Consider the following 67,955-nt stretch of genomic DNA (forward strand, 5'->3'; position numbering starts at 1 on the left):
CCAGTCCCCAGCACTGGTACCTGTGGGCCCCAGCGCCGGCTCCTGCCTGTAAGAATCCTCAAAGCCCACGGGCCCTGGAGAGCTCACAAGGTTCCGGGGCCCAGCAGCAGTGCCGTGGGCAGCAGAGGACCGTCGCTGTCCTGGGAGGGGGGAGTAGCAGCATCTAGCCTCGTCTCCAGCCCCTGGTTGTCCAGAAGGCGGGAACGGGCCTGCAGACAGAAGAATGAAGGCCAGCCCCCCCACGGCCCCCTCCAGGTGTCCTAGCCCAGACTCACTCAAGGGCCCAGAGCTGCACATAGTGGGGCACGTCTCCAGCCCCACAGGGGAGCAGGCAGAGGCGCTGCAGAAGAAGTAAACCTGCGGGGGAAGAGAGAAGGTCAGGGCACGGGGCTGGCTCGGACCCTCAGTAGGAAGCACCAGACCAGGGACCCAGGGTCCAGGACCCAGGCCAAGTCACACCACTGCCAGCCAGCCAGCCAGATGCAGGTCTGGCCACGTGGACCAAGACCATGACTGCAGCCCCTCCTGTGGAGGGTCAGAGCCACAGGGGTGCCTTCCTCCATCCCCAGGGCCCAAGTCTGCAGGGGAGTTCCTTGCCAGCAGGCAACCCTGCCCATGACCGAGCCCCTGCCCTTGCCTGCTCCACCAATGCTCGCCCGACTGCAGGGACCCCCGGGGGTGCTGGCCTCCAAGAAGGGGGCCCTTCACAAGACAACAGGGGCAGAGGTCCCAGTGACTGGGCGCAAAGCAGGGGACAGGGTACCCCTGCTTCTGGAAACAAGACCAGAGACAGCTCCCAGAAGGAGTAGAAGCAGGAGGAGTGGGTGGAGCTTAACCAGCTGAACCAAACCAACCTTCGTCCAGCAGGGGAGGGTCTTGGCTCCTGGAGAGGTGCGTGGAAGGGCAGAATTAAGCCACAATGAACAGGGCTAACCGGTGAAGTCTGCCCACATCCGTGTAATGACAAGCAGCTATTACACGGATTTCTGTGCGTAGCAACGTGAGGAACAAGAATTGTTCCGTAGAACAAGTTACAGGGTAGCCCATGGCCTGGAGGGACCATTTGTGTATTCTGTAGAAAACCTAAATATAGGAGCGCTAGGGTGGCTCAGTCAGTTAAGCTGCTGCCTTCGGCTCAGGTCATGATCCCGGAGTCCCAGGATCGAGCCCAAATCAGGCTCCCTGCTCAGCGGGGAGCCTGCTTCTCCTGCTGACCCTCTCCCCTCTCCTGCTCTTTCACAAATAAAATCTTAAAAAAAAATTAAGCATGTACCCAAAGTTTATCCATTTACCTACCAGAGAAGCTGGTTGGTCATAAACATTCAAAGCAGATCTATGTTGAACAGTTTCCGGAGTCAGAAGCAAAGCCCTTCTAGAACATGGTGACCAGGTTCAGATGTAGGGGTGGTCGCATCTACTTTCCTTCCTCCCTCCTGAACACTTTGTGGGTTGCCTCTGGGCTGACTACCCTCCAGGAAGCCCCGTCTGGGACCTCTGTCTGCTCTAGCTTGCAGGGCGCTGGAGGGCATAGGGGACCAGCTTCGACTGAAGAGATGGGGAGCAGGCATGAAGAGGCTTGTGGTGCTTCTTACCCATCCCCTGAGGGCCCTCTGCGAGCCAGGGTGCAGGAGGGCGAAGGTGGCAACGGTGAAGCGCCGGTAGTGGGATGGGAAGGACAGCTCTGCCCCGTCCAAGGCTACCAGTTGGGTCCTGTAGCTGTCACCATCAAAAGGACACCTGGGAAGGAAAGAAGTTGAGGAGGCGGCAGAGGGATGGGGCGGCAGGTGCAGGGAGCCCCTGGGGCAGCCGGAGCCCTACTGCTACTCACCCGTCGGACAGGATGGGCCACTGAGGCTGCTGGAAGGGGCTGGCCCCGGGAGTGGCCCAGCACTGGTGCAGCAGCAGGACCAGACCGGGGTCTGTCCTGTGCAGGAGCCGGACCTCCACCGGTAGAGGCTCACGCAGCAGCCTCACGAGGGGGTAGTCCCCTTCCTCATAGAAGGAGCGGAAAGTCTCATCTGTGGGGTGAGGGGCTCATGAGCCTCAGTGGGCTGGTTGGGCGGGGGGAAGCGGGGCAGCGAGAGAAGGCCCAGGGATCCCATACCCTTGGCGATCCGAAGCTGGAGATGCAGGGGCCCGGACTGGGTCACAGGGGCTGGAGAGGGTGGCGGGAAGACGGATGCCTGGAGTGGCAGGAAATCACTGGCGTTGAAGATGCAGCGCATGTGAAGCCTGAGGTCAGGTGCGAGAGCACGTGGGGGAGAGGACCCAGTGTTGTGGAGGCCAGCTCGCTGGGCAAACCAGACGTCAGCTCGGAGGATGCAACAGGGCGCAGTCCAGCAACGCAGCTGGATGCCACTGAGCACGTGCTAGGGGGACCAGAGCCCTGCCGGCCTCATCTGCCCAGGACCGCTCAAGCTGGTCCCAGACAGCCCCCCCAGGGTTGTCATGGTCCACTGGGACTGGGGTCTAGCCTAAGAGACAGCACACACTCTTAGTGGGGGCCCATGTCTTGCACCCCGTGTTCTGCAAGGGAAACTGACCCCATCCTACCCCATCCACTTTTACCTCCAGCTCCTAAGGGCTCTCCTTTTAGCTGGGAGAGGGAGCATTCCAGCCTGGGTAGAGTGCTCCCAGGGAAAACATGCTGCAGCTGGAGACCGGGCCTGGCATAAACCGGTGCTAACAGGCATCGGGATCCCGGCCTGAGCTGGAGGCCTTGTCTGAGGAGCCGCCCGCTGACTTCTACAGGCTCCAGCTGTTTCCCTCACGGCTCCCTTCCTCTGGGAATCCCTGGCGCCCTGCTGAATTCTGGCTAGCGCCCCCAGCTCCTAAATCCCAGGGTCGAAAGCACAGTGGACCTATCCCTCCAAAACTGGGCCTGTAGGTCCTTAGAATTTTAAAGCAAAAGACATTGGGACCCGCACACGAGCAGCCCACCCCAGCCCTCCTGGCAGGGGAGCTGGGGAGAAAGACTCTGGGCCACCGCTCGGGGCCAAGCAGAGTTTTGTTTACAGATGCATTAGCTCTGTCTGACAGGGTGACCAGGTGGAGGTCCTGGCCGGAGGTCCTGGCCGGGGCCCCTGGACTTCCAAAGTGGGTGCGACAAGCACGGTTTCCTTTGGGGCACCCCCACTGGCATCCTGGGCACCGAGGGTGGTTCTGCCACCAGAGTCCACAGGTCCTAGTGGCCCCTGTCAGCCCAAGGTCCTCCCTCGGCTCCTGCCCCATCATACCCTCAGACAGCTTCTGCTCCCCGGTATCTTCTGCCCCAATTGTGGCTCAGTTACCTGAGGAAGAGGCTGCCACACCCACACACACACGGACCCCACTGTTTCTAGGAACCTCGATGGGGGTGCTTGCTGCTGAGTTTCCAAATTCAGCTCTTGGTGGGATAAAGTCCAGTGCTCCTGGGGACCCCTGCCAGCTCATGCACTGTCTGGTGTGGGCAGACCCCACTTCGTGCTCTTATCAGCCCCGATGGAGGGCCATCCCCTCAACCTGGTAGGGGAGGCCAAGAAGAGCCCAGAGGCTCTCCTGACATCACACAGCAGGGAACAGTTTGGGCGTGAACCCAGATGGCTCCAAAGCCTGTTCGAAGCTCCCTTGTGCTCCCTTCACACCCAAGCCCACAACCCAGCCTGTTCCCGAAAGGCTCCCCCTCACCGGAAGGTGCTGTCCCGAGTGATGGAGCCCTGTGGCCCTGTCCAAGCCTCGATGTCAGACACCAGCTGATTCTCATAGACGAGCTGGTTGCCAGCCACCTGTGGGGGCGACAACTGGGTGAGCCCTCGCAGGGGCGGTCCTGGGCGCCCACCTATGACCCCGCTCCTACCTGGACTGTGGTCCCACAGTGGGAGAGGGGGAAGCGGAAGACCACGAAGGACCCGGTCTCCTGGGTGGGGGAGCAGCCTGTGGGGGCATAGGCCATGTGGATGTTGGCCAGCGTGATCCCATGCGCCAAGGCGGTTTCTTGGGACACCACCAGGACAAAATGGCCATTTCTGAAGCACTGGACAGTTGCTGGGACAAAGGTGGATCAGAGAGGCCAGTCAGGTCTCACAGGTTAGTGCCCATGCAGCGTGGACATGGGAAATGGGCTGGGGGACAGTATTTAAGTGTTGCCCTGGGACTCGGGAGACCTGGGTGCTCATACTCTTTGCGCCAGTGTTGGCTCAAGTCACCCCTGGACGGACCCAGACCTTCTCCCACATGACAACAAAAGAAACTACAGAAGTAGGAGCGCCACTGAATTTCTCTCTAAATTGGGCTGTTCCAGAGACACTGGGCTGGCTCAGTTGGAAGAACATGGGACTCTTGTTCTTGGGGTTGTGATTTCGAATCCCACAGTGGGTGTAGAGAGGACCATTAAAAAAAAAAAAACTTCAGAAAATAAACTGGGATGTTCTAGATAGAAAGGTAGGGGTGCATGTAAAGAGAGCTACAACAGGACGCCTGGGGGCTCAGTCACTTAAACGCCTTTGACTCAGGTCATGATCTCAGGGACCTAGGATCCAGCCTGGACTCAGGCTCCCTGCTCAGCGGGGAGTCTACTTCTCCCTCTCCCGCCCTCTCCCCATACTCACTCTCAAATAAAAATCTTAACAAAAACATAAAAACCCAAACTATTGCTAGTTCCCTGGGATGATGGTTATCAGCAAGCTGGGATGTATGGGCACCCCACCTAAAGGTCCCTTCTGCAGCCACTCTGGGGCTCAGGCTGTCCTAGGAACAGGGTAGGGCAAGGCTGCAGTGCTGGAGGGGGGAGGGGGAAGAGGAAGGCCTCTGAGGCTTCAGGGTTCAGGTGTGAGAGCTATACCTGTGTTGCCATAGTAACAGGGAATCTCTCTGCTATTGTCATAGCAGCAGCCAGCCTGCTGGCAGGCTTCCTTCGAACTTCTTCCCACTCCACAGGGGATGGCCCCTGAGGGCACCTGGCATAGCTCTGGAGTCAGAGGTGCACCTGGGGGTGTGACAGAGCCGTGAGGACAGGAGAAAAGGCCACACTGGGCAGCTGACTTCCAGGGCAATGGAGGGACTTGGCTTCCTGTGCCCAGTCAAGGGTGAGCAGGCTGCCCAGATACAGAAGTCCTACATACCTGAGTATGGTGGCTCGTCAACCCCCCAGGGTCCCAGGGTGCCCTCCTGGGGTGGAGCCTCGGTGGCATGGGAGGTGGGTCCAGTTCCGAAGGACGGCAAGGCAGGGGTCGCATGGACAAAGCTGTGCTCTGGGATGGGGCGGAGGGACCAGGCCTGGGGGGTGGGGCGGGAGAAGCCTGTGCGTGGTGCCAGGTGTGGGTCCGGAGTCCAGGTGTGGCCAGGTTTAGGACAAATCAGAGTGACATCTCCTGTTGCCTCAACTCGACCACTGGGCAGCATGGCTTCGATGATCACCCTCAGGTGGGAGCGCCCATCCTGCAGGTGAGATGGAGATAGGGGAGCAGCGAGGGGAGGCCTCCCAGCATCCCAGGCAGGGGCGGGGTGGGGGTGTCAGGCAAAGTGGGGATTTGTGGGCTGGTCCCGGGACTTAGTGCCCCTCCTTACCCCCCACCAACCCAAAGGCAGGATGGATCCTGAGCTCCCTCTCCAGCCTGAGGCTGTGCGAGGCTCCCCTGGGCAGTCCCTACCTTCTCCAGCACATGGCAGCCTTTGTAACCAGCAGAGAAGACCGCGTGTCCCAGGGGCTTGGTGGTGACCCAGTGGTAGCAGGCAGAGCAGTTGTTTACCTCAAATTGGTTCCCAAATTCGTCTGGGGCATAGGGGAGAAAGATGGAAGGAAGCATCGGAAATGTTTAAGGGTGCAGGGTGCCTGGTGGCTCAGTCGGTTCAGCGGCTGCCTTTGGCTCAGGTCCTGATCCCAGGGTCCTGCGTTGGAGCCCCTCATCGGGCTCTCAGCTAGGAGCCTGCGCCTCCCTCTCCCTCGGCCGCTCCCCCTGCTTGTACGTACTCTCTCTAGGTCAGATAAATAAAATCTTAACGTGTTTAAGGGTGAAGCCAGAGGCTGTTAGCATCTGCTGAGAAAATCACACTTGGGCGCAGGAGACCCCGGCTTCAGGCTAAGCTTTGCTACCAGCTGACTGACTGTAAGGGAACAGCTTTAGCGGGTCCGATCTTTCTAGCCACGCTTGCTGCTTGGCAGCACCCAACAGCAAGCAGGAAGGAAGACACTGGTGAGGACAGGTTAGCAGCAGGGTCTCAGGCCCCGAGGTTTCTTGTAAACTCGGCTCTCCACATTCAGTGCAAGAGGCTGCTCAGACGCCAAGCGGAGCTTTCCCAGGTGCACACGAGGAGGGTCCGAATCATGGGAACCTGGGCTGTTGTAGCCGGGCTGGGGCAGTCATCGGGGAACACATGCTAGGTACGCAGGCCCCCATGTCAGCCCAGAGCACCAGGGTGCTCTCTGGGTGCCAGCATGCTCCTGAACTCCTGTTTAGTTCATACCTTGCCCAGGGCAAGGTTGGGGTCACCTTCCCCATCTTACGGTTAAGGAAACAGGGGTTAAGAGAGGTCAGGTGAGTTGCTGAAGAACACAGAGCTTAGAAGATGCAGATTCAAGTCCTTTGAAACTCCCTTTTCTCCACACCAGGTCAGGCCCTCAAGGGCCCTGCCCCTCAGAACAGCCTGGGGGTCAGCAGCCTGGGCGTCAGCTGGGATCCCAGATGCAGAGCCTGGGCTGAAGCAAAACCCGCATCTCAGCAAGAAAGCTAGCGCACACGTACCTGGGAGACCGGGGAAACTGAGGCTGGCAGCTCCCCTTCGTGGTGAGGGAGTGGGGGCCCAGAGGCCTCGCCTCGTCCTGTTCCTGGTGCAGGGGAAAGGTCCTAGCCCCCCCATCCCCCCACCCCCATGCAGTCTGGGAAAGTGCGGACCCCAGCTTAGCCACACTCACCTACCACCTTGAAGCGGATTGTCTGGCCTGGCCCCGGGAAGGCCCATAGCTGCATGCCCTTGACCCCACAGTCATAGCCGTGCCACAGGCCAGAGGGACCAGGTTCGGTGTGTGGCCGCTGCCTCAGCCCCAGAGCAGCCACCAGCAGCAGCGCCACGCAACCATCCCAGAGCCTGGCTGAGATCCCTGCCATGGGACACACCAGGGCAATGACCCACCCCACCCTCAGCCCCAGGTGAGACCCAGGTGAGGCCCAGGACTTATATGGGGGGAGGAAGGCAAGTGGGAACTTCCAGTGGCAAAGGGCGCCCACCTGGAGAAGCTCTGCCAGGCCACCAGGGGCTCTGGTGAAATTCCCACCCTGAAGGCCAGGGAAGCCACCTCCCAGTCAGGAAGATGCCACTCGCCCCCACGTCCTGCCTTACAGCTGGGGCTTGAGGCCGCCTCAGTAAGGGCGTAGGGTGGCAAACAGTGGATTTCAGGCTGACTGGGGTCCCTGGAGGGGGGAGGGCTGGCGAGGTGGGTTTTTCCTAAAGGACAATGGAAAAGCCTTTAAACTTTTTCTTTTGACATAGTTTCAGATTTACTGAAAAAATTTCCATATACCCTTCAGCCAGATCCCTCAGATACTCACGGCTGTTAAAAACAAGACAGCAGGCTCCCAGCTAGAGTCACTTAGGCTAAGCCTCACGTCAACAAGCTAAGACTTAATTACCGTTTTGGCTCTCCCAGAAATGGAATCTTAAACCAGCCAAAAAAAGGAACGGCCTGACAAGCCCTAGCTAGTACTCTGACCCACATACCCCTGCAGTGAACCAACCCCCATTTTTGCCAGTTTAAGTTCCTTGTTCCCGCTCCCTTCTGCCTATAAAGGTCTTTCTGGAGAGTTCCTCCGAATACCTTCCTATCTGGTAGCCTGGAGGCTAGATAGCGTTCCTATCTGCTAGACTGCCTATAAAGGTCTTTCTGGAGAGTTCCTATCTGCTAGACTGGAGGCTGCCTGATGGACGGTTGCACAAAGCCAGGAGACTGTATAAAATTCACTCAGTCGAATTTTGTTTCTTAACAGTGTCTTTTTACATATATTTTCGCTTTTTCACTCCCGGTCTGTACACAGACACCCACCTCCACACTTTCTTCCATAACATTTGAGAGCTGTTTGCAGATGGTTCTCCTTTTACCCCTGAATACTGCAGTGTGTTCTTTCTAAAATACGAGTCAGTTGCTCAAAACCAAGAAGTCAACGCTGGTGTCACACAAATGCCCAATTTACAAACCTTGTTCAATTTACCAACGGTCCTAATCAAGACTTTTAGAGCAAAGGAGGAAAGTGTTTTTTCCCTAGACCAGGATCCAGAGTGAGACCCGGATCAGGCTTCTTAAGCTCCTCCAGCCTGGGACCGTCTGTCCGGCTTTGTCCCTCGTACCCTTGATGTCTGGAGGAGTAGAGGCCGGTTACTTGACAGAATGGCCCTCATGTGGGTTCATCTGGCGCTTCTTCCCGATTTTTTTTTTTTTAAAGATTTTATTTATTTATTTCACAGACAGAGACAGGCAGAAAGGCAGGCAGAGAGAGAGGGAAGCAGGCTTCCTGCTGAGCAGACAGCCCGATGCGGGGCTCGATCCTAGGACCCTGGGATCATGACCTGAGCCGAAGGCAGAGGCTTTAACCCACTGAGCCACCCAGGCGCCCAGCTTCTTCCTGATTTGATTCAGGTGATGCCCTAGGGGCAGGTGTATTAATTTTCGAGGGCTAAATAGCAGAGCTGCACAGGTGCCTTCACCAACAGACATTCTCACACAGCTCTGGAGGCTGGAAGTCCAAGGTCAAGGTGTCAGCGGGCCTCGTCTCTTCTGCCGCTGCTCTCCTTGGCTTGAGATGGCCACCTTCTCCCTGTGTCCTCACGCGGTCTTTCCTCTGTGCGTACACATTCTTCATGGCTCTGTGGGTCCACGTTTTCTCTCCTCATAAGGACACCTGTCAGCTTGGATTAGAGCCCGTCATCACACGCCCGCCCGTGTAACCTTATCACCCCTGAAAGCCCCGCCTCCAGATACGACCACATTCTGAGGCTCCGGGGGATCAGGCTTCCACATACAAGTGGAGGACACAGTTCAGCCCATCCCAGGCCTGAAGAGCCCAGAAGTGACGCCGTAACCTTCTCAGGACATTCTAGCTGGAGGCTCCTCTCACTGGTGGGTCCCATGACTGCGGATATAAATTTGAAAACCTCGGTGAGGTGTGCTCTGCTGTCTGTCTTTCGACACAGGAAGTCCTTGATGGGGAGACCCTTGGAGACTCCTGCAGGCGACCGTCCTGGTCCTCACCCTGGGGGTGGCCATTCCCTTCCCCTGTCATTCCCTCCACACTGCTTGCTTCCTGCTGTAGCAGAGAGATCGTCCTGAGGGGAAGGGGGGATGGCTCAGGTGGCGGAGAGAGCCCCAACCAGAGGAGCCGAGAGCCTGGGTTCTATCCTCCCTTCTTGCTCGAGAGCCCAGGGACCACCCCCCGCCCCCCCCGCGCCCCCCCGGCTCTATAAAGCAGGTGGGGACTGAAGATGGTGGGGGAGGGGATTAGATAGAGGGCGGGGTGTCTCCCAAAGCCCTGGAAAGACGAAAAGAGCAAGGGAAACTCCTTGTGGTTAAGGGCAGAAGGATGCCTTTGAGAAAAGTTGTGCTATACTGTCCTGGGGAGGGGGAACCCTGAACCCTGGGTTATGAGTTCAATTCTTGCAAAAGCCCACAGGTGCCAGAGCTCACCAGCCTGGAAAGGGCGCCAGCTCCCTCCGCTCCACCACCAGAGACCTTAGAAAACTCACTTACCTGCTCGCTGACTCCATTTTCTCATTTGTGTAATGGGGCCAGTAACAGCACCTAATCTGTAGGCTTGCTGTGAAGAGCAAATACGAGGACCCACAGACAGCAGGGAGAGCAGAGCCTGCCTGGCATGGACACAAGAGCAAAAGAATCCACGGTGTTTCCATGGCTGAGGAAAGAGGGTCAGATCAGGGCGACCTGACTTGCAGGTCTTGGTTTCCCACGTGGCCTCTTTCTAAACCTGTTTGGTCTCTTCCCTTTTCGATTTCATTTTTATCTTGTTAAAATGGGGCTTCAATTCTGTAATCTATAGAATGGAATTAAGAGCAAGAGCAACCTAGCTGGGGTGCCGTGAGCCTGAGGGCCTCACTACGTGAGCTTTCCACCCTGTCTCACCTGCTCTGGAGAGCCAGGGACAGAAGGAGGGTGCCACAGCAGCACGGGGCCTCTCCGGGCCAGAAAGACGAGGTCCTGTCCTGTTGCCGCTCTGCTGCTTGGGGGCTTTGCCGGGGCCTCCCAACTCGGGGAGCTTGTGGACTACAGGGCAGGTCCTCCCCGTTTCCTGCCATGCGTCTCACTTCCTCTTTGATTAACTTCTGTAAAAATGTCAGAAAGGAAAATGGAAACCTACTTCCTAAAGCAAGAGCAGAGGGAGAAAGCTGGGGAGAAGCTGGGGGATACATTCCCTTGGGGCCCATTCCCTGGACCGTTGGTTAAACACAGCTGATGTCCTAGGCATCCTCTTGGGAGCCCGAGACACTCAGGTCCGGGAAAGAGGACCTGCAGGTTAGGCAGGTGATGGGAAAAGGGCCTTCCAGGCAGCAGCCATGCAAAGGCACTGGGGTAGGTGGAGAGGATGGGGAAGCTGGGGATGAGGGGCAAGGTGCAGGCACTTGTGGGCCATGTGTTGGATCCGAGTATGGCTCCCAAGGGCCTCGGAGACCCAGCGGCGGTCTGCTAGGCTCTAATTTGTCTCCCTGCCCGGGATAGCTGAGGTTGACACCGAGTACCACCCTGTGATGAAGCCTCGCCCTTCCCTCGGCTCCCGTTCTGTCTGGCAAGGCACTGCCCCACGGAGGTCCGCATCAGCATCACTGTGGACAGCGACAAGGGATAAGCCTACTTAGACTCTGGAGCTGGGGGTTGACTTTTCTTTCCCGGGGATTCTGGGCTTCACCTCTCTCAGTAGGGCCTTCACTTGCTTCCAGAATAAGGATTTTGGCAGATACTTGTGTGGCAAAGGCAAATGTAGGGTCTGGAGTCAGGAATAGGTTGACATGGAAATGCAGCACACTAAAAATAACTAAATAGATGCAGCTGGTTTTTGCCTTGTCACTCGGTGGCCTGTGGCCGGCTCTGAGCAGAGTGCTGGGCTTACCATCTCCTTGGACTTCCACAGCGAGGAGGGGAGGCATTCGGGGAAGCCCTGCAGCTAAGTGCGCTCTCCCAGGGAGAGCTCTGTTCCCTGCTCCGAGCACCCCAGGCCCAAGCACCCCAACTCTCCTTTCCAGCAGGTCAGCGTTCTCTGTGCGCCCAGAACCAGCAACAGGGGGATCTGCCAGGGAACCTGATGCAAATGCAGATGCCCAGGCTGCACCCTTGACCGGCTGGGGGAGAGGCCCAGCAGCCTGGGTTCGGCCAGCCCCACTGTGAGGTCCCGATGTGCACTTGGTGGAGAATCACTGGTCTGTATGCATTTAGGCCCTTCCCAAAGGCCCTGGTCCCCTTCCCCCCCGACTCTCCCCTCTGTGAAGGCCCATCGGCAGTCTTGGTGTCCTCCTGGCGACACCAGCCTGACACCATGGAGGGCTCCCCTAAGGGTTCTCTGATTTCTAAATTTGGCCTGAGCTCTTGACCCCTGGCCACTCGAAACTCCTGTCCTCTGTTTCCAGCCAGCGAGCCCCCACCTAAGCCTCACTCTGCTCCCGTGTACCCCCAAGGCTCTCTCTGATGGGCAGACGCAGGCTCCTTTTTCCTGACACTCTTGTCTCCCTGCCTCAGCATCCTACACCTGCGGGCCTAGGGACTGTGGCACTGGCGAATATGTGCAGAGAGGTTCGCCTCCATTGTGGGAGTACAGTTGGGGGGCCCCCTCAAGAACAGACATCACTGCCTTCTTCTTTAGAAAATGTCTCAGGGCCCTGCCCATTGGGACTACATTTTTGTTTTAGCAACTTTTCATAAATTGTCCTCAGGAAGGGTTGGGGGGGCATCTACAGTGATTACAGGATGGGAAACAGGGGTTGGGGGAAAGGTCTGAGGAATGAGGGTTTCAGGGAAGAAGCCCCTTAGCAGGGCCACCATGAGAATTGGGCAGGATGTTCACTGCACAAGGGTACCAGCTGGAGGAGGCAAGGGAGGGCTGAGGTCCCGAGGGCTGGAGGGTTCAAGCCTGATACTCCCCTGCCAAGATGTGTCTACAGGAGGGAAGGGGGGATTCCTTCTTCGCCCCAAGAGCAGTCTATGCACCAAAACTTGCACTTTGAGGCAGGGGTTTGTGCAGAAGGAGTCCCTATTAAAAAAACCCTCTTTTCCTGCTGTGAAGTTACTTGCCCAAGGTCACAAAGCTTGGGAATGGCAGTGCCTGATCCAAATGCAGTCCAGCTGCAGAGTCCCTGAGCTCCCCACTCCCACAACCGGGCCTGCATGTCCTTGGAGGATGTCCATGGGCCATCAGGTTGGGGCTGGGGGTGGGTAGGGATGTGAGGACTTCCCCCAAAGCAGAATGGCAACACCTGCCTGTTTTCTAGGGAGGGCTGCAGGCACTTGTCTTTGGAAGACCAGGCGCTCCGTGACCGCCAGGAAAGAAGACTTCCCAGCACTAACATTTGGATAATCAAGCTGCTTACTGATCTGCCATCTTGGGCTGCAGTGAAAAATATCATCTCCATCCCAAGGTCGCAGTATTTTAGGCATTCTTCACTTGGGATCGCAGACTTCTTGCAAGTTTATTACGTGCCAGGCCCTGTGATGGAGCCTGTGTCCAAATAGAAGATTCCTGTAGAGTCAATCCCATGGGAGCGGGGGCACTTGCCTTGATATGGGAGTTTGTTAACATGTTCTACTGAGCCCTTCCTAGGTGCTGTGACGCTGAGTGTGAAGGAATGCTTCCTGACCCGGGGAGGCTTGGTCAGCAAAGACTTGGGGAGCCATTAAATGCAAATTCATATAGTTTCATCCGCTCACCATAAGGCTCTGTGCCCATTTTATTTTTATTTTTTTAAAGATTTTATTTATTTATTTAATTGACAGACACAGATCACAAGTAGGCAGAGAGGCAGGCAGAGAGAGAGGAAGGGAAGCAGGCTTCCTGCTGAGCAGAGAGCCCAATGCGATGCGGGGGCTCGATCCCAGCACCCTGGGATCACAACCTGAGCCGAAGACAGAGGCTTAACCCACTGAGTCAGCCAGGCGCCCCTCTGCACCTATTTTAAATAAAAGCTGTATTGCCCTTGCCCTGTGGTCTCCCCCCTTGTCCCCTGCCCTGGAGGAGAAAAGGACTAATTTCTGTGAGCACCTACTGTGTACCTGGCACTCTGTGAAGGCACGGTGCTGCCAAGCCTTTGGGACGGACACAGTGGCTGCGTTAGCAGATGGTCAAACCCCAGGGGAGGGGCTGCGCAGGCAGCCTGGGCTCTGCTCTTCCAGTTGTGGCTGGCGCCCTGCCTGCCTCAGGATTATGGGGTCAGGAGAGGGCAGCCCAGGGCTGTGGACCCATGCACGAGATGACCTCCCCTTCATGGACTTCTCCTACACAGTGGTCACCATCTAACAGAGCCCCCGAGGCATGCTCCCATTCCCCACGCCCTCGCAGGGACCCGTGGCTCTTGCAAAATCTCCGGGGCTTACAGGAAGGGGGCGGGTAGGGGCTGCCAGCAGTTTTGTCCCTTTCTCCTTAATGGAGACCAATGTTACTGGAATCCCAGTGTGACAACTCACCCTCTGCTGTCTGTCCCCGCCTCCCCCAACCCCACCCCCAAACATGCATGCACACACACACACACACACACTGGGGCAGAGGATAGCCATTTCCTCCCTCAGCCTCACTCCCCTTCCTCTGTCTACCCTGTGCGGTGCTTCATTGCCTCCTGGGCAGGCTGCCACCGGGAGCTGACTGTCTCCAGGGCCGGAATCCCGTGCTCCTCCTGTGCCCAGGTAAGGGGGAAGTAGCCCAGGGGCTGGGCAGCATCAGTGCCCTCTCTGCACCCACAAAGGAAGGTGCAGATTTGCCGGGGGAGATGCCCCTAACAACTAGGCAGAGAGATGGGTTTACCGAAGACTGGAGGGGAAGAGCTGCTGGCAGATGGGAAGGTGCTAGAAGTCAGGCGCAGTGGTAAACCACAGAAGCTTCTCTCCATACTCACAAGCAGTCTGGGGCGGGGTGTCAGGGGTAGGACTACAGGCACAATCTTAGGACAACTGACCCCAAAAGCTTGCATTCTCTGCCCCGGACCCCCACCAGAGCAGGACCCTAGCTGCTGGGCTCCCAGAGAATCCCAGGAGGCTGGGCGCTGGCTCCCTGCAGCCAGAAAGCCCAAATTGGATGGATCCGCGGGGTGTAGCAGGACTGTGCTCTGCGAGCAACCCCAAGGGACCTGGCTAAGAGGCTGCTGGACTGAAGGGAATGTCCCTGCAGAGAGGGGACGGCACTCATCTGTCTGTTGGGTAGAGTCTCAGACGTTGCTAGGCTTCTCTGAGCCTCGGTATCCTCTTCTTGAAAAATGGGGTCTCACTGGGTCACTGTGGGTGCGACTGCTCAGCAAGGTCTAAAGCTTAGGAAGCATGAGCCTGCTTGGGGAGCACAGGCCCAACTGTTCCCCACTCGCCTAACTGTGATCCCTAGCTCCAAGGGCTCGGCTGCCTGGAAAAGTCTAGTTTGGATGTCCCGGGGCCTCACCTCACAAAGAACTGTGGTACCCGGAGAAGAGTCTGGGTTTTCTCGTTCTGGCCAACAGTGTTTCCCCTGGAAATGTGAGCGCTGAAGACCACCTCTCCACCCCCCACCCCTGGGCTTCTTCCTCCATCCTCCATCGGCGCTTGCTTATAGCCGCCTGGTGTGGGAAACTGAACAGGCTGAGCACCACACTGCTGCCGCTCCATTCGTCCATGTTGCGTGGGTGGCCCGGGCCTCAGTTTCCTCCCTCGTAAAAATAGGACGAAGTGAAGTTCCAGCACCTTTCTTCTCGAGTCCTGAGCAAGAGAGCACCTATGCAAAGGGCCTATCACGGTCTTGGGCACGTTGTGGGGCCCCAGGACAATCTGAGTCTCTAACTTCTGCTCCCCGTCCCCTACCTCCTGCCGGTAGCCTCCCACCCCTCCACCTCTGCCCTCACCCATCTCAACCAGCTTCATATCAGGTGGACTCGGGTTTTTTTATGAGGCTGGGGGGGTGTGCACATCTGCCAGAGGCTGGCTTCCCCAGCCCTTACCTGAGAAGTTCCTGAGTAACCATCTGCCCAATGAGTGCATCACTGAGCAAACAAACGAGCCGGCTGGATTTCCCCCGGGGCGGGGAGATGGGCTCGGCTGCCCCCCAGGCAAGGGAACAGTCCTCCAGCCCCACTGGGCCCCAGTCTGGTAGTTCCTCATGCCCAGCTCTCTCCTTGCTCTTATCTTATTTCCTCTCCAACTACCAGAGGAGGGGCTGGCTTCATGGTCGAAGGTCAACACACCCAACCTGCCACTGCTGTGGGAGCAGAGGGCCACCCAGACAGGCTGCAGAGGCAAGATGGGAGGGTGCACCCGTGGGTGCGGAGGGTGCATCCCTTAAAGGCAGAGACTTCTCCCACTCCCATTCCCCAGGCCGGCTGACCCCTGGTGCCCTTCAAGTGGGACCTCGTTTGTGCCCTAGTGCTCTGGGAATGGGGAAAAGGAGTCCTGCTGGGCCTGGCCTCGTTTCCGTTTCTCCATGTGACTCCAGGGGACACCTGATTATTATTAACAAGACGTATGTAGTGTTTCCTGCACACCCCGGGACTCTGCTCTAAATGCTTATGTATGTAAACTCACTGAACACTCCCAACAGCCCTAAGAGTCCTGTTAGGGCAGACATCCGCATCACAGAGGAGAAAATAGGCTCAGGAAGGTTCAATGGCTCAAGCAAGGTTGCAGTGAGCGGGCGTGCAGCTGGGATGCTATTCCCCCACCTTGCTGTCTCTGCTCAAGTTCACTGATCCCTGGGCGGGGGGCAGGGGCGCTCCTCTATCCCACTCACCGGTAGGGTTCAGATTTCCTGTGGAGGGTCCCCTGCTGCCCCTGCCCAGCCGACCTCAGCGCCTCCTTCTCTCCACCGCAGAGCTCACCATGTCAGCCAACGTCACCCTGAAGCCGCTCTGCCCGCTCCTGGAGCAGATGAGCCGCATCCAAAGCCACAGCAACTCGAGCATCCGCTACATGGACCACGCGTCCGTGCTGCTGCACGGGCTGGCCTCGCTGCTTGGCCTGGTGGAGAACGGACTCATCCTCTTCGTGGTGGGCTGCTGCATGCGCCAGACCGTCGTCACCACATGGGTGCTGCACCTGGCGCTGTCGGACCTGCTGGCCACCGCCACCCTGCCCTTCTTCACTTACTTCCTGGCCGTGGGCCACTCGTGGGAGCTGGGCACCCCCTTCTGCAAGCTGCACTCCTCCATCTTCTTCCTCAACATGTTCGCCAGCGGCTTCCTGCTCAGCGCCATCAGCCTGGACCGCTGCTTGCAGGTGGTGCGGCCGGTGTGGGCGCAGAACCACCGCACGGTGGCCGCGGCCCACCGGGTTTGCCTGGTGCTCTGGGCCCTGGCAGTGCTCAACACGGTGCCCTACTTCGTGTTCCGGGACACCATCCAGCGGCTGGACGGCCGCATCATGTGCTACTACAACGTGCTGCTCCTGAACCCCGGGCCCGATCGCGATGCCACGTGCAACTCGCGCCAGGCGGCCCTGGCCGTCAGCAAGTTCCTGCTGGCCTTCGTCGTGCCACTGGCCATCATAGCCTCGAGCCACGCGGTCGTGAGCGTGCAGCTGCGCCACCGAGGCCGCCGGCGGCCCAGCCGCTTCGTGCGCCTGGTGGCGGCGGTGGTGGCGGCCTTTGCGCTCTGCTGGGGGCCCTACCACGTGTTCAGCCTGCTGGAGGCGCGCGCTCACGGCGACCCCACGCTGCGGCCGCTTGTGTGGCGCGGCCTGCCCTTCGTCACCAGCCTGGCCTTCGTCAACAGCGTGGTCAACCCGCTGCTCTACGTGCTCACCTGCCCCGACGTGCTGCACAAGCTGCGGCGCTCGCTGCGGAGCGTGCTGGAGAGCGTGCTGCTGGACGACAGCGAGCTGGGCGGCCCGGGCAGCAGCCGCCGCCGCCGCTCCTCCGGCCCCCGCGCACCCCGCGCCGCCCGCGCCGCCCGCGCGCCCCCCCGTGTCCTGGCCCGCGCGCCTGCTCGCCTGGGTGCGGGGCGGCGGCGCAGAGTCCACACGGAGGGCCAGCTCCCGCTCCCTGGACAGGGCGCTGAGCACCACATCTGGGTAGAGGATGGCGAGGGGGTGGGGGGGCCGGGGGGCCGGCGATTCAGCGCGAGCCCATCCCGCAGGCGGGGGCAGGCCGGACAGGGAGCTGCCTGTAAAACACCTCCGGTGACTCGGTTCCCCTCACGACCATCAGCGGGAGGGAGCCGGCCGAGCTCCCAGGAAGCAGGGCAGCGCTGCTGGTCAGCGGACCCCATGAGGACCAAGGCAGGATTAAATCCACAAGATTTCTCAAACTAGGGTGCAGGGAATGCCCTTCCAGGAGCGCAACTTTACCAGACGGCGGGAGGGGAAAGGGAGGGAAGGAAGTATTTTTCCATGAAACCAGGGATGCGTTTTGGAGTAGATAATGGAGAACAAAAGTTTGGGAAGTACCGGTCGGGTCTAACTCTCCATGTAGTCACCAGCCAGCGCTCACTGAGCTGGCTGCCTAATCCCGCAGTCTACCCACCATACAGCCCCAATACATGGGATTTATCCGCTTGACCCAAGTATAGCGTCTGCATACTCACGAGTAAGCATCATGCGGTTCGATTACTGTCTAGTAAGTGAAACAACACTCCCTCCGCCCCCAACATACCCGCGGTACTGAAGGTCTTGGCTGTGAGAGGCCTGGTCTCTACCCCACCCATCCAGCACCAGCAGAGGGGTTTCTAAGGTAGAAAGAACTAGGGCTACAGCGGTTGGTCTGGGCTAATCCAAGTGCAGTGGGCATCTCTGCTGAAGGTCTTATCTGCGCACAGCAGCCTCTGAGACCACAGCGTATGACATTTCCTCAAGAATCTGACATCTGTACAGCCCTGGTATTTCATGGGGTGCCCTCTGGGCAATGCTGATAATCCCCAAATCTTTCCAATGCCCACCTCCCAACCACACAGAAGCTGGGCGACTGTCCCAATCTGTAGCAGCGAGGGCTCAGTCGGACCTCCGTACAGCACATCCAACTCTCCTCTGCCCACCACACACTAGAGGACAAAGACCACTGCACTTGGGTCTGTCCCTGGGCCCAGGGGCAGAACTGTGGCTGGTAACTGGTTAGTGGAATGCCGGTCCACTGTGGGAGCACGTCTGGGGTCCTGAAGGCTGGGCTGGCCGGCTTACTGTTCATCACCGCACCGGGCCTTGCTCAGCAGGAGCTCAGCAGTTGGACGGATCGGCCGCTGGCCGAACCAACATCCATCCTCACACCTCCCCATGTTCCCTGCTACCTCCCCCCTTGCTTCACTCTTGGCACTTCCCACTGTTTAACTCAATACTGTTTCCCTGTTTATTATGTTCTTTCCATCAGAATGAAAGCTCCTTGGGGGCTGGGGCCTCTGTCTGTATTCCCCGGTACCTACATTTGTGCCCGTACAAAGCGGGCGTCCAATAAATGTTTGTTACAGACAGGATGGCGTGAGTGAATCAGATCTGTGGGTCTCCTGCAGAGTCCGGCACAGGTGAGAGGGAGCTGGGGGGCGGGGGCGGGAGGTGCAGACCTCACTTCCTGAAACCTCCTTAACCTTTCAGTGTTGAAAAGTCGGGGAAGCCGGGTTCAGCTGGCCGGGTGACCGGGCCAGTGGGCTGCAGAGACACCCCAAGGAGCCTTTGGGATGGTGTGAGGGAGACTGGTTCCTGACTACAGCCTCCTGGCCTGGGTTGGACCCATGACTTTGAGACAGAAATACACATTTTAGGGAGTCACCCTCCAGTTGTCAGCTCCCAAGGAACCAGAGAATTTACCCTTCTTGGCTGCAAGGCACTTGAGGAAGGAGGAAAGGGGAGGAAGGAGGCGGGGGTGGGGCTGAACCTCTTCCCTCCTCCAGTCTCTGCCAGGCCCCCGGGTTCCTCCGGGCTTGCGTGCCCTTGAAGGCTCAGAAGCCCCCTGGGGCAGGGCGGCATGGCGCTAGAGCTGGAGGGTCGTGGCCCGACAAGTGTGAGTCTGACACAACAGCTGGCCGCAGGCCTCTGGGCCGCCGCGCACTCAGATCTTGGCCGCTGGCCCCTGGGGTGGCTGCTTCTGCAGCAGTGCCAGCGTGTCCCGCTTCTGAATGGAGCGAAGCTGCTTCTTCTTTGCCCGCTTGAGCTTGGCAGGGTTTCGGATCTGGGGGTGGTGTAAGGAGAGGGCATTAGTGTGGTTGTCATCTTTGCCCTGTGCCCTGGGGACAGGGAGGCCACCTCGTGGGGGTGGGGGGGGCCGAGGCATCTTGAGCACAGCGCCTAGCCCAGCCACAGTTCAGATCCCCCAAGCAAGGCAACACTCACCACTTGGACAACCTCTGCCCTCCGCTCATTCTCCAGGCGGCGTTTCAGGTTCTCCGCCCGGCGCTGTTTCTTCTCCTGGAACAGAGGCAATGGGGATCTGAGCCTGGGAATTGGGGCAGCCCTGGTCTCTTAGGCCTCAGAGGAGTGAGAGCTGGCTGAGTTCCCAAGGACAGCAAAGACCCTCTCGCCCCGGTGCGACTGTTGCTGGCGGTGTGGGCCAGTGAGGTGATATGCCCTTGGCCTGGACTGCGCCTGAGACAGGAGGATGGTGGGTGGGAGGAGGTAAGACACAGGTGTCTCCCCACCTGGAAACTCAGGCACACGCACGACGGCCCCTACACCATGTCCCCCATCAACTTCCAGGGGGGAAGGGGTGGGCTGGCGCTTTCCCTCAGTCCCACCCTCTCAGGGTCTCCTAAGGTTCATCCAGGTGTGGGGCTGGGGGGTGGGGGGAGAGTGGAGGCTACGGGGAAGAGGCTACTGGGCTATCTGGCCCTGGTTCAAATCCCAACTCTGCTGCTTCCAAATGAGTGACCTTGGCTGAACTGACAAGCTCTCTGGACCTCAAGCCCCATCTTGAATGTGAAGAGGCTTCCACAGAGCTGTCCTGAGGAATAAGTAAACACACGCCTATACCAGCCTCGGGGGATAACCTGGCCCGGCGGGCACACTTCAAACATGGATTCACTGGGGTCTGTCTTGGGCGTGGGGAGTCCAGCGGCTCTGGCTGTGCTGACTGCTGTCCTGGGGTGGCTGGGGCCGGGGGGCAAGTGGGTGTCGGCTCCGAGGTGCCTGCATGGTCAGGGGCCTCTCCCGGTTTTGACGACTCAGGGGAGAAGGGGTGGCCTGGGCCCCTGGGGAGGAGAAAGGAGAAGTGAGATTTGGGCTCCTGTCCGGGGAAAGGCCTGTCTGGGGGTACTGCCAGGGGATGGTGACAAGAAGTCTGTCTTGCCCAAGAGGTAGTCAGGGCCGCACAGGAAGTAAGATAAGGACTCGGCACACAGCAGCAGCCACACAGGCAGCAGGGCCTTGGCCACAGCTGCACAGGGTGACTCAAAGCAGGGGACAGATGACTGAATTGACTGGCCCAGCCCCTTCCCTTGGTGGCCAGGCTCAGGGTGAGGGGTCTGACTCCTCCTGTGCCCTTCGGATCAGTAGACAAGTGACATCCCTCTGACAACCGCAGTCCTGAAGGGGTGTTGTGGAGGACCCCAGGTTCTCTGTGTGCTGCCTGCTGGGGCTTCCTGGAGTCTGAAGGGGGGTTGGGGGGGGGTACCTCTAATGGGGCATTTCCGGCCTGCGGATCAGCAGCAGGGAGGCAGCTGGAGGAAGGTATGCGGTATCCACTTTGTTGATGTGTGGTGGCTGTCTCTTGAGGAATGACGGCACCAGTACCAGGGAAAAGGCTCTCCTACCTGACTGACGACCCTGAAGCCCGTCTCACCAGATGCTTCCATCAGCAGTGAGGGCCACTGCGGGGAACTTGGTCCGGGGCTCCTTCCCACCCTTGAGTCTCTTATGGAGCCCTGGGCTAAACTGGGCGCCGCACTGGGCTTCCCCACATCGTGGTCCTAGACGGCACTACTGCTTCTGGCCAGGCTCCCCGCTGCCCCAGGTCCATTCCAGCAGTCACTGGCTCAGCCCCCTGAGCTCTAGCCTCAGCCCAGGTGGCTGGTTCCTCACCTGCCGTCGTTTCTCCTTCTCCTCCTCTAGGTGCCGGGCGAAGTCCTTGGCCAGCTTCCTCTCCTGTCGCTCCTTCATCTTCTGCTGCCAGGATGTGCGCAGGGGCTTGTCCTGCACCATTTGGGAGAACCTGGATGGGAGACAACGGGTGCTCGTGTCGTCCGCGGGAGGCGCCCATGCCCACTCTCCTCTCAGCTCTGGGCCTTCCTCCCCAGAACCCAGGCAGAATTGCATCCTTCCCTGCCTGTTTGCCAGGCAGTCACCCCTCCAGGTCTGCAGGTCTAAAGCCCTAGTTACGTGTCCCTAAGATGGGTGCTCTTGTTCCTCCCATTTTAAAGAGGAGCAAACCAAGGCTCAAAGAGGTTAACTGCCCAGGTCACCTTCTACCTGAACAGCCATCAAAACCGAAACCCGTCTGTCACCAGAGTCCAGACCACGGAGCCTTTCCAAGGTTCTGCTGCTTCTGCCAAGCAAGCTCAGCTTGGGCGCTAATGCTAGGGTTCTCTCCCTCTGGGGGTGGCCCGTTCCATTCCAGAACAGTGTGGGGAGGTATGTGAAAATGTACTGGGCATGAGAGGATATTGGGGGACATCCTAATTTTCATAAGAGCAGCACTGCCAAGCAGAACTTCCTGTGACGATGGAAAGGCTCACTATTCACTGTCTGGTAAGGCAGCCCCTAGTCACACTGGCAGCTAGAAACTTGAGATGTGGTTGGTGTGATGGGAGGAATTGAATTTTTAGGTTTTTAAATTTTTATCAACTTACATTGAAGTTGCCACCTGTGGCTGGAGGCTACGCTATTGGGACAACACAGCGCCAGAGCATCGGTTTTACCGGGAGGTTGAGGGCAGAGAGGCCTGGCTTTCAAGGCCGGGATCTGCCTCCTACTACTTGGGTGACCTTGGGCAAGGAGCTGGAGTTTCAGTGACTTCCCACATTAAACAGAAATGAGAATGGTTCCTGTTCCAAAGGGTGGTGGGAGGATGATACAAGGCTGGAAAAGCATTTAGCACAATGCTCTGCACAGGGGAGGAGCTTGTAAACCCCGGCCTTCAGAGGAGGGAGATGGCACACCCAAGGAGCACTGTGCAGGTGGCATCTGGCCTGAGCTCGGAAGAGGGGGCAGCAGCCGGGCTTTCCCAGCCTACTGTAGGTGCTGTGTCCACTGTCTCTGGGCTCTGCTCACCACCTGCCAAAGCTGCTTCCTCGAAGACCCTGAACGTCAATTCAATGGGCCTTTGGCCCTTATCCACAAGACCATCTGAGGCTTCCAAATGTGTTTTAGTTCTACCATAGCCACCACTTTACTGGTCTCTCTGCTTTCACCCCTGACGTCCTACTGTCTAATAACCCGATTTCTCTGCATAGCCTTGAGTTCCCCTTATGTAAAATCCTAGCATCAGCTGCTTCATAGAGATGCATGCAGATTCAATGCCATGAGGCATGCTGGTCCCTCTGTCTGCAAGGCCTTTCCCTGTCCCATCCTTACCAAGAAGCTCAGCAGGGTTCCACACGCTCAGTGCTCCATAATACTTTCTAACACAGGGCAAATACCTGTGGTGGATGCCAGCTGGTAAAGACCTCATAGCTTTTTATCAAGTTACGGCTGGTTTACCTGCTTCTGCTTCCCTCACTGGAAAGCAGGGAGACAGAGGTAATGCTTGTTGAATGAATACGTAACTGAGGTGCTCTAGGAGAGGTACACAGGTACTCTGAGGAGGAAAGCATCACAGAAATAACCTCTGAGGGCTGGTCTCACCCACCCTGGGATCCCAGAACATTTTACCACATCCTGATTATAATTACCTGTTTGTGTGAGACCCCCCACCCCCAAATGTGAGCTCTCTTCATCCCTGGTCGCATCACCAGGTTGCACTGGTGCCCCAACACCACAGAGAACCACACTCCTGTCCAACTGTTCCCAGCTTCACCTTTTCTTGGAGCGGTCCTTCCACACCCGCCCCGATTTGGGCTTTCCCATAGGGATTACAGGAACCTCCTCCCCCTCCTTCAACTTCTTGGACGCTGGGGTCTGGGCTGAAGAGCTTGTCCTCTTCTGCGCCCCGAGGCTGCTTCGCACCGTCTTCCAGGCCGGAGGTGGCTTGTTCGGCACGCGCTGACCCCGGGGGGAGGCGGGTGACTGGGCTGTCGGCTCCTGGAGTGGCCGCGAGGGCTCCGGACCCGGCGCTTGCTCAGCCAGGTAAGGCTCAGGGGATCCTGGGCGCAGCTGATGTCGGGGAGACCCCGAGGCCAACTCCTTCTTACTCAGTGACAACTCCGAGTCCAGCTTTTCCTGGGTCTGGGAGAACTCTGTGGACTCCCCACTTGGCTTTGGCTGAAATCCGGGGAGTTCTGGACCCGACTCCGGAAGTGTTTGGAGCGACTCCAGGCCTGGGTTCTGCTGGCGCTGGAGGGACAGTGGGCCCGGCTCCGGCTCCCTTCCGGGTGCCCCCAGACCTGCACCCTGCGGTAGAATAGGTGACCCCGGGCTTGTCTCCGGCTGACGTCGGGGGGACTCCATGCCGGGTTGCTGAGCACTCGGAGACTCGGGTTCCCTCGTCTCTTCCGGGTCCGACTTGAACTCCACAAGGGCCCGTCTCGCCCGCAAAACTGAGCTGGGGGTCTCGGGGGATTCAGGGTTTAGGCCTTCCAGCCTCCGGCTGCGCCTGAGCGGCGTATCCATGGCGGGTCCTGAAAGTTGCCAATTTCAGCCCACGTGCAGCCTCCACCTTCTGGGGGACGACCGGCGCGGTCCTATGACGTCAGGAGCCGCCCTGCGTGAGGGAGGAGGGGCCGTTGCCGGGGAGACCATGTTGGTGATGGGCAGAGAGAGCCGGCTGGGCTTACAAAGCGCGTGCGCAAAGCGCTGCGGCGCATTGACTCGCTGGGGAGATCTAGCTTGAGGTCTGCGTTTTTCTTTCGTGCAAACTCATTCTCCGTGGTGAAAAGAGTGCGCAAGTAGAGAAAGGAAGGGGGTGGGGGGCCCACTTCAGGGAGAGAAGAAGATTGGAAAAAGGTCCATGGAAACTTTCTTTGGGCCTCGGTTTTCTCATTGGTGATACGGGTAATTCTGCACAAGCTTAGTGTATCCAACGTGATTCTCTCAGAGTCCTCTTATCTGCCTGAGATCATGCTACCGGGCGAATCCTGGAAGCGGGAAATCTCTTAAGGCTTGAGTTATATGTTACATGTAACCCCTTCCTTCCCTTCTCCCATCATGCGCTTAAATATAGAATCTACAGCTCTCTCTTTTCAACATTTACATCATTCATGCCTGAAGCTGAAGTGCTTATCCTTTGGTAAGATGCACTATCTTTGTGTCCTGGACCATTCAGCCCCAGTTCTGGAAAGAGCGATCAAATCATCACTGCCCTTCTTTTCAACCAAGACAGAGCTCCCTGCCCCAGCGTGTGAGCCAGCCAGCCTTTTCCCCTCTGCGTGAGACCCAGGAGAAAGTTTTGATTCACTCACAGCATGTATCTGAGGAAGGAAAGAACGTCTTGGAAGCTGCCCAACCATATCCCAGTGCTTTTCAGTGTTTTCTTAGAACTGCCGGGGGATGGCCCTCAGGGATCCCAGGACCCCTGTCCAGCTGTCCCAGGGACTTCTTTCGTAAACTGCTGTTTCTCCAACTGAGGGGTTATGAGAGGGCCTGGGAAGCTGTCCAAGGGTGTTCAGGGGACAGAGAAAGAAGGCGGGCCAGACAACCAGGCCCTTAGCCTGTCTTCAGGGGAGATGCCTGCCCCTACCTGCTAAGTCACTCCACTACTGACACTGAGCAGGAGTGAGGTCAGATTGCCCCCCCCCCCCACCATGTCTGGAGTGCTGATCAAGGAGGAGGTGAGGAGGAGGAAAACCCAGGCAAAGGTTCCTGGAGAACGGAAAAGTGGGCTGAGAATCCCTTAATACCTCTCGCCCCTGGGCTGGTGCCACATTACCGAAAGGGCACCCTGATGAGTTCAGCCTGTTGAAATCACCTGCCTAAGGGTAAGGCGATGGCACCTCTTCTCCACTGTCCCTTCATGTCGTCGAAAATAGTTGCACCCCTGTGTAGTAATCACGGGTCAGCCTCCACCTTTCTGGCCCTTCTCTGAAGCTTCGTCTGTAGGCTCAGTGCCCTCCTCCTGTTCCTGGGCTATGGAGAGCCCGGCAGCTCAGCTTCCCACTGCAGAAGCAGCTAGGATCCCTCCTTGCTCAGCTCTCCTAGTTCCCAGCTCTTGGTTCCTTGAATTCTCTGCTGCAGCCTGGAGGCCTGAACGGCCTGCCACTCCAAACCAAGCCCAGTGTGCATTACCAGGAGGGCTGGAAGAGACTCTATACCACTGCTCGGCGGCTGCCCTGCTCCAGGCCACTCTCTGCTCCCTGCTTCCTGAGCTCCTGTTCCCCGCTGGAGGGGTTGCTCACAAAGGCCGGGTGGTGGATTGTATCCCAGCTTAAAATACTTCAGAAGGGGGTCTCAGATCCCTGCCAGGGTGGTGTGAGGAAGGGAGGTGTTTTATAGACATTTTTTGAATCAGTGAGGAGACATCGAGCAAATTGTGACCCAGAACCCTCCACTGCCTCCTGAGCTTGGTGTGTCAGTATCATAATTAGTGGTGTTCAGGGACCCAGGGGAAACGCCTGCATTTTTCAGAAAAGCCCGGTGTGACAGTCACTGCTGGGACTCCTTTGCTTTCTGCTGCAATGGTCCCAGCTTCCTTGCCCTTGGGCATGGGGAAGGGCTGCTGAAGGGTTCTCTACCCTCCACAGAGCCCCCCCAGCAGGATCAAGCCCCAGTTATCTGCAAAGGCAAGCTGGTCATTCATTCATGCACCCTTTTTTGGCTTCTTCCCGGTCCCTGCCTCACTTTCGCACTTCTTTACAGGTTCCTGCTGGGGTCATTTTCTGAACAGACTATTTGCATGTAAGTCCTGTCTCTCAGTTGGCTGTGGAGGAACCCAGCCTAAAGCCCTGGGGTAAGCAATATTGGGCCAGGCACTCTTTCAAGGTCTCTCTCTCTCCAAACCCATTCAATCCTCATAAAAACCCTGTGAGGCAGGTGCTGTTGATATTACTCCCATTTCACAGATAAAGAAACTGAGGTACAGAGAGGCTGGGATGCTTGCAAAGGTCGCAAAGCAAATAAATGGGGGAGGTGCGATCCACACCAGCTGTCTGACCTCAGAGCCACAACTCTTAAGAGGAACTCTCCCTCTTATCTGGCTGAGGAAATCAAGGCACAGAAAAGCTAAGGAGCTCACCTAAAGTCACACAGCTACACATTGAGGTGCTAGGATTACTAAGCTGGGATGCTTAGCCACCTTGCTCCCCTGTTCCTCACACTGATCCTGGTCTGTGCACTCCCTGGGAGGAGCTGGGTGCCACGTTGCCCCACAGGCCACCTAGGGTTTGGCATACCACACACAATGGGCAGAGCCTGCCGAATCAAGCACCACATGGCTTATGTGAGATCTGCTGATTGAGGAAAACCACGTGCCCATGAAGATAGGCATCAGGTGTTCTTCTCCGAGCATTGGCCCTCCATCCTGCCAAGGGTGCTGCAGTGAGGGGGGTGACAGTCTCCGGATGTTGGGGGCCTATATCTGTACGGTCTTCTGCTCGGCGTGGAGACTGGAGATGGCCAGGGAACAGGTCCTGGGGTCGCCGGTGGCACTAACCGGCAGTCGCTAAGTGCCAGGCCCTCTCCTGGGGTTTTGGGGGCAGAGGGCTATCACGGGCAGCTGCTCCTGGCTTGTCGCCGCTTGGTGAATGAGGGAGCAGAGGAAGGGATGCCATCTCACAGGGTGTGGGCTAGAGAATGATCACCTATGCCTCGTGAGAGGCAAACATCCCCATTTTCCTGACCGGAGAATCCGAGGCTGCGAGAGGTTGTGATCTGGCGCAGGGTGACTCAGGGTGCGAGGACAGGACTGGGATTTGGGGCTTCCTGACGTCACACCCACACTCTTGCTCTCCAGTTACGGAGCCAGGATTGGAAGCAGGGGGAGCTGAGGGTGTGGAAGGACAGGGTGGCGGGGGGTGGGGTGGGTAGCTGGCAATGGACGTTGGGGGGTGTGGCTGGAGTGAGGACAGGGTCCTGATGAGGTAGAGGTGTCCTCTGGCTGGGCTGCCCTTCACTGGGCCCCACGCGTCCAGGCGGCCCTCTCTTCCTCTCAGAGATCTCTTATGTGTTTGAAGACCATTTTCTTGTAGCTTCCCCAGAATTGTGTTTTATCCAAGTGGAACACCTTCTGCTCCTCCCCTTGTCCTTCTCATGACAGCCCAGTAAGCCTTTGGGAAAGACAGCAGCGGTTCTCTACAATCCTTCCAGAACGTGCTGTCCAGCACTCCCTCAGGCACCCAGGGCTGACTGCCCCACAGAGAGCTGAGGGCCTTTGTCACCTGCCTACTCCACGATTCCTATCAGTGTGGCCAGGTCCCTGTCCTCTTCCCAAGGGCCAGCCATAAGTTGAGACCCTCAGTCCGGATCCAGCTGCCATCCCCTAGATCCTGGACACGGGCTGTTGGTTTTTCCTGGATGGGTGCAGGCTTTGTCACTTGGCTGGTTGCATTTGACTTTGACCTGCTGGAGAGCCAGCTGTCCTTCTTCAGTACCTGCTCCCCTCCCTCTTTGCATGTGTGAACCACTGCTTCTAGGAACCTGTGCTCAGATCCTACCGAGAACGTGTGAGAGGACAAGTGTTATCGCGTCTGTTCTTATCATGAGTGCTTATCTCAGAGCTTCATCTCTTCTGTGGGTTCCATAGCTCGCACTGACTTTCAGGTCCTCAGGAGGGAGGGGGGAGAGACATTAGCAGAGGGCTGTAGGGGTGAGGACGGAGTGGCCCCTGGGACCTTTGGTGTGAGGCCTCCCTCTGCCAGCCCCCGAAGCATGTTCTCCTGCCCAAGGCAGGTCAAGGAAGGGCTGTGGGGGTGGTTGGGCAATGTACCCCTGTGGTAGGTGGGAGCGTCCCCGTGGAAGGGGTAGCAGGTCATACCCCATGGTGTCCAACAGCCATGTTTCTCAAACTTTGGGGGGCATCTCAATCCTATGGAGGGCGTGTTGCAAGACAGTCTTGGGCCCTGACCACAGACATTATGACTTGATACGTCTGGGGTCGGCCTGAGAATCTGCATTTCCCTAAGTTCCCAGGGGCTGCTGCTAGTCCTTGGGCCACGTTCTGAGAGCAGCAATGTGCAGGGGGAAATCAGTGGTTCAGGAAGAGCTTTCCTGCTTCACTTTTCCAGAAAGGGTAGGGCCAAGCTCACCATCACCCGACCATTTATTTACCCACCACATATTTATGGAATGTTTACTCTGTGGCTGGAGCTTGGAGTTCAGCAGGGAACGGGGCAGTTGTGGTCCCTGCCAGAGGGTGTGTACGTACGCCATCTTGGGCATGGATATTAAACACTTGAATCTCAAAACTTTCCTTCGGGGAAGGCTGAGCAGAAATCATTTTCCCTGTTTCCCAGGTGAGGAAATAGCACTGGAGAGAGGTCACATGACTTGCAGAATGGCAGTGGCAGAATCTGAACTCAGGACATTACTCAAAATGGGGCTGCTGTCCCCTGGCTGGGAGCCATCTCTACCTTATGGGGCTGGGCTTAGGGGGCCAAGCTACAGGCCCTGGTGTCAGTAGGTGACAGCGGGGGGCTTCATCCTTATGTATGGAAGGAAAGCTTGATAGATATTCATACACTCCCATGCCCACACCCACGACTCTCAGTTCCCAAGACCTGCATAACTGCGGAGTTTCACAGTGAGTCACTTCCCCTCCCTTCCTCCCTGTTTATTAATTCCTCCCCTCTCATTTCCCCTAATTTTTGTTTTTCCTAGGCTCTGGCCCTTCCTCAGTGCGATATCTGCTCCAGTGAAGGATGCCTCCCCCAAGCAAGATGGCGGCCTCATCTCCAAGGCAACCCCCAAGACTTTGCCTTGGTGACAAAGTCGCAAATTATGAGGCCGCTTTCCTGAAGCATGGACCAGCAAGATCCTTGTTTGAGAATGGGCTCTGCAGACCCCATGGATGGGAACTCTCGGCTCGTCCTACCTCCACATACTCTAGCCAGGCACCACAGGGACTGAGCTGGCTTGCTGAATGCCAGCTTGGTGAAAGGAGGTTTCCTCTGAGTCAACGGTCTTGCTTCTCTGTTCTTCTCACGCACCTTCCAGAAGAACCTCAAGCTCTCCGCGGGCAAGATGGGACAGCTGGCCCTCACTCCCCCGGATCAGCCAGGCTGATTTTTCTGGGTCTCACATCCCGAGGCTTGCTCTGCCCAAGGACCACTGTGGAAACAAACAGATCTATTACTCCCAAAAGACCCTTCACTTGTTTACAGATCTTAAAAGCATAGCATTTATGGTCAATTTTAAGGACATAAAAATTGTGGCAACGTTGGTGAGAAGAAGATATCTTATTGCAGTGGATACGCAAAACCATAGCAATTTCCCCGTAAGTTCAGATAGATGGTAGCGCTTCTGTCCTAAGTGGCTACCAAGCACCGGGGACAAGCGTGTGCTGGGATTATCTCATTTAATCCTCACGGCAACTCCCTGTGGAAGTTGCTCCTCCCTCCCTGGTTTTCAGAGAAGGAAACTGTCCAGGAACAGGCAGTTGGCAAAAGGCAGAGAGAGGATTTGAAGGCAGGACTCTGCCCCCACACCTCCCTGCCTCTGTTTTTGCCACTTGACTTACATCAAGAATAAGCCCCAAGACAGAAATTTCAGGTCATTAAGGAAGCGTGTGCCTTCCAGACGGAGCAGAAGCTGATCCATAAAGAGTTACTCTGCTGCCCTTTTACTTTCTGTTCAGAATACAATCTTACACAACACTCAGACAGTATCACTTTGTGCCTCAGTGGTTTCAGCCCTCTACCTGCAAGATGACTCCGGGCAGATCCAGATACCTGGCTTTTTGTTGTTGTTGTTGTGGTGGTGGTGGTGGTTTTGAGATGAGACACAGAAAGGGGTAGAAGGTTATATTTTCTAAAGTTGCCTGCAACAGGGTCTGCTATCCACATAGTTTTCTTCCACTGTGACCTTGACACCCCTTCCTTCCCTTGAGGAGGCGGGTCTACATCTTTCCTGCATCCAAACCTGGAAAGACCTCTGTGATTGCCTTGGCCAAAAGAGAGCGGCAGAACTGTTGCTGTGGGACTTCTGAGACCGGATGATAAGATGGTCATGTGCTTCCTCTTGGCTTTCATGGCACACTCCCTCTTGGACCTCAACTGCCGTCTTGCGAGGAAGCCTATGTGGCCATGTGCAGAAACATGAAGAGCCCAGGGAAGGTGTTCCAGCTGACAGCGCAGCTCAGGTCCCAGTGCATTCTGAGATGCCTCCAGATGCTTCTAGTCCCCACCTGTCAGGTCACTCTAAACTTTGCATCTTCCCAGCAGGGGTCCCCAAAACCATGGAGCAGAGACAACTCTGCCTGCTTTGCTCTGTCCAAGTTCTGCACCGCAGGACCTCTGAGCATCATAAGGTAGATGTTTTGCATCACTGAGGGTTGAGGTTGTGTGTTACACAGCAGTGATAACTGGAACGGAAGGTGTTGGCTTACATTCAGGTGTCTGTCTCAAGGGGGAAAGTCTCATGCATCTTCTCTTGGAGCAGATGTGATTGGCGGGGATGGCAGCCCGTTAGCCCCATGACTTCATTGGAGGCAGATTGGATGGACAAGCCCTTCCTCGTTCTTTAGTTACAATAAATTAATACATTTTACTTGCTTCCTTGTTTATGATTTCCCATTGGCTAGAATGTTCATGCCCTCCGGAGGGGATCTGTTGTGTTTGTTACTGTATTCCCAGAGTTCAGACTAATAAGTGGTACTTCATAGTTGCCCAATAAATAATTATTGAATGAATGAGTTAATGAAAATAAACATCAAGTGGGCACAGTTTTTGATAACGATTCCTCAGGAGAATTTTGTTAACTTTCCACAGGCTAGTTGTTATGATAATGTAACATTATTTTCTGGACAATGTCTAGCTCACACTGCGACGGGAATTTCTTGAGGATCATAGTAGAGACTAGGATAGAGAAGAGAGGAGAATAGAGAATGGTTAACAGCATCAAGAATTAATAGTTAAGAATAGGTAAGAGTCCCAACATTTTCTCAAAATTAAAAAAATTGTTAAATGTATATGACTGGTAGGGGGCCTTGGTGTATACTAAGGAGTTCGTTCAAGATGTTTCTAGACATTCTCTAAGGGGATATAGATTCGGTCAACAAATAACAGTTGATTCAAGCAAACTTTGTTGCCTGGCATGTTCTGGGTGTCATGGGTCCACAAAAAAGTGGGGACACTGTCCTCTAGACAGCATTGAGTGCCATGCTGAGTCCAGTTAAAGCCTCTGAGGTAGCCAACTCAGGGAGGCAAGTGAGGCTCAGGCATAAAACTGATTGGGTTTCAGCAGCTGAGTTTCCTGAGGATGAGGGAATACCAAGGAAGACTTCTTGGAGGAGGCAGGTCCAGGCAGGCAGCTTTCCCAGGCGCTCAGAGGAACGCTGAAACCCCATAGGGATTTATCAGAAATCTGTCTGTTAATTTGGGTTTCCACCCGCAGATTCTCACAGAGCTGGTGGAAAGGAAATTAGTGTCTCTTTTGTTAAAATACTCTTAAACAGTTGAGTACATACTTACGTAGGTAATATCCTTAAATAGAAAGAAAACCTTCTCCTCCCTAGCACTGGCACATGTCCTGGGGGAGGTGCTGGCAGGTAATTTTGTGATGTGCATTGCAAGTTGCTGTGTCTTCTGGACCATCTGGCCATGTGACTAGCCGACTGGCCATCCCTGGGGTGGGCATTGCTGGTCAGCCAAAGTTCCGAAACCAACTAACGTAAAGCAAAGGGCTGTGTACCAAGATCATAGCTGCAAGCCTTTAAATGTTTCCTACACAGTCATTTGGTTGCAAAAGAACCTACAGAGAGAAGAAAATATGAGGGTAAACCATGATCACCTGAACACAGGGGATAGCTCTCTTTTGAGAGAGACTTGTTTGCTCCCCACCAAGTCATTCTGCTGTTGGCGACTGAGTGAGGCTCGCTGGTTCTGTATTTACATGCCCGAGAGGAGAATGGGGAGAGGAAAGACCATTCCGAAGAAACTAGACTTCTGTTTGCTGCATGAAATATGACTCCATTTTTATTTATGGGAAAACTATTTCTTCCCATCCTAGGTTAACATTAAACAAATACTGGAAGATTATTAATTTGAAGCATGCCACGGATTTCTGGTCCTCACCGCAGAAAGGACAGTCTCTGCCAGGTCACATTGTCCTGTTGGTAAGCCTAATAAAATATGGGGGATAATTTTAGAACCTCCCAGAGGCCATGATTAGTGCTGTGGTCAAGGTGAGCACACCTGGAGAAGTTGGTCCCAGGGTGTGTCCTGGGAGAGTCCAGGAAGGCACCAGGTGTCTCTGTCCTGTGGTTTGTTCCTTCTTTGGCTGGCTGTTCCTTCTTTGACTAATTCTGTTTCTTTCTGCAAATAAGTATCTTTTGGAGTGCAGACTTGAGCAGTGCTGATCCACTGGGACCAACAACCTCTGTGGCCGCCCAAGCTCAGTGCTTGAGGCACACCACCTCCTGGTGCCCTCTTGTCCTATGTCCCTGGGGCTTTCTGAACATCAAGAGCAAGTTCCCCATGAGCTACTGTGAGCTGATAACTTATCATCCAAATGAGAGCCTTTGTCTCAGTAGGACACCAGGAAGACAGGTGTAAGCTAGACATGTCCCAAGGACACGTGGTCCCTCTACCTTGTCAACTCCCAGGTACTGGGGTGTGCATTGTGTGACCTGCTGTCACATGACAGACGTGGGAACCAGGAAGCGATGCTCTTCTGAATGTCTATCCACAGACCAACGGTACTTTCTCTCCCAGGGTGAGGCACCTGGTTCACGCCTGTTCGCCACCAGGTTTGGATCATTTGGGATCAGAGATACTGAACGTTAATGTAGCTGGCTGTGGGGTCCAACGGTTTCAGCTCTGTGCTCCCAGGCTGTATGACTCTCCAAAACTTGGTTTCCTCTAGTGTGAAATGGGGTCCAGATTGGCTCCTGTGTCACCCTCTGTTGGGAGGAAGGACTGAGCTGCATGGGTAGAGACCAGGGATGGAGACTGGCACCGCATCATTGCTGGGGCAGGATGCTGCTAACCTTATGGATGACATCACTGGGTCCATCAGAATCCCTGACATCAGACACATGCTCTTTTCCTCACACTGTTTTCAGATGCAAACCAGGTGAGCTGACCAAACTTAGGCTCTGTTCTATGGAAGGATTTGGGGTGGGAGTATTTAGGGCAAAATCTCTCCCATGTTGTCCTTGCTTTGACTATGTGATCTCCAGCAAGCCCTCAGCATGTGTTTCTCTTCTTCTGAAGGACCCCCCATTTTCCTTTGCCCGGGGGGCTTCTAGTCCTTTCCTAGAAGCCAGCTTCAGTGTCCCTTCCTCTGTGCTCCTGTTCCACACTGGAATCCCCCAAGTGCTGGGAGTGGCTGAGTTCCTGGTGGTCTCAGCTAGATGCCAGGCTCTGTTGGGGGACACTACCCTTCCTGGCCCTCCCTGTCTCCGGAGTACCTGCAAGGGGGTCTGGCACAGAGTGGGTGCTCATACATTTTGTCCATGAGAATTTGCTCCACAAGGATTCTTCTCAAGCAATCGGTCAGAGAACACAGATTATCCCTCCCGAGACTTCTACTGGCTTCTTCTGTGGAGAGTGGGATATGGCACCATAGGAAGTAGGATGCCTTGCCTGGGATAAGTGGGTATTGTGATGATTAATTTAATGTGTCAACTTGGCTGAGCCACGGTGCCCAGAGAGTTGGTCAAACATTTTTCTGGATGTTTCTTTGGAGGGGTTTTTGGGGAAGAGGTTGACACTCAATAGATTGCCCTCTGTAATGTGGATGTGTCTCATCCAGTCAGTTGAAGGTCTGAACAAAACAAAGACTGACTTTCCTCCAGCGAGAGGCAATCTGCTGGCAGATTGGACCAGAACCACAACTCTTCCTAAGTCTCCAGCCCACTGGCCCTACTCTGTCAGATTTTAGACTCACCAAGCTTCCCTAATCACATGAAATCAGTAAAGATGTTGAAGAAGAAATCTCAGGAGGGACTTCTCTCCTTCTCCACTCACCATCCATCTGAAACTCTTTTCTTCCTTGGGAGGTATTATGAAACAATTACACCTTTTTTTTTTTTTTTTTTTTTTTAACAAGTGTATTTACATTCAGGACTTGCTACCTATAGATTGTCTTAATGGGGCATTTTTCTGAAACTTGCCTGGTGTCCTTGGGTGGGGATGGATGGAATGTATCCTACATTTCCCACTCATGTTCACAAAAATATCTTTATTTAATGGCTTTTCATTTAGCATCAGGGGCCAGAGAAACAAAATCGGGTTAAGTGAGGAATGGGCAGATAATCGTGCCTGCTTGTACCTGTGCCTGTGGACACGATGCCCAGACACCCACACATGGACAAGAGATGAAACTTCAGTCACTATATCCAGACAGATGTGACTCCAGCTGAATGTCAACCTTTTATTGGTAACAAAGCAGCAAGGTTGGGGAATGTTTCTAAGATACCAAGGACAGGCCTGTCTCCATGCCTGTGTGTGTGTGTGTGCGCGTGCGTGCACGCGTGCATGCAGGTGTAACTGGGGGAGTGATTTGTGGAGCTGGGAAGCCCAACCCCGCAGAGACAGGAATGGAGAGACAGCGGAGCCTTGGAGAGACTGGGTGCTGGCGAAGAGTCCTTGCGGGCCATGCTGAGCTCAGCTCCCAGGAACAGCAGGGGCTCTGGGCTCAGGCAATGGCTGGGGGCTGCTGCACCTGCTGGCCTGGGCTTTCAGGAGGGGCTGTTAAAGCCACGGGCACATCCTCGGCTGAGTCCAGGTACTAGAGTCGGGAGAGGAAAGAAGAGCTAGGCTAATCGCCTCCAGTTTGCCCTGAAGCCCCTGCGATCCCATGATCCTTTCAGATCCTTCCAAGCGCACTCCTCTTTGATGCAGGCCTCTCCTGATGCAGGCCAGGCCACAGTTGCTGGGCCCCAACCATGGGCTTGGGCAGAGTTCTGCTCCTAGCCATGGCAGCCCCTGGAAAGAAGGTGGCCCAGCAGTCATATCTGGATTCTAGAGCTGGCTGGGACCTCAGACTCTCTGAATCTCCCTCTCCTCTGTGGCAGAGGCATCACAATCCCTTTCCTGCCCCCTGGAGGCCAGTCATGAGGGCTGGGGCGCTGAGCTGTTGGAGCTGTCCTCTATGGCACAGACTCCTTTTCAGAAGGCATCTAGGGCCCAGAGGTATCACCCTGGAGGAATCCCCAGAGCATCCCTCCCAGCATAGATCCAGAGGGGCTCATCCTGGCCATTGCCCAGAGCCCCCTAGTGTAGACCAGTGGGTCTCACCCTGGCCATTGCATAGACCCCCCCCCCCGGCCAGTGCCGACCAGAGGGGCTCACCCTGGCCTGCACGGAGCCCCCCCCCCAGTGTAGACCAGTGGGGCTCACCCTGGCCTTACATGGAACCCTGCCCCCCAGTGTAGACCAGAGGGGCCCACCTGGCCTTGTACAGAGACCCCCAGTGTAGATCCCAAGGTGCTCACCCTGGCCACTGCAAAGGAGCCTCCCCAACCCCATATAGAGTCAGTGGAGCTCATCTGGCCACTGCACACTGAGAGAGGATTCTGTCCCCTCCCCCCAACCCCAATGCTCGTGCTGTCCCTTCTCCCTTTGCTTACCCCATCCAGGCTCTGGGGACAGGGTGAAGGTGCTCTGGTCCTGTCTTGTGGAGATCTCTCTGCCACGTGTAGCTGAAGGTGACTCGGAAGCCCAGGAAGGTGGTCAAGGAAGTGATGTCCAGCTCCAGGACAGAGGAAAGCAGCAGCAGCACCCAGAGACTCTTCTGGGGCACCTGGGAAACCAGTAGCAGGAAGACCCTCAGTCTGTACCTCTGGGAGTCAGGCAGCAGATCTGACCAGGAAAACACACGAGGTACTGGGATGAAGATTGGTATGGGGAAGGGTACATGAAGAGAAGCTTCCGAGGAAGAGCCAGTCATCAGCCATCCACTGAGCACCTGCTATGTGTTCATTTAAATCCCAATCACTTTCTTGGGTAGGTGCCATTATTAGCCGCTACTTTCATCTTAGGATGAAAGAGAGGTTGAGAAAAACAGAGCCACACACTCGTTATTACGAGCATCAGGTATTGTATGTGAGTGATGAATCACTAAATTCTACTCCAGAAATTGAGATGACACTATACGTTAACTAAGTAGAATTTAAATACAAATTTGAAAGAAAAAATGTAAAGTGATCAAAAAGTCAAAAAAAAAAAGGAAGGAAAGAAGGAAAGAAAGAAGGAAAGACAAAGAAGGAAAGAGAAATAAAGAGAAAAAGAAAGGAGAGAAAGAGAAAGAGGGAGAAAGAGAAGGAAAGAGAAAAAGAAAGAGAAAGAAAGAAAACCAAAGCCACACAGCTGGTAAATTAAAGCTGTCTGTTTCCAGACCCCATGTGCTCAGCCACACAGACTTCCCACAGCAAAACCTATAGAGAGGTCAAGTAAGCAAATACAGAGAAGAGTGTCCCCAGTGTATCTGGCATTAGATCGCTGGTGACCTCCGCACCAGAGCTGGGGAGACAATGGGATGTGAGGAAGTGTAAACAGTGGGAGAATCTTGGCTGTGAAAGGGGAGAGAGGGAGGAGCCAGTCAGATAGAGCTGCGGGGTCTCGGAACTTAGGAAGATGGGAAGGATGGAGGAGAGAGGGGAAGGTAGAAACAAGGCACAAGGGCATGGGGCAGCGGGTAGGAGGAACAACTTGTACTCTCCTGGCAAGGAAGGCAAGGATGGGGCCATGTGAAGGTTCAGATACATTTGACGGCAAGAAGGGAGGAGTCTTACGGCTGGGGGTAAGGTCAGGATAGGGCAGCAGCGGACTGTGTGTTTCTGTCCTCCTGTGCCCAGGTTGTATGTTGGACCCCATTGTGAAGAGTGGCCTGGTCCATCCTGGTCCTTTCCTAGGACATAAACAGACGGGACTCCAACTAGTGTTCCTACCCTCTATGCTTGCCACATGGTGGTTCATGGTGGTGACTGCACAATGCATTTGTGGGTCGTCCTGCAGATTAGCCCTGGACCCCAATCAGGAGAAGGCGACACTCACTGGTGAAGCCCAGTTACCTGGGTAAAGCCCAGAGTGGACAGATCTGGGTGCAGTTCTGCCTCACAGGCTCTGCAGGTATGTGTCGGGATAAAGCAATTAATCCCATTCCCCGGTTCCGGCTTCGGTAAGTGGGAAGTGATAAGACATCTCTGGGGAGTGGTTTCCAGGATGCAGTGGGACACAAAAAGGCAGGTGCCTGTTCTCTGCCTCTACCTTTTGGGGCGGAGGCTCTCACCTGGGTGTACGTGCTGCTGGCCGTCAGCTCCACCACGAAGGCACATATGCCAAGGCTGGCGGCCAGCAAGCTGACCAGGTCCATCCCTGTGCTGACCCTCACCTGCCAGGGAGACCAGAGCAGCAGTCACCATCCAGCCCGCAGGGGAGGGGGCTGGCCTCAAGTGCCATACATCACAGGCTTCCTTCATGGGCTTTTGATCTGGGGAGAACTGTTGACCTGCCCCGGGGGGACTAGGACAGATCACTAGAGGTAAAAAAGACGTCTCTGCTCCGACTATGGAACCCCATGGGGCACGGACAGCAGGAGCGATTGGTAGCCCTAGAGGCTAAGCCAGCCTTAGCAGCCAGAGGACCCCTCCGTGCCCGTGGCCCACGTATGGCCCCTCTGTCCTGTGCCGTGGCAGACGACACTAATTCATCCTCGTAATCCACCACGGTTGGCATCACTCTAAAAGCTACCTGCCATCTGTTGTGGGTTTGTGCCTTCCAAAAAGACAGGTCAAATTCCTATGAATGTGATGGGGACCTATTTGGAAATAGGGTCTTTGCGGATATAATTAGGTTAAAATGAGGTCATATGCATTGAAGGTGAGCCCTTAGTCCAATACAACTAGTGTCTTCATGGGCAAGGAGGAGACCCTGGGTCTGGTGTCTGGTCTCCTGCCCCTGATGAAGGAGGCAGAGGGGAAGTACAGCTGTCACAAGCCAAGGAAGGTCTGGGAGTGCCAGGCACCCCAGGAACTCGGGAGATGCAAGGAAGGATTCTCCCCCAGAGCCTCAGAGAGAATGTGAGCCTGCCACCACCTAGATTTGGGGTGTGTGATCACTGGATTTGGCAGGTTACGAATTTCTGTTGTGTTTTAAGCCCCCCAGCCTGTGCTATTCCATTCCAGCAGCCCTAGGGAATGAGCGCCCCGTCCCAGTGCCCTAGATTCAAAATCACGGCTCTGGGGCTACTCAGGGAAAAGATCTCCTGCAAAGCCCTGGCTAGATGGGTCTGCGTTCCCCCTGTCCCGGCAGGTGGCTGGTGTTGGGGACTGGCATGTTTCCCTGACAGGCACCGGTGGGTAATCAGGTGTTCACAGAAGGCAGGCAGCTTTGACAGCTGCCCTCCCCACCACCTCGTACAAAGGCTCCCATGAGCATCCGACTGCTTTCTATGTTTCCCAGGATGAGTTGTGCCTGGGGGTAGAGGCAGGGGCTGAGAAACTCACCCTGGGAATCGTGCAGCTGGCCGTGGCCATCAGGATGGCCACTCCTATAATGAAGAACTAGAGAGAGGGCAGTAGGACTCGTGGCCCCCGAGAACCTGGGGCGGCTCTGTCTCTCTGTAAAACCTTTGTGCCGGCAGGTTACCTGGGGAGTTTGCCATCCTCGAAGGACTTAGCCTGAGGGTGGACAGCTATGGCTCATCACAAGGTGGCCAATGAACAGGGAGGGACAGGTTACGGCAACAGAGAAGGGCACGGGGTCTCCCACTGGGCTCTGCGGAGCTTATAGGACAGAATTCTAGAAGGTGACCACTAATGACTCCTAGGTACCTTGTCCACTACTTCTTAAGTGATCGGAGCACACAAGTAGCTTAGGCGCTTGTTAAAAGGCAGACTGATTTGGTCCGTCTGGGGTGCGGCTGAGACTCTGCATTTCTAACAGGTTCCCTGGGGATGCAACGCCCCCGTCCAGAAACCACACTTTCAGGAAGGACCAGCCTCCTAATACGAAGATGAGGAGACTTGGGCAGCTTCTTCCCTTGTCTCTGCCTAAGTCATGGGGCTGAGAAGTGGTAGATCTGGTTCTAGAAAGCAGATGTCTGTCTGACTTGAAGTCATGGGGGGGGGGTGGTTTCCACAGCAGGGGCTCTCTTTCTTGACCTGTATACTAAATGTGGGACCCCCACCCTCCCACCCCAGGAACCTTGTCTTTCTTCTTCCTTGGGCTAAACCTACTGGGGTAGGGGCCCTTCTCCACACCTCCCATCCTTCCTCGCCCCACATGCAGGGAAGCAGCTGCATCCTCTGGCTGACCAGCCTACAGCCCAGCTCCCAGCCTTGGGGCACCCTGCACGGGTGTGTGAAGTGGGGGGGAATGAGAGCATCCCCTGGAGCTCAGGACGATCCACATCCTGCATCCACACCCCCATTTCAGACTCAAACTCTTCCCTAAGGGCTCAGGGAGGATGTAGAGTTCCCAAGCCCCCCCATGGCCCCCCATCTGGTTCCACAGAAAGCCTGCCTCTGGCCACCACCAGGCAGGGTCTCTGGGGTACTCACCAGCACTCCGCTGGCCAGCAGGTATCAGCAGGTACCAGTGGGAAACTCCATAAAATTAGGGGCAGCAGCCAGGATACCCCCACCGCTGATATGCAGCAAACCAATAAGGATCTGTAGGGCCTGTGGGGCATGGGTGGGGGTGAGCGGAAGCCCTGGGGGTCCCAGCAAGGACTCTCTGAGTGACTCAAATGGTGGAGCTGAGCAAATCCTTGTCCACGTGTCACTGCCCAAAGGGATCTCAGACAACCTCCTCCACCTGCTGATGTGGCCCTGGAGAGAGGGAGTGCCTTGCCAAGATCACCCAAGCCAGTGAGAGGCAAGACCCAAGGCCCACTACCCCCAATTGGGCACCACTGCTTTGCAGAACTCTTGAAGCCTTGGGTTAGGACCATCTTGGGCAACCAGCTGGGTCCTCCTTCATGCTCCTTCAGTTAGCATGCTGGTCACCTCCCACGTGCCAGGCTCCGAGTGTCCTAAGCACTCTATATATCCAATCGTGAAACTATCAGAAGCCCGGGAGGCGGGCACCCTTGTCACTGTGATGCAGATGGGAAGCGAGGCTCAGCAGTGCTAGTCCCTTGCCTGAGGTCTCCCAGCTGGCCTCTGAGCTCGTGTGAGCCCAAGCAGAAAGTCTGTGCTCCTTGCTTGCTCTGTACGGCATCCGTGCGAGCATGCTGCTGGTTTCGGCCTCGTCTTCCAGAATGCCGGGTTGAGTCAGCCTCAGCTGATGGCCCTGCATTTGTGGTCCTTTGTTCCAAGCTGTCACCGGCCCCCTCCTTAGGCTTCTTTGACCCTGAGAGTAGCGCTGTGACCTTGCCTTCCGACATGCTGCATCTCTGAGTATCATCCAAGAGGGGTAGCTTCTCCCAGGCTCCCTCTGCTCTCTCTGTCCTTCACTGCCCATTGCCAACAAGGTAAGTGAGCCTCCACTTTGGAAACATGCTTGGAGCCCCCACTGGTGACCGCACAATTTGGGATTCAAACGTCTGGCTCAGCTGCTACTCTGACATCCATGCCCAACGGTCGGCCGTGGCTCACGCTTGCCCGCCGCGGACCAAGACCGACTTGGGTGTGGTAGCGAGAGCCACAGGCAGGTGTGGGACATCAGAAAAGGAAAGTCAAGGGGAACCAGAGAGAAGCTGACTTCTTCTTCTTCTTCTTCTTCTTTTTTTTAAAAGATTTTATTTATTTCTTTGACTGAGATCACAAATAAGCAGAGAAGCAGGCAGAGAGAGAGGGGGGAAGCAGGCTCCCTGCTGAGCAGAGATCCTGATGTGGGGCTCGATCCCAGGACCCTGAGATCATGACCTGAGCCCAAGGCAGAGGCTTAACCCACTAAGCCACCCAGGTGCCCTGGAAGCTGACTTCTTACCCCAGAGTGGCCAGAGGAGGAGGTCACCCTGCTCACTCCGGGTTCAGCAGCCACCCTCCAGGATGTGGTGGCGGCTCCAGCCTTTCCTTTTTTTCCCGAGCTGGAGGCTAGGCAGGGACAGCTCTGCAGATCTGTCTTGTTTTCCCACTGTTTTAACTTTCCTACTGGGATATGCCTTTGGCCCTATAAATCCTGCCCACTCCGTAGCTGCTGGGATTGGTGGTGGCTGTTTCAGGTCTACCTTGGAGGGAGGAGGGTCTGTGGGGATGGAGTGGTCTACTTACTCCCAAGGTGGTTGGCTGTCCCTGGAAGAAGAGGTCCTCCCTGCTTGGATGCACAGTCTGCAGGGCGTGGGGTAGCAGGGAGGGCTCCTCTGGGCTCTGCCACGGAACCCCTGGGGTCCTGGAGGCAGGGGATATCACTGCCTGCTGCTCCTGGCTTGTCACCACCGATGAGCAGGCTTCTGAAGGCAGCTGGGCTCCAGGCTGGGCTGCCTCCCGTTTGCTGGAGGGAGTTGGAGCTGGCATCCTGGAGCCTGCCGTCTCAGACATTCTCTCCATGGAGCACCTGGGCACACACATAGGTCATCCGAGGAGGAGGCAAAACATTCCCGAGCAGATCCCCATTCCTGGGTCCCAGTTCCTCCAGCTGAAAAGTAAAGTGTCATGGCCAGGAGAGGTCATTAGTAACACGTGGGTGAATGTGTCATTGTAGCAGATAAAGGCAAAAGGCTACATGTCTGTAGAGAGCGATGGGCATGCATCTGAAGCAGGGCTGGGTAGGAAATAAAAGCCAGAAACAGAACAAGATGTCAGAATGCCATCTGTATAAATGAAATAGTGCATCCTGAACAGCTCACACACTCACTGTAATACACTGAAGTCGGTGTCCGGGGCTGGGGGACGAGGGCGGGGCTGCAGGTAAAGGTGGGGGTGGGTGTGGCCCGGCTGACCACCTGCCCTGGGCTCCCACTTACCAGCAAGCATTTACAGTTTGATAAACCCAGTCTCCATTTCACTTTTGGCAGCTAGAACTAGCTTGCCCGGATCCCACGGTTAATAAAGACCAGAGCCGGTCTCCAAATCAGGACAGGTGGCTGCAGACCCTGAGCTTTTCCTACTTTTGGGCACTCCTTCCATCCCCCTCCACCCCCAGCCCTGACTTTCCCACTCAGCCAGGCTAGTTAGTAACTCAACCAGCTCCACAGCTCATACCTGTGTCTACAGCTCACCGGTGCCTTCAGGTAGGTCCCCTGGCTTCATTACTAAGCATCCCTTGAGTTGTGTAGGGCCGGGAGGACCACACCCACTTTGCTCAGGTCAGACGAATGTAAATGGGGGGGGGTCTACACTTGCACCCATGTCTTCTGAGCCCCCAAGTCCTCTGTTCAGTCCACTGCCCATGCTGCCTCCCTCAGCAAAAATGGGGGACGTTATAAAAAAACAACAGAAACCCAGAACACCTCAAATTATGAGTGAGCTCAGGAACAGAGACCAGGGAAGCCCCCAGAGTCCGAGGCCAGCAGCCCTGAGCCTTTACCTGACCGTGGGGCCCTCCATCCGTAGCCGAGGTGGCTCCTCACTGAGCCCCCCAAGATGGCCTCTTCCCCACCCCAACCTGCAGCCTCCCTGTGCCTCGCTGTGCCTCAAGCCTCGCTGGCAACCTGCTACCTCCCCCCTGCTCCCAGGTGCTGCTGCCCAGCCTTGTTGGATCCCAACCATCAGCAGGGTGCTTGCTAAATGTCATGGACACCTGGTGCTCACTGCAGGCCTGGCCTTCCAGATCAGCCTCTCCTGTGGGGGAGTGGAGGGAGCCTGGGAGTCCCAGCCTTGAGTAAACCCCGACCCTGAACTCAGGCCTCCACCCCTCCAGTCCTCTAGCCCCTGCTGTGTTGCTGGGGACTCATGAGGTCTCCTGTCTGTGAGCCTCCGTGTGGATGTCTCAGCTCCCATACCTGAGCGAGTCAGTTGGCCCCTCTGAGCCTCTGCTTCCTCACCTCGACAATGGAGGGAAATATCTGTCCCAGAGGATCCCATGGGATGTAAGATGCTAAATTCAAAGCGCCTAGCAGTTTCTGGCTGCATGCGTGTTACCTTCTCCTTCCCGCCAGGTGCAAACTTTTAAGCCTTCCTGAGGCTTGAAAGTATAGTCAGCCCTTGGGTCCTGTAGACCCGCCCCAGATGGCCTCCCAGGTGCCCACCTGCCTTCCTTGGAAATGGCTGCATCCCCTCTAAAAGACTGGGAATTTCCTTTTATAAACGGGTGTCTGCTGATCACCTGCCAGCCTCGTGTCTGCTCAAGGCCATGTCTGGACCTCAGCAGGTGATGATCAGGCCGGCATCCCCACCCCTCTGCCTGCTGGAGGCATCCAGAGCCCCAAGTTCACTGCCTCACCAAGTGCATTGCAAACACCACTGTTTCCCCCCAAAGGTCAACCCCGGTTCCATTTCCTTCACTTGCTGCCACAGTCACACTTTTTGGGTCTTTTTTTGGGGCTGTGAGAGAGATTATTTTCCTAGACTTTCTTCACCACCTCTGCAGGCCATGACCATGGAGGAGCTGTAGGCAGCGCCTGTGTGGGACAGAGGGCCGGTGTCGGAGCTGGCAGAAGGGGACATACCACGAGTTCAGTGGGAGTAGGTGGGTGACAGTAGAAGGAGCACTGTTGGGAGAAGGAGGGGGACCTGGTTTCTTCTTCAACTAAAGGTACTGGCTTCCTGTGTGCCTTTGGCAAAACTCTTCCCCTTGTGGGCCTCAGTTTCCTCATCTGGAAAATGGAGATGTTGGACCAGATAATAAGCCCCAAGGCCACTTCCAATTCTAACTGACATTCTCAGTCTTAAGTATACATTGTATAATTGTAATTGTTATTGACCCAGGAAATGTAATTGTAATTACAGTGTAATTGTTAGTGACACGGGAAAAATGTCCATTGTCTGAGTGTGTGTGACTCCCATGTTGAATGTTTCCTTTTTGTTGTTGTTGTTTTTAAGTTTTATTTATTGATTTATTTATTTTAGAGAGGTTGTGTGAGCAAGGGGAAGGGTGGAGGGAGAGGGAGAGAGAAGCAGATGCCCTCTGAGGGCGGAGTCCACACAGGGCTCGATCTCATGACTCCAGTATCACGACCTGATCTGAAATCAAGGGTCAGCTGCTCAACCAAGTGTACCACCTGTATCTGAATTCCTGCCTGGACTCTGCCAATATTTCCACAGAATCTAAGTGCCATAAGCCGAATGTTTGTGTCTCCCCAAAATTCACGTGTTGAAACCAGACCCCCAACGTGATGGTACTTGGAAGTGGGGCCTTTGAGAGGTGCTATGCCCTCATGAATGGGATTAGCACCTTTGAGAGAGGTCCCAGCAAGTGCCCTCACTCCTGTCATGTGAGGACATAGCGAGAAGACAGTCTATGAACCAGGAAGAGGGCTCTTACCAGGCATCGAACTGGCCAGCCCCTTGATCTTTGACTTCCAGCCCCAGAACTAAATAAATGTTTGTAAGTTGAGCCACTCAATCTCTGGCATTTCTGTTGTAGCAGCCCAACAAAGACATCAACTTTCAGCAGATCTAGGGCTCACCTGAGTTAGCCAGCAAGCGTTCTAAGAACCGCACTGGGATTCCAATAAATATGCTCCCTCGTGACCAGGAATGTCACCACTCAGACGCTCAGCTTCCTCATCTGTGTGCAGGGAGGATATCCTCGTTCCTGGCCCCAGGTGGGTGCTGAATCAGATCCTGCTGGCTCCCCTCTGCCCATCCACGTTGGGGAGGGGGTCGGAGCCAAACCCCAGCCAGACGGCTGTTTCCTCCTTCAGGCTTCCCCAGACACTGGCTGAGAGAGAGAGGAGGACAAAGTCAGCAGATGTCACTTACTGGAAAATCCCAATTGGTCCAAGTGCAGCACAGTTAGCGCCTATGGAACAGCAACTACCCAGATTCAGCTTAAAAACGAAGAGATTGGCCAATCTTCTTAGGAAAGGATTGGCCCCCAAAGGTGATTAATAAACGGGGTAGAGGATCCAGGAGGATCTCAGGGCAGGAGAAGGCACCATGTAAATGCCATGTGTCCATCGTGAGGAAAGGGACAAAGATGGAGTGATTTGGGAACCCGAGGGACGCTGACAAAGGTTCACAGAGAACAGGCGTTTGCTGGGATTTCCTTCCTGTGCCATCTCCGGAAGAAACACGGAGAGATAAGCTCCAGCGTCTGCTCCCCAGGAGCTTGTTGGGGGATCAATAACGAGTTCAAGTCCAATAGTGAAGTTCGAGTCAGCTCTGCTGCTAACATACTGTGGGTTAATCCCTTCCCTGGGCCTCAGTTTCCCCCTTTGTAAAATAACGGGGATGGGTTGGAATGGTTAGTATTGTCAGAGTTCTGTGTGGTGCTGTCAGCCCCGTGCACATTTCTGGGGCGCCAAACATGTCCCTGGCTCATGCTAACTCAGAGACGGAGAAGAATAAAGATTTTACTGCATATGCAATTGGAGATGCCCAGGGAGCAGGGAGGCTGGCCTGGTCACTGCAGAGCTCCCAGGGGACAGGTGCCAAGGAAGGGGAGCAGAGAGTTCCCATGGGAGCCAAGACACCAGTTTGGGAATTCAGGAACTCTGACAATAAGGCTGCGTCACCCTCTGGGGCTGCTAATCTGTACCCAGACCACAGCTGAGATTTGGTGAGTGTGGAGTCCCACTGTGGGTCGAACGCTATTGCTCTTATTGTCTGTGTTATCAGGCAATGAAGGACACCCCACTGGAGCTTGGAGCCCAGCGGGCAAGACGCCCACAGACCAAGGGGTGAGAGTCTGTGGCTGGACCTAACTCCCTGATTCATGGGCCTTGTCTGACTGACAAGGTCTTAACCTAATCGTTTGCCAAGTGAGTGACTTTAGGAGGGAAGCCTTCTCATTTCCTCTTGACTTATACCTTCTTTCTCCATTTATGCCACTTACTTGGTTCCTGAAGGGCTGTGAGTTTGAGACCTTTAAAAATAAAGGGCCACCATGAGAGCCAGTGAGCGGTGGGGGACGGGGAGTGTGTGCAGGCTGGGTGGGGGGTAGGCTCTGTGGAGGAGCACCTGGCCCCGGGAACTTTCCAGGCAAGAGAACCAGACAGGGCAGTGGAGACACAGGACACAGGACATTCTGGACCGATGCCAGATGTGGCTGGTGGAAAGTAGAGGAGGCTGGTGGGATTCTCCAACAGCCAGGGCCGCAAAGACCTCCCCCTGGCTTTCCCCGTCTCCTCCAGAAAGCAGCCACTCCTCAGGCTGGTCAGCTGTCCCCCAGAATCACAGGTGAGAGAGGCCCAGATCAATGTGGCCGCTGGGGAGCCCTCTGCTCCCTTCCTCCTCCCTTCCCTCTCCTGAGAGCGCTCTCAGCCACCTTCCTCCAGATGAGCTTGAGGGTCTGGCCCCGGGAACTCCTCTGAAGGAGTCCTTCCAGGATTTGGAACGGAAGCAAGAATGTGGTACAGGTGGCAAACAGCAGTGGCCACAGGATCCCAAGAGGGGACAGACCTGACCACAGGGAGGGCAGCAGGCAGGGGTAGGATGAGGTGGGGTTGGGGCTAGATGGTGTCACTCTGCCCCACACACTCCGGATCCTGACACAGTCCCCTCACCCTCGCGGGCCTCAGTTTCTCCTCTGTGGCACTGGAACAAAGGGGATACTGAATGCAGGCTTCGCAGGCCTCGCAGCCCTGACCCTGCACCTGGCTGTCTGAAGGCCACAGGCAGGGGCCGGTGCTTCCCCACGGTCAACACGGAGAGGGAGAGGCAGACGGGACTGCTTCTCATGCCAGGGGGACGGGGCAGGACAACCTGTGGGAGAGACAGACTGTGCCATTCCCCTCTATCCTCCAGACAGCAACCTCATTCCGTCCTCCTCCCGGAAAGGAAAGACGTGTCTTCGGAGAGGTCCAGAGAGAGGTCCAGGCTCTTCTCTCTGAGGGAGTGAGGAGAGGACAGGGGCAGTAGCAGCATCTTGGAGTTTCAAGTGCTTCCCTCAACATGATTCCACGTTCTCTGGGGGCAGGTTTGACCCGTCAGAGATGAAGATGGAGCTGTCTGAAGGGGGCTGGAGGAGGGACAGAGAGGTGGGCGCCTGGCTAGGAAATTCCAGTGGCCCTTCCTGGGGGAGGTGGTAGGTTTGGGGACAAAGGAGATGGTTTGAGGGTTCAGGGACGGTGGTCACCCAGGGACAGGTCCCCAGCACCCCAGCCTGCAGGGCAGTGGGTGGAGGGAGGCTTGTGGGGTAAGCCCAGCCCACACCAAGGGTGTGAGGGGCATCTCCGGGGTGGGCAGCAGCCTTGGACACGTGGGCAGCTGCCAACTATTCCCAGGATGAGCCCTGGACTTTCTACGTGACCCAGTGAAGCTGAGCAGAACCCCAGTCCTGACTGATACACGATATCCCAGCTTTCACTATCATCAGACTGAACTCAAGACAAGTGAAAAAAACCAGAATGCTTTACTAGCGCAGGTTTACTGTCCTCTGGGGAGCTTTCCCACGTGCAAAGGGCAGGGGAGACCCAAGAAAGAGGCAGCCCCCTCCAGGTTGGCGGGGGACAGTTTTAACACCAGCAAACGGAACTTAACAGATGAGCCTTGCCTTGGGCGGCACACCCACCCTCCAAACCCTAAAAGTTTATCAGGAGGCCCTAACTGGGCTCGGTCACGGACACCTTGCAGGGGCTTTCAACAGCACGTTGCAGCTCAAGCCTGCGGCCTTGGGGCAGCCTCTGGGGGCAGGAAGGTCACACGGAACCCATATTCCAAGGACAGAGTTGGGGGAGTGTTGGGGAGCGGGGTGAGGAGCTTCCTCACGGTCGGGGTCCAGCTCCGGGTCATTGTCGGTCATGTCTGTTTTGATCGCGTTCCCTAACGCTCCCCACGATGCCCTTTCCCTGTGCTCTCCCTGAATCATTCAGAGGAAGTTACTGTACGTGAGTAGGAGCTGCTAACCCGGCTTTGGGGGGAGAGGGGCGGGGACTGGGCAAGACACGCCCACAGGCGCCCATGGCCGGGGCGGGGTGGGGCGCCCAAGAGGCTCAGACACACTCTTCTCGGGCCTTTTTGCCTTCCTGCTGTTGCAGGCTTCAGCCCACAGCCCCTCCTGCTCCCTGCAGGGGTCCCCTCCTCCTCTGCGCCCCCAGTGGCCCCTGCGATGCTCTTCTCTCAGCTCTGCACCACGCTGTCACCTTTCCCGTTCCCACGTAGCTGCACGCTCCCACCTGTCCATGTGGGCTGGCCCCGGCGCCCTCGGTGTCTGAGGTCTCACCCTCCTCAGGGCCACAGGCAGCCCGACCCCGCTCTGCCTCACAGCTGCTGCGCCACCTTGGGCAAGTCACTTAGCCTCTCTGAGCAGGGCAGGAGACTGACTGTGGGGAGGGTCCTGACGCGCCCCACCCCCTGCGGGTTTGACCCGGCAAGAGGCTCCCAATCACCAGGCCTTGAGCCCTGAGGGCGGAGCACAAGGGCCCAGGGGTTTGCTTCTGAGCTGAGGAGCTGGAAGTGTAATCCCTGGTTCCCACCAAGGCGGGGAACAAGGCCGGGAAATTCTCCAGACTTTGCATACAATGGTCTCAGAGAGAACTTTCCAGAACATAAATCAGTGGCTCTCTGTGGCCTGCGGCATGCTCTGGAAGCCCAGGCCTCATTCTAGCACAGTTTCCCAACCTTGGCGATATTGGCCTCAGGGACCGGATGAATCCTTGTTGGCGGATGCGGGGCTGTCCCAGGCAGGGTGGGTGTCCCCGAGCACCCCCAGCCTCCACACCCCAAATGTCTCCAAGCAATGCTGATGAGACCCCCTGCTGTCCCTGAAGATAGGGCTTGGGCGGGGAGGTCTGTGGATTTTAAAGGCTCCCAGGTGGTTCCGATCCAAGTCAGACCTCAGACCTGCCCTCCCACCCTAGTGTCGCCTCCCTGGCTGTCATACCAACCCAGTGTGACATTTAACCTCCTCAGGGTCACCCTGCCCTCCTCAGGTTCATCCCTGCCCTGCTTCAAGAGTTGGGGGAAAGGAAAGTCAGGCTTTCAGTAGCTGGGGGCTCCCATCCCCTGCTCGGTGAGCAGATGCCCCGGAGTGGGCCTCCAGGGGACGGAACGTGCTATCCCCTCTGTCGGTCTGTTCTGTATTATTGAACTTTTGGGTAATTTAAGGGATTTTCAAGGACAACTGCCTCCGTGACTTTGACCCCTTGACTAGACTCTCTTCGTCTGCTCAGGGTGGGTGGTTCCACAGCAAACATTTATCTCTCGCAGCTCTGGAGGCTGGCGTCCGAGGGCCGGGTACTGGCGTGGTCAGGTTCTGGGGAGGGTCCCCTTCCTGGCCTGCCCGTGGCTGCTTCTCATCGAATCTTATTGTGGCAGGCAGTGGAGACAGGAGGGAGCGCTCCCCTGCCTCTTTCAAGGGTGCCAATCCCACTCCTGAGGACCCTACCCTTGGGGCTTAATTTCCTTCCAAAGGCCCCACCTCCTAACACCCCCACACTGAGGATCAAGGTTTTAACATAGGAATCTTGGCGTGTGTGGCTGGAAGGAGGGGGAGGGGACACAGACTTTCAGTCTGTAGCAATGATTTTTATCTTACCTGCTGACTGTGGATGCTGACCCGTGTGTGGAGGCTTCCTGTGTCTGGAAATTCCATTTGTAATTTCATAACTGCTTCCTGTTTCCCTCGTCCCAGGCTTTCGCCCAGGCTGTTCCTGCAACCAGAAGCACCGTTCCTCCCTCTGAGGCCCAGTGCAGACAGACAGACAGACTGACCTCCTGCAGCACCTCCCTGACTGCCTCACCCCCCTGTTCCCAGGACACCTGCCCAGGGGGGCCCGGGGTCACTGTGCGGTCCCATGTTTACTTTCACTGGCCACAGCCAGCCGCAGGAGGGCCTGTTCACCTCCGTTGCAAGTTCCCAGTTACTCAGACACCAATCCAGATGTTGCTGGGGAGGGGTTTCGTAGATGGGATTGCACCCATAGTACGTGTGTAAGTAAGGGAGAGGGTCCCAGATGGTCTGGGTGGGCCCAAAGCAGTCAGTGCAAGGCTTGAAGCACAGAAGGGAAGCTTCCCTCATGGGGGAGAAGCTCCAGCCGTGGATGGCAGCTGCAAACGGTGCCCCGGAGCCCCAGCGTGGTCTACCCTGGCAGTCTGCTCCCCCAACTGTGTGCTTGCCTGCCCAGCCCCGGTAACCACCAAAGCCAATTCCTTGCCATTAGTCTCCTGTGTGTCTCCCACGTTCTGACTCTCTGGCTGAGTGCCGACGACAGATCATAGCATCCAGCTCCCGCAGGGGCCTGGCACGTAGTGGGCCATTTGCTACAGACTACGTGCGAGGCAGCAGGAGTGCCAGGAAGGCAGTGGGGAGGGAGGGAGGAGGGGGTGGCTGTGGGGGTAGGGCGGGGACAGCTAAGCTGAGCGTGCAGCGGCGGTGGCCTGGGGAGAGCTGTACTCAGGCCTCCACATGCCCTTCCTCAGTTCCGTGCTGGGCAGCCTTCAGGCCTCCACTAAGACGACCTTCCAGAGGAGGGACTGACTCCTTCTCTGCCTCCCCACCCATTCAGGATCTGGTTCCCTTCTGTCCTCACTGCACTTGCCCCAGTTACACATTTATTGGTGTGACCCTTAGTGCCTGTCTCACCCATTGGATCCCGGTGTCCGGGAGGCTGGCGGCTGTGCTCTGGCACATGGGGGTCTGCTTCGGACACAGCACAGTGCGGGTCCATTGTCACCTGCGGAAGGAAGGGAGGAAGGGAGGAAGGACGAGCACAATGCTCTCACGCCTCCACGACCTGCTTGAGCACAGGGAGTCACTGTGGGGTGTTCGAGGGAGGAAGAACATGGACCTCCTTTATAAAAAGTTTTTTTTTTCTTTAATTCAATGATTTTTAGCACACGTACAGAGTTGTGAGAGGATCACTACGAGTTTAGAGCATTTTCATCTCCACTTGCAAAAAACCTGGGTCCCTCATTCCTTTGTTTTTAACTCACACACATGTCTTCTAAGAGCTCACTGTGTCACTTGCTGTAATTGGGAAGCCAGTGTCACTTGTTGTGAGGAGAAGACAGCCATAACAGCAGACCCAGGACAAGGAACGGCCTGGGGAAGTTCTGCTTGATGTCGTACCTGCCGCAGAGGCAGTTGTCTCTGGGGGAGAGACGTCACCTTGCATCAGAGAGGTGTTAAAGACAGGACAGTCCCAAATGGAGACTTTCTCCTTAAAGAAACCCAAGAGATCCATGAAGCTTGAAGAGGAATTACCTCCCTCCACACGCAAGCTGATATCACGTGTCACCACGTTCTCAAACCCTACACTGTTCCCCTCCCCATGTCTATACTTCAGGGGAACACGGAGTCTGTACTTTCACATCCGAGGTCTTCTCTGACTCTTATGACCACTCTGTGAGGGAGGAACAACCATTCTCATTCTGCAGATGGGAAATGGAGGCTCGTTTCCACAATGAGTCAGAGGTGCAGGATAGTCTTAGTCCAGAGACCTTCCCGTCCCCCGAGCATTACCCTCCCCTCCAACCCTGACCAGGACCCTCCGGGTGTGCTCATTTCTCGGGAGCCCACCGCTCACAAAACTGGTCCCTCCCTGGGCTTGGGGTAGTCAGTGGTGTCCTCACTGGGGACGGAAAGGCCCTGACCCCTACCTCCTGCCGGCTCATGGTCGCAGAAGCCATGCATGCTGGAGCTCACCGGGAGCCCAAGGGCCATCGAGGCAGCAACCCCCAGCCCCTAAGCTCATAAGTCCCTTTACAGGCTTGGTAACCGCATGAACCTGGGCAATGATTCCTGTTACTCTTCATTTGTGTGTGGTGTACGACAAAGAAGAAACATTAAGTTAAAAAAAAATTGAGCTTACATCATTGTCTTCAGTATAGTGTATCAAATTCGTGTTTACTATACTGAAGATTTATACACTATACGTTCAGCTGTTACATCTGTTTTCTGTTACAGAAAAGCCAATTTTGACATTTCCCTGTTTAATAAGTAATGTGAACCGTTTTCTTTTCTTTTTAAAAAAGATTTTATTTATTTATTTGAGAGCGAGAACCCGCGAGCGAGCAGAGGGACAAGCAGACTCCGTGCAGAGCGTGGGGCCTGATGCAGGGCTCGATCCCACAACCCCGAGATCATGAACTGACCCGAAATCAGGAGTTGGACACTTGACTGAGCCACCCAGGAGCTCCTGTTTTGTCTTCTTAAAAAAAACAAAAAACAAAAAACAAAAAACCAACTGTAGGAAAAGGCAGGTACAAAGACTGATGAAGCAGTGGCAAGCTGTGACAGTAACCGCCATGCCCGGGATCACTACCCGAGGGACAGGCGGGCCCCGGGGTCCGAGATGGGACACAGTGAGAAGGCCCCAGCACCACCACTGGGAAGTTCTCCCCAGCGTTCACCCTGCATCAAACCAAGCCTCAGGGTCACAGCCAGGTGACAAGAAAGAGGAGGATGGAGGGCAAGTGAAGAGCACCAAAACAAGCAGACATTCCAAGACAACTGTTCTTTTCATGAGAGCAAGTCGGGAGGACTGTTCTAGATTAAAAGAAAATGAAGTGACGTGACATCAAATATAATGCATGAAACTTGATTGGATCCAGGTTAAACCTAAAGCACAGTAAAGGGCATTTTTGGTCCCATGGTGGAAATCTGAACATGGACACCATATTAGTATTATGGAATTATTTTAAATTTTCTTCATGCAATAATACCTTTGTGCGTATGTAGAATGCCCATATTCTTGGGGAAAAAAGGCAGGTGGAAGAATAAGGGGATGAAGGGTCATGGTATCTGCAACTTACTTTCTTCTCCTTCTTCTTCTTCTTATTATTAACATATAATGTATTATTTGCCCCAGAGGTACAGTCTGTGAATCATAAGGGATACACAATTCACAGCACTCACCATAGCACATATTTTCCCCAATGTCCAGCCCCCAGCCACCTGCAACTTACTTTCAGATGGTTCAACAAAAAAGTGTCTATACGGATGTACATGTACTTATGCGTGTGCACATGAGGGGTTTGGATGGAGAAAGAGGAAGCAAGCGTGCAAACTTGATGCTTGTTTAATCACTGTACTATCTCTTTCATTGGTTGATTATTCAACCAACCACCAACCTAGTATAACGTCCTGTTTTACAGATGAGAAAACTGAGACCCAGTGAGACATGGGGCTGAGTCAAGGTCACCGAGTAAGTGACAACCAAGCTGGAATTTGCATCTGGGTCTCCAGACAGCCAAGCCGAAGTTCTTTCCTTCATGTCCCTTGTCCTAAACATGTGCATGGCTCTCAGTTCCCTGAGGTTCCCTCTGAGCCCAGCAGCTTCTACCTTGCATTCTTCTCCAAAGCCAGCTGGCCACAGCCTGCAGAACGGGCCGACCAGAACATGGAGAAAAGAGATGGACTAGCCAGTGACCGAAACCAGAGGTGACAGCCAGAAATAAAACAAGGGAGGTAACAATAGATGTTGAACCCTGGGAATATTCAGAGTGCCCTTGATTGGGAGGGGATCTCTACACATAGGGGTTGTTGAGGGCGGCTAGCCTGTACAGCCTTGAACCTGGGCTACCACACAGTAAACAGCCTGTCTGGGAGGACGGGGTGCCCGTGAGCTTTGAGGGCTGACTCTGCCATGTACACCGTGTGCTAGCTCTCAGATGGGCGAGTCTCATCTGACCGGGGACAGCATAGAGCAGGGCCCCTCCTATAAACCTATTAGTGCTGTCGGGAGGCCAGCACTTCCATTTGGAGCCAGAGTGCTCAGGTCCAAATCCTGGCTCTGCCACTCACCAGCTGGGTGCCTTGGGGAAGGTTGCTTGACTTCTCTGAGACTGTGTGAAATGGGGATAGTAGCAGAACTACATCACAGGTGGATGGGACCAGCCTCAGCCCAGAGTCAGTAGCCCAACACAGATTCACAGAGCGAGCACTGCCATAGCCCCAGGGAAGAGAGTCCAGGCAGTGGAAGGGCACGGGGGTGGCTCAGCGGCAGGGGTGTGCTTGCCGCGTCCGTGGAACCTCAAGGATGCCAGGGCGTCTGCAGCGGCTGAGCGAGAGGTGGAGAGCTAGAGCTGACATCACAGGAGCAGGTGGCAAGTTAGTCTTGTTTCTACTGTGTTTACATTATTTTTTTGTGCTCAGCTTCTTTTTATGGAAACTTGCTGGCTTCCTGTTTATTGTAGATGCAACGCACCCTCCAAAATGATACATTGTGAAAAAGAATCCATTTATGGAAACACAAGAGGAAGGGAGCACAGTCCACAAATAACAGAAACCGCAGACTGTCCTGAGACCACTACATTCTGGAAGGGGGGAAAGGCGGCTCTCCGTCACTTGACTTCCTCGAGGGAGCTGGTGTGGACGCCGGTTTGGACACTGAGCCTGCAGGTTCACAATGGGAATCCTGAACTTGACTTCTATCTCAGAGCTTTCCAGCGGGGGATGGGGCCCGATGGCTTCAGCCACCCACCCTCTTCATGGTACAGATGGAGATACTGAGGCCCAGGGAGGCAAGGAGATGCATTTACAGTTTGCTGGAAGAGCTGGTCCCAGTTTCCCTTGGACTCAATCCAGAATCCAGGGATTCGGACACAGATGCCCCCCAGACTTGCCCCACAGCGCCACAGAGACATGCTTCCTGTGTGTCCTGCCAGTGACTGGAGAAAGCAGACCGGGAGAGGAGAGGGTGTGGAGAGGGGCCCGGGGTCTGTTCCTGGGTGCGCAGGACCTTGTGCTCTGGGCCGGTCAGTCAGGTGTTGAAGTGTTACGGGGTGCTCGGGGCCTGGGGTGGGGGGGTCCCTCCTGTGCCTGAGGGGATGGGGACTGTCCCCACCTCAGTTACCAGCACGGGGCAGACCATTCTAGCAATGGCACCATTTGCCCCTTTTGGACAACTGCCCCCTCGGAAACGGTCCATGTCTGAGCAGGACGAAGGGACCAGGGAGTGAACTCTGAGAGTTGGGGGGAGCCCAGGGCATCCATCCCTCTGCATTTGCCCATCTTACATGCCACCTAGAATCGCATCCTCATAGGATGGCGGAGGACCCATGGACCACTTCGTGATTCTCACTGGTGTGTCCTGAATAAGGATCAAGTCGTCTTCCTGCAAAAAAGGAGCCACCGTCCCAGCTGCTCACATTCGCACTGTGAGTGGCCATTTACAAAGCACTGAAGCACTGGCTCCCTTGCCATCTCAAGGTTCCCATGGAGATGGGGAGCCGGGAGCTCAGGGAGGGGCTCTCAGAAGGACCCTGTGGGCCTCTCTCCATCTGCCTGTCCCTGAGGAGGGAGAAGGGAGAGCCCCACAGGGAGCCAGTGGACCGACCCTTGTTCCGGGCCTGCAACCAGTGTACAGAAGACCTTGGGCACACTGCCCCCCAAGTCCTCCATCGGCTTCCTGATGGGGCTGGGCCGGGGCCTTGGCCACGGTCCAGCAAGACCCCTTCAAACTGCTGACGTCCAGAACCATAAGACCTCACAGCTGTGTCTTTTTAAGCTACCAAATTGGTGATAATTTGTTGCCACGGCAATGGGAAGCCACGACAGCCGCCCCCAGTGGTGCCCGGCCCACAGCAGATGCCAGTCAGTGGGAACGGTCCTTGTTAATTCCTGCAACAGAGAGGGGGCCTCGGTCTCCCCATCCCGAGCCATCCTGAGGGCTTGGCCTCAGGGACTCAAGGCCTCTCCCAGCTCTCCGACCTCTTAACGAGATTTCTGGCCAGACAGCAGGGCCCTGACTGGGACAACCAGCTCAGGCCCACAGCTCCCATAGGGGCCGTGGAATCTCCATGGATGGACGGCACCCATGGAAACCAATAGGAGATTCAAGCTCACAGGGTCACGGGGCGTTTGGAGCCTGTTTTCACAGTGCTCTCAAGTTCAGGTTCTAATAGGAACTTTCCTCATTTATAGAAGTGAGCCTAGAAAATCACGTCTGGTCAGGGTCACTGGCGTGGGGAGAGGCCAGTCTGCTCCAAAACGTACCTGGCCCCAGCCTGCCATTCTGCCAGCCCCACGGGCGGTCAGGCCTAGCCATCGGTTAGGCACACCTCGGACTGAGTCTTGGATTTCCTTATGGGCTGACTAGCCTTGGGAATGGATGGGACCTGTCTATGCCTCATTTTACTTATCTGTAGGATGGGGAAGTAAGTATCCATGTTGAAAGGCTGTTAAGAAAATTAAGCCAAATCAAGTTATGGGGTGGGGGAGGTGGTGGTGGTTGTTTTCTCAAGTTCTATTTTTCTAAAGTGCTCAGTAGCAGGTATGCCCCATAACCCTGGAATACTCGGTCCCTCATGACACACCTCACTTGCTCCCTCCACTGCCAAACCCCACAACACGCTACAGCTCTCTTGGCTTTCCCTGTCTGGTCCCCGAGCCATTGCCCATGACTTTGCCTCTGCTGGAATCCCTTTTCCCATCCTGACTGAGGCGGGCATCCTTCCCGGCCTCCTGAGAGAGCTCCCGGGGGCCTCTGGCTGGAGAGCAGGGGCTGCTGTTCTGAGCGCCTGGGGCCTTCTCTCCTGGAATGACCACCTTGAATCGCCCTTCCCGCCCTTGGGCCTTGTCTCCCCTGCAGAACCGCCGCTGTCTGGGGGCCCCACTGAGTAAATGCTCAGCCACCCGACAAAGGAGGAGGGACTCAAACTCGCTCCTCCTGTGCCCCTGCCTGCCGCCTCCCCTTCCCCGTGCCCCACCCATCTCTCTGGGGCTGGCGGCCCCAGGAAGGCCTCACCTCTGCAGGCGGGCAGTTAAGGCGGCACACGGTGACAGCCGTGGAGCCCAGCAGGAAGAACTCCAGGACCGTGAAGCAGAGCAGGGCCAGCTCCAGCCTCTGGATGTGGAGCTGGAGGGGGAGGGGGAGAGGGAGTCAGGGCAGGGCCTCGCTGGGTATTTGTACCCCTTAGGTGGGCTCAGCAGGGGTCAGACCCAGCCAGCAGGGGGCAGTGGGGGTCTCAGCTGCAGGTGTGCCCATGGTGGGGGGGGCAGCATGTGACTCTGGCAGGGCTGGGACAGGGTCCTTCTCATTTGCTGCCCTACAGCCCACTGTCTGGCACCCCTGGTTCCACAGTGACCGTTGGAGGGCTGGAGGATCTCCGAGCAGCTCTGGTGGAACTGCAGGTGGCCTTAGGGGGCATCTCAGCCAGCCCCACTTAGATGGGGACACTGAGGGTCAGAGAGAAGGGGCATTGTTTATAGCTGGGGAGGAGCTGGGCTTAGGGCCACCATGCAGTGGGGACATCTCACATGGCATGAGCATTTGTGGGGGAGCGTGTGTGTGTGTGTGTGTGTGTGTGTGTGTGTGTGAGTAGGCCTGCCTGTGTGCCCACACATGTGTGTGCATGGTGGAGGCTGTAAGGAGGAGCCCAGCACTACGGTCAGAAACCTGACCCGCAGCCGCCACGCGGAGTGTCCAGCCTGCCTTCTGCTTTAGGGGTGCTGGGTTGTGCTGAGAAAGCACCAGGCTCGGAGTCATAGGCCCGGCTTTGAGTCTTCCCTGCACCCTTGACTTGCTGTGTGGCCCTGGTCTGCTAATGTCGTCTCTCTGGACGTCAGTATTCACTCTCCTAAAATGGGGGTAACAAAGTAGACTTGGCCCGGTCTGCAAGGCTGCTATGAGACTCAACCTCAAACAGACCCTTCTTCCTCTCTGGTCCTCAGTTTCCCTAACCATCAAAGTGGGACTGGACTCAGTGACTCATGGCCTCACCCAGCTCCCTAACACTGACCAGGAGAAGACAGCATCTCTTTATGTCCTGTGCCTCAGGAGAAAGGGGTTGGGAACGGATTGCCTACGGGCCCCAGCACCTGTGCCTGGGCTCTGGGAGGTTTCCTGAGAGCCAGAAACCTCTGTTAGGCCAAGTCAAGGCAGCGCCTTCCCAGGAGTGAGAGGACCCTTGGGGCCGGATACTCACTGTGCTGCTGGGATACGGTGTCCAGATCGGGAAGTCAAAGGGACTCTCCAGGAAGAGATCTTTGGCGATGACAAAGAGGCCAGCTAGCACGCAGAAGCAGCTGATGGCATGTGCTATCAGGCAAAGCCTCCTCTACAGGCAAAAGTAACAGTCACGACCGTTGTCCAGACGTTAGGGACCCAGACCTGGGTCCTGTGTCTAGGCCTGCCAGGTGCTTGCTCTGTGATCACAGAAAGACTCCGCCTATCCCTGGGCCTGAGGGTCCTCATGCGAACATGACTTTCTGAGCTAGCTGACAACCCGGGCTGTGGGGCCCAAGCGGCTTCCACCTTCTCTGGGACAGGACTGGGGGAACCCAAGGGCTGCCTCCCGACCCACAGACTTGGTACTAAAGAAGGATGTTCCCACCACCGTCTCCTTCTCAGAGCCAGTCCTAATCATCCTGGCATTAAATATGTCGCCTGGTCAGGGACCAGACCCCCAAATGGCCCCTCAGCCGTCCCCTTCCCTACAGGAAAGAGCAGGAGGAGTGCTGAAGGGGCACTGTCCTCGCACACTCTGCCTCCTCCCCCACCCTCCAGGGTCTCCCTGAAAGGCCTCCATTCATCACCACCTTGGGTTAAGCATTATTCCAAGAGCCTGTTACCAAGAGGGAACCCCTGAATTGGGGAAAGAGAACACATGGCATCTCCGGCTTATTTTAGCAGAGCGGACCTCTCTGCACCAGGGTCTCCCTACGATCAGGCAGAGGAAGGGAGAGGCTTCTGGTTTAGAAAGGGGCTCAGCCGGGGAGAGATGCGCAGGTCTTTCCCATGTGTCTCCTGCCTCTGCTGGGTGGATGGCACAATGCCATCCTGTGGTCTAGGCCTCCTGAGAGGGCCAGGGACAGCCACAGCCCAGCCCAGTTGAGGGGCCCAAACCTGGACCAGGCCAGGCCTTCTGGGGCAGAGGGTGGTCTGAGACCATGAAGTAGGAGGGGTAGGGATGGTCCTTCCATTGCCAATGTCTGTCTGGCCAGTCTGGTGTTGTTGGTGTTGTTGGTGTTGTTGTCTACTCCGGGCCACTCCGGGGCTACCCCAGGCCACTCCAGCCCACCTGAGCTAGAGAGACGTTCGGACACCTGCCGCCCACACAGCTTAGCAGCCCCTGGAGATCACAGGCCGAATCTCCAGCACGCACACACAGAGGCCTTTCCCAAACCTGACCCCGGCTTGGGACAGGAGGGAGTGCTCCAGCTTACCAGGTAAGTCTTCCAAAACAGCTCCGTCATGATCACCAAGATGCCCGAAATGAGGAACTGCTGGCCAGATTTACAACAGTCATAAGAGAGGTCGGGGTTCCTTGAAACCCACATGTTTGCTTTTTTCTGGCTACTCTCCAAGAAGACCAGATGCTCAGCAGCTGGCCGGTGGTGGAGAACCACTCCTCTGACGAAGGAGATCCCCTGCCCAGCACACGGCTCCTCCCAGGCCTGTTCTGGCTCCGCTGGTCTTCTCTGGGCGCACAAAGCCCCACACTGGCCCTCCTGGCCCCGCCCTCATCCCCCATTGTGTGGCCCAGACCTCCCTCTGGATCAGCTAACTATCTCCTCCACTCCGACCCTTTGTCCATTCCCGAATCCTGCAGTCTGGAGCGTATCGTCTCTTCATTATGAGGTCCCTGATGTATTTCTGCAATGATCCTTCAACCGTCAGCTGAGTGGCTGCTGTGTGCCAGTCCTGGGGACCACAGGATGAACGACGCTGCACGTGGGGACAGTCCCATGACTGAGCACTGAAAACCCGGAGCTGGGGCCAGTTGGGGGGCTGGGGGGCGATCAGGACACCTGCCCAAGAGGGCGCCGTGGGAGCTGGGTCTCCGTGTGTATGCAGGATTCCGGAGGGGGGACCCAGGGTTGGGGAGGATGCCTTGGGTGCCTTCGGGAAACAGCGTGTGCTCTGGTCTCCCCTCATCTCCCCTCCTGGATGGTGGCCTTGGGAGGACAGGAGGCACCCATCATAGGCTTGTGTTCCCCCAGACTCAGCCTGACAGAGCCTCAGGCACCAGGGACAGGTTGCTGGATCTTCAGGCAGCCTGGCCATCCCCCTCCACCCCTATGCTCGCCCTCCATCTGCTGGAGGCACCTGCTGGATTAGGGGGTTGGGCAGAGAGCCCAGGAGTGCTCCCCTGGGATGCAAATCTGAAGGGGTCTCCTGGGCAGCACTGAGGACACAGAAGCAGAGGCAGGGGACTGGAGAAAGGGGCTTCCCTCCTAGTCGCTCCTTCTGACCCACCAGCAGCTGGCCACAAAAGCCAGGGTCTCCTGGGCCTGCCTGCTGACCCCCACATCCCACCCACGTTTGGGCACCGACTCACAGAGGCAGCCCCCCAGAATGGATACCACGACTTCAGCACCACCAGGTGAAGACCCTTGACCGTGGAGACCAGGCAGCTCCCGAAGAGCAAGTGCAGCAGAGCAAGGACAACGTGGAAGGCCTGGGGGCGGGAAGGGGATGGGACGCCACCGTCGGGGACTGGGCCCCAGTGCCCGACGCCAGCTGGCCGGGCGGGGGCCACTTCACCCCTTCCGAGGGACCCTGGTGGGTCTGCAAGGAAGGGCTGACTCCTTGGAAAGGCGATAGGAATCATGAGAATGGAGTGATTGTCCCTCCCCCTGTAGTCGTGGGGTGGGGGGCTGGGATAGGTGGGGGCAGTTTGGGGGAGGGAAAAGGCGAGAAAGGGAGGGACTTCTGTTGAGGCCTTCCTCTGAGCCACACCGTGCCAGTGCTGGTGCGGGTGTAGACAGCCCCTCCCAGCCCTCAGGGCTTTTTCAGTTCTAGCAGGAGTGTTAAGTAGGGCACCTGGAGGCCTCCCTCTCTCCCCTCAGGGCTCCCCAGCACTCCCTCTCCCTGCCTACCCTCACCAGGGTGCCAGGAAATGGGCACTCACTACCCCCACGGGGGTCCCAGGAAGTGGGCACTCACGCCCAGCAGCTTGAGAAGGCTGTTTCTCTTCCTGGTCTGCTGCTGGTACCAGGCGGGCAGCGGGAAGCCGGGCAGGCTCATCTGGCCAGGCTGGGTGGGACCCTGGGCCTGCCATGGCAGTAGCTCCCCCACTTCTGGCCTGGGAATCACTTCAGCGGCTCCATAGGCTTCTGCTGTCAGGGCGGGGACCAAGGACATTGGCTGCAGGCGAAGGAAAGAGGCTGGGTCAGAACCCGTTCCCCGGGCTCAAGCCTGGGTGAGACTCAGTGACCGTCACCTCTGCTCTCTGAGCCAGGGCCTCCCAGAACAGGCTGCCCTGTCCAGTAACCCCTGAACTGGATTTGACCTAGAATAACCTGGCTTCTGGGCCCCTCGAGGCCTCTGTGGCACTGGGGGGACCTCGTTCTGTCTGGCGTAGAAAAAAGGGTCAGACGAACTTCCCAGCCATTGCAAGACAGAACACCCCCTAACTGGTGATGATGGTGCCTCCCAGGTTTGGGCAACTTCTGTGGCTTATGAGCCGGCATTGATCCAGGAAGTCCATATTTACCAATGAGTCAACGTTTATACGCATTCTCTCTGTTCTTGGCAGTGGGACAAGCATTTTACTTGCATTATCTCATGTTATCCTCCTCCCAAACCTCTGAGGTAAATACTGTGCTTGCTTCCATTTTGCAAAAATGAGGCCCAGAGAGGTTAAGCTACTTGCCCAAGGTCACCCAGCCAGGAAATGTCTGGGCTGGGACTCAAACCTGGCAGACCTGCTTCAGAGTGTGGGCTTCCGCCCTCCAGGCACTGCTGCCTCCGTGAGTGAAAGGAAATGTTCTGGGAGTTTTAACAGGCGTGAGAAAGAGCTTGCAGGAAAACTTTGCTGGGGATTGAAAGTCCCACTTGCTGAGGGGCATGGCCACTATTTCTTACACTGAGCTGAGGCACAGAGGGCCTGGGGACTGCCCGGTGACCTATCGAGAAAAGTGGACCTTTCCCAGGAGAACCGAGGTGGGATGGGCTTGGGAGGATCGGGGAGCCGGTTCATGGAAATCGAGGTAGGAGACAGTTCTCCATAGGGATGGGGATCATGAGCAAAGTGAGTGGGCCGTTCTTACTCTTTCTGGTAAAAAACATTCCCCTCACTTCTAATTCCAACTGTATGAATTCAGGAGGTCCCATTTGAATACCCCCATTTTGCAGTTTTCCTGCATGGATGTGGTGACAGTAGCGTGGGAAAGAGCTTTGGGAACCTGGGAGGGACAGGCAGCCTGGATAGTTAAATCCCAGACAGGGAGGAAAGGAAGGGGCAGAGTCCAAGGGCCAAAGGGCCCCATGGGGCCTCATGGCTGGAGAGCACTGGTTCTGTGCTAGGCTGACCTCCCTCAATCCCTGGGAATTGGCTCCATTCTATGGAAGAGGAAGTAGAGGCTCAGGGAGGTCCAGGGCCTTGACCAAAGTCACACAGCCAGAAAGGGGCTGGGATTTGGGACTGTGTGTGGTTGGCCAGGCTGCTGGGCCCTCTGATAAACGTCTCCACCCGTCTGTAGTGACAGTCCCGACTTGGTGGGGAGGGAGGGGGACTCCAGCAGCTGAGCGCAGACACACATTGAAGCATGACTCTCTCTTCTGTGACCTGACCCGGCTGTGCTTGGAAGTCTGTCCTCTTAATTCCCAACTCTTCAGGGTCCCTCTGACATAGCCGGCTGGACTGATGGATGCAGCTGGAGGCAGAGCCTGGCCAAGTAGTCACTGGCCACAGCTAGACTTCTCTGGTGCCCCTGGGAGGACAGAGCATGGACCTGAGCCTGGACCACGTGCCCCCCACCCGCCGGCCCCCGGGAAGCACAAAAGAAGAAAGACTTGTTAGCAGAGGGGTCTTGGATGGAATAAGTTGTCCAGGGAGGTAGTGAGCACTCGGCCACTGGAGGTGTGCCTTGCACTGGGGATTTCACTTTCCAGAATGGGACAGGGGAAGGGTTCAAATATCCACTTGAGAGCCATATTCAAGAATGCGGAGTAAGCTTTCTCGAAGTGTGTTCCATGGAACACTGGCCCCAACAGATCTGCAGCAGAAGAGTTCTTTGGTCAAGTAAGTTTGGGAAACCCTGGATTCCGGCTTCCCCCTTCTTTAGCATGGTCAGGTTCCTGAGAATGCCTGCAGAGGGTACTCTATTTTATTTTTATTTTTTTTATTTTTAAAGATTTTATTTATTTATTTGACAAAGAGAGAGAGAAAGAGAGAGAGAGAGATAGAGTGAGAGAGGTATCACAAGGAGGCAGAGAGGCAGGCAGAGAGAGAGAGGGGGAAGCAGTTTCCCTGCTGAGCAGAGAGCCTGATGCGGGGCTCGATCCCAGGACCCTGAGATCATGACTTGAGCCGAAGGCAGAGGCTTAACCCACTGAGCCACCCAGGCGCCCCTGGAGTACTTTATTTTAATCTTAAGGGCATTTCCCAAACTTAACTGGCTGTGGAAGCTTTTTTCTCAAAGGCCGTTGATTCTACAGTTGTTCTGTGGGGAACACTTTGGGGCAAAGTGGCCTTAAACTAGCAAACTTCTGGTTCTGGAGGTGTTTTGACCTCACACTGGTTTTCTCCTGTGCAGATCACAGTGGGGGTAAGGATTAGACTGTGGTCTCAGGGGCCACGTCCAACTTTAAACAACTGTCTCCTGGGGCAGGCCACCAGAAAGGAGGGGTGTGGAGAGAGGGACTCAGAGAACCAGAGGGGCAGCCAGTCTGCCCTGAGCTTCCCACCTCCAGAGGGAGGCATGAACTCCAAGGCCTTAGAAGACTTACGCCCTGTTTGCCTCCCACCTGCCCTCCGTTCCTCCCCAACCCCCATGCAGGGCTGTGTGGGGCAGAGGTCGGCGGACCCTCCACTCTTAGCCTTGGCCTCTCTCCCACCCCTCAGCCAGCTCAGGACCCTCAGGCCTAGCCAGGCTGACATCCCCAGGGGACACAGCCAGGGCCCAGCTTCCCTTTGGTCCTTCAGCCCCCTGGAAGGCAGGGCCAGCAGGGACAGAGCTGGGGAGCCCCCTCTGGATCCTGGCAGAGGGGATCACATTGTGAGCGCGGGGTATGGGCAAGGCTGGCTCAGATTCTGGTTGTGTTCCCCGGAGACTGGACCTTGGGCAGGTTAATGACATCTCACTCTCTCCTTGTCACCTGGGGGGTGGGGAGCTTGTGCCTCTCCCGGGTGCAGGGGAGAGGGTGAGTGTTACAAGGATCAAATGGAATAATGTCCGCAGTGCGCAGGGCCTGGCGGACAGCAAATGCTCAGCGAACATCAGCCTGCCCCATGCCTGGAATCCCGCCACCAGTCTCCCTTTGGTCCTCATCCATTTCTCTTTTAAGACTTGACCCGTCCTGGGCACCTGGGTGGCTCAGTTGATTAAGTACCTGCCTTCAGCTCAGGTCATGATCCCCGAGTCTTGGGATCAAGCTCCACATTGGGCTCCCTCCCTGTTCAGCGGGGAGTCTGCTTCTCTGTCCCTCCCCTGGCTCATGCTCTCTCTCTCTCTACCACTCTCTCTCTAATAAATTAAAAAAAAAAAAGAGAGAGAGAGAGACTTGACCCATCCTATCCTCATCGCCCTCAAGTGTGGTCATGGGGGAAGGGGTTCGACAGCTGAGGGCTCCTGGGGAAGGGGGAAAGGTGTGGCAAGGGCAGGAGAGGACTGAGTGTACCAAGTGCACTGGGTGGTCTGAGATTCATCCCTGGAGTCTGAGCTGAACACCACAGGGACCCAAGCAGCAGCGAGTGAGATCTGACAATGGGAGGTTGTGGTCGAGCAGACAGAAAACCTGAGGCCCTGATCAGTCTGTGCTGGAGAGGCCTAGAGGACAGGGCAGCTTCTCAGGGTGTGTGTGCGTGTGTGAGTGTGTGTATGTGTGTACATGTGTGTATATGCATGCACGCCTGTGTGTATGTGTGTATTCGTGCACACACCAGTGTGCATGCATGTGTGTATACATGTGTGCATGTGTGTGTGTGCATGTGTATCAAGCAGAGACAGGCCAGAATTGAGAGCTACTGAGTCACACCATGTGACAAGGGGCCAGTGGGAGGTTGGGGGCCCTCCCTAGAGGACTGGGTTTTAGTGGCCATCAGTTAGAAAACAGGGGAAGGTCCTCCCCCCTACCCCACCCCCCCCGGGGCCAGCAGGAAACAGAGGCCTTGCTCTAGGGTAGAGTCAGGAGGATTGGACTCTAGTACTGGCCCTGAGTGGTCCTGGGCAATTCCTTTCCCCTCTTTGGGACTCTGCTTCCTCCTAAGCGTGTGCATGTGAAATTCTGAGATTGGAACGGACATCGCTGTGACCCCTCCCAGCTGGCAGCAGGAGGGCTCTAGGCGGGGAGTTCCTCGATGGGGTAGATGCTCTTGGTGCCCCCATTTCCTATTCCCTGGGGGTGGGGGGGCGCCCGTTGCCGGCCACTGCAATCCTTGGTGCTAAGGGCTGTAACTGCTCCCTCCTTGGGGGGGGGCTTAATTACAGCCCCTCCCCTCCAGCCTGCAGTCAATGGACTGGCATGGGGCATGAAAGGACAGCCCCCGGCTTAAAGAGGGACCGAGCATGTGCTCCTGAGCCCCGACTGACAGTAGGATCAGGCTGAAGCTAGCAGTTGACAGAAACCACCTCCGTCCTCGGCTGGCTTCACCCCCACTCCCGTCCTGCTTTTCACTCTTCTTTCCGGAGCACCCCCTCATAAACCAGTTGCCCAAGATCCTCATCTCGGGCTCTGCTATGACAGAATCTGACCAAAGACATTCCCCTCCGTGTTCCTGGTGTGGGGGAACCACTCACCTGGCCCTGGGACTTCCCCTCGGGGCTTCCGGCCATGCTCTGCTCCCCCGATCGACGTCAGCCCCACAAACAGGGCACCAGAAGATCAGAACATCCTTTAACGTTAGACTTTGGATCTTTTCCCTCCTGGCCCCGCCCAGCAGCCGGCATCTTCCCCACCCCCCAAGGCCAGGCAGGTGGAACTCTTTGCACTCTCTCTACAGCTAGAAATTTCCTTTAACAAACCACATCTGTTGACAGTTGCGTCTGTTTCCAGTGCGGGACGGAGGGTGTGAAGATGACTGCAAATCCTTCATAGAGTCCTGGGTTGCGCCTTTTAAAATATCTTTCTAACTTTGGATCCTTTCAGACATTTCCAAAAGTAGAATGGCCCAGTGAACACCACGTACATCCCCAGCTGCAGGGGTCAAGGGCGTGCAGGGGACCTTGCGGGTCCCCTATCGGGGAGCCATACCCTGGCATCCCATGGTTTGTAAACATTCGCGTATTTATTTCTAAAAGATAAGGACCCTTTAAAAAGACTATGATCAGGGATGCCTGGGTGGCTCAGTCGGTTAAGTTGCTGCCATCGGCTTCCAAGGTCCTGGGATGGAGCCTGGAGTTGGGCTCCCTGCTCAGCAGGGGGCCTGCTTCTCCCTCTCCCTCTGCTTGTGCTTTCTCTCTCTGTCAAATAAATAAAATCTTTAAAAAAAAAAAAAAGACTATGATCATATGTCACAACCAAAAAAAGCGTAAGGAGTTTTGGTGCCCCCCCCCGGGGGGGTGCCCTGACACTCGGGAGGGTGCACTGTGTTTCTGCATAACTACCCCTGTGTGGCCCAGAAACTTCCGCCCAGCCTCTGCTACCTCCCAGGCTTCAAATATCGGGTCAGTGTCCAAGTGTCTCTGATGGTCTCAGGAGTCTCTGGTTACGGCTGTTGTGTGTGACTCAGGATCCAGGCCCACAAACTGTATCAGCCAATTGGGTGGGGCCCAGACACCTGTCCTCGCTCTGCCCCTGAGTATGCCACTGCACTCTCAGGGTGCACAGATCCCGAGGACGCAGCTCTGGGGTCTCCCGCCCAGGGTCCTATCCCATCTGGCTTCTCCTTCCATGGCGCTATGCCGGGCCAGGGCTGGGAGGCAGAGTCCAGCGGCCGCTCCCCATGGCCGCCTGCCAACGTCCCCTTAGGGAGCACAGCCGAGTGCTTTGGGGCCGACACCGGGCCCAGGGGGCCCGAGTTCAAACCTTGATATTATCACTTTGTAGCTATGAGAACTACGGTGCATTATTTGACCTCTTGGCCTCGGTTTTCCCTTCTGCAAAGTGGGGATAACTTTACCTCTTGGGGGGAGTTGCCAGAGGGTTCCATGAGTTAGAATATTAAATTGCTTATAGCGGTGCCTGGCCTATGTCTGGTGCTGTGTGTAAGTATGCTCGTTACCACGCCCTCATGAGGGGTCCCTCACACCCGGTAGTCATCCCTGCCCCGGGTCACACACACAGCCGTGTGGAGAGCAACCTGCCCTCCGTTCACTTCGTTGTCACGCCCACTGCAAGGTCACTCACCTTCTCTCGGGCCTGCCAGGCTGGGCAGCCCTTCTGAGAGTGGTGGGGCCGGGCCATCTGCAGCTCTGGGAGGCCCGCTGGTCCTGGCCACACACCCGCCCACCGCGGTCTCCAGGCGGGCCCGTGCCCTGTGACCTCCCGTGGCGTGCGCACCTGTCAGCAGGTGCTCTGCCCTATTCATCCCCCGACACCTTCAGTTCCTGAATCGTGGGATGAACATTTTTCCAAAAGTCGTGGCTTCTCACTGGGTTAGAGGCTTCTGCTTTGTCTGCCCCTCAGTCCCGTACAGCATATAACACGCACACGCACGCACTCATGCACCCTGCGCCCTTGCTCATGAACGGACTCCCTCACTCACAGACGCTTTCCTGAACACTTAGGATGGGCCAAGCACAGGACTGTGTGGAGGTCTGGGAGTGGAGGAGAGACTGGCTTGGTGCTGAGGAGCTCAGATGCTGACAGGCAGAATAATGGTGTCCAGCGATGTGCATGGTCTTAGCCCTGGAACCTGTGTCTTGTCGCCTTCCACAGTCGAAAGACTGGGCAGATGCAATTCACT

General features: G+C 56.0%; 4 protein-coding genes across 4 annotated transcripts in view; 1 reads left to right on the forward strand and 3 right to left on the reverse strand.

Moving 5' to 3' along the window:
• LOC111150261 (zona pellucida glycoprotein 1) overlaps positions 1-7,082 on the reverse strand; it is a 7,476-nt gene extending 394 nt beyond the window's left edge. Inside the window, exons 1-11 of the mRNA XM_022507697.1 lie at positions 6,890-7,082; positions 5,628-5,749; positions 5,100-5,415; positions 4,820-4,963; positions 3,836-4,023; positions 3,667-3,764; positions 2,105-2,232; positions 1,829-2,018; positions 1,593-1,737; positions 276-357; positions 21-140 (exon numbers count right to left, since the gene is read on the reverse strand). Of these exons, the coding sequence (XP_022363405.1) occupies positions 21-140; positions 276-357; positions 1,593-1,737; positions 1,829-2,018; positions 2,105-2,232; positions 3,667-3,764; positions 3,836-4,023; positions 4,820-4,963; positions 5,100-5,415; positions 5,628-5,749; positions 6,890-7,082 (1,726 nt within the window). The remainder of the gene's footprint in view (positions 1-20; positions 141-275; positions 358-1,592; positions 1,738-1,828; positions 2,019-2,104; positions 2,233-3,666; positions 3,765-3,835; positions 4,024-4,819; positions 4,964-5,099; positions 5,416-5,627; positions 5,750-6,889) is intronic.
• Positions 7,083-13,695: 6,613 nt separating this feature from the next.
• Positions 13,696-17,201, forward strand: LOC111150233 (prostaglandin D2 receptor 2). Its single transcript, XM_022507657.1, is given in 3 exon segments — positions 13,696-13,861; positions 16,002-17,077; positions 17,079-17,201. Coding segments are annotated over 2 exon segments (1,191 nt in total). The 5' UTR covers positions 13,696-13,861; positions 16,002-16,009.
• A 744-nt stretch (positions 17,202-17,945) lies between these two features.
• Positions 17,946-23,844, reverse strand: LOC111150240 (coiled-coil domain containing 86). The gene is made up of 4 exons (XM_022507665.1): positions 23,058-23,844; positions 21,125-21,254; positions 19,442-19,516; positions 17,946-19,280 (listed from the first exon to the last, which is right to left on the reverse strand). The coding sequence occupies exons 1-4, from the start codon at positions 23,807-23,809 to the stop codon at positions 19,161-19,163; spliced, it is 1,077 nt and encodes a 358-aa protein (XP_022363373.1). The 5' UTR covers positions 23,810-23,844; the 3' UTR covers positions 17,946-19,160.
• Positions 23,845-54,503: 30,659 nt separating this feature from the next.
• Positions 54,504-65,883, reverse strand: LOC111149386 (membrane spanning 4-domains A10). Its single transcript, XM_022506404.1, has 8 exons — positions 65,848-65,883; positions 61,052-61,252; positions 60,444-60,563; positions 59,329-59,385; positions 58,089-58,220; positions 56,909-57,019; positions 55,179-55,276; positions 54,504-54,555 (listed from the first exon to the last, which is right to left on the reverse strand). Exons 1-8 carry the CDS (start codon positions 65,881-65,883, stop codon positions 54,504-54,506), a joined length of 807 nt encoding a protein of 268 aa, XP_022362112.1.
• Between the last annotated feature and the right edge of the window lie 2,072 nt (positions 65,884-67,955).

The sequence above is a fragment of the Enhydra lutris genome, unplaced genomic scaffold, assembly GCF_002288905.1.
Source record: "Enhydra lutris kenyoni isolate GAN:26980312 unplaced genomic scaffold, ASM228890v2 scaffoldscaffold22, whole genome shotgun sequence".
In the NCBI taxonomy this organism is placed as follows: domain Eukaryota; kingdom Metazoa; phylum Chordata; class Mammalia; order Carnivora; family Mustelidae; genus Enhydra; species Enhydra lutris.

What these genes read in the sequence shown, in the direction of transcription:
- LOC111150240 (XM_022507665.1), bottom strand. Translation starts at nt 23,809, where the DNA reads ATGGATACGCCGCTCAGGCGCAGCCGGAGGCTGGAAGGCCTAAACCCT. An exon ending in AGAAGGAGAAACGACGGCAG is followed by an intron (nt 19,517 to 21,124) that starts GTGAGGAACCAG and finishes CCTCTGTTCCAG; the next exon opens with GAGAAGAAACAGCGCCGGGC. An exon ending in GGGCAGAGGTTGTCCAAGTG is followed by an intron (nt 19,281 to 19,441) that starts GTGAGTGTTGCC and finishes CACCACCCCCAG; the next exon opens with ATCCGAAACCCTGCCAAGCT.
- LOC111149386 (XM_022506404.1), bottom strand. Translation starts at nt 65,883, where the DNA reads ATGGCCGGAAGCCCCGAGGGGAAGTCCCAGGGCCAG. An exon ending in AGGGGAAGTCCCAGGGCCAG is followed by an intron (nt 61,253 to 65,847) that starts GTGAGTGGTTCC and finishes CTTCGCCTGCAG; the next exon opens with CCAATGTCCTTGGTCCCCGC. An exon ending in CACCGTATCCCAGCAGCACA is followed by an intron (nt 57,020 to 58,088) that starts GTGAGTATCCGG and finishes CTCCCCCTCCAG; the next exon opens with CTCCACATCCAGAGGCTGGA.